We start from the raw sequence: 72089 nt of genomic DNA, 5'->3' as shown, positions 1-72089 counted from the left end.
GGAACATATTTTTACAAAGTCACTCTTGTTAAAATATTTATCCATGAATTGAAATAGAATCTGAAAGGTTATTATTTTTTTTCCTGGTCTAAGGTAAACAGCATTTTAGAGAATGAACCCAGGACACATCCACAGCACAAGAAAAAAATGTGAAAAATAAGTTTACACGTATGTAAAGCCCATACTCATGGAGTGAGGTGTTAGCTCCACCTTCTTGATGGCTGAGTGTCTACATTAAGTATTTGGAATTCTTTTGCAAAGGAGATTTGTATTCAACTCCATTTGATTATTCACCTACACGTACAAATGGAGACACCTAGATAATTACTTGAAGCTTCAGTTAGTATTAAACACTGCAGCATTATGTTGAACAGTTCATTCCTGTGTTGGCCAGTGGTAGCTCTTTTTATTGGCTCCAATTTTCCTTTCACATATTTCAATTTTTTTTTAGTACTTACTTACTTTCTGATACTTCAAGATTATCCTGGCTCATATATTTACTGTCCCGGTTCTAGTATCAGACATTTCTTCAAAAAGCCTGATTCCTTTCAGAATGGTAAGAAAACTTATATCTGGCTGCTGAGTGAGCACATTGTGCCTTTTCTCTCATTAGCAATGCTAGGAAGTATATGTGTGTATGTCACCTACCTATACACACCTAGTTAGGAAGGTTTTGATGTGGAACTGTATGTACCTGTATTAAACTAAACATAAGTTTATGTTGATGTCTTCACCTCTGATCTACTATCACAAGAATCTTTCTACCCTTCTCCCCTTGCTAATTAAAAACCTCCCACTTCAACAGTGAGGGACCTGGTTCCTACCATCTGCGACTTATATAACTCATTGTTTGATTCCAGATACAGATACTGTGGTTTTACAGTTGTTCACAATCATCCCTGTTGGAAAGAACTTCATAAAATGGAATCCAATGATGAAGTATAGTTTATTTTCCTTCAGCCTACAGATTCTATTCATTGTTAAACACACTTAGGTCAGCACCGTTTTCCCTACACCTTCAGAGAGTTTTTTCCCACATTTGTGTCATAGTCCATTTTGTGCTTCTGTAACACAATACCTGAGGCAGGGTAATTTGTAAGTAAAGAAGGTTCATTTGGCTCACAATGCTGGTGGCTGGAATGTCCAAGATTGGGCAGTTGCATCTGGTGGGGCCGCAGTCTTTTTCACCACATGGTGGAAAGTGGAAGGGGAGCAAGGGGTGCACCCCAGATCACAGCAAGAGTGAAAGCATGAGGGAAGCCAAGGAAGCAAGACTCTTTTTGACTATTTACTCTTGCAGGAATTAATCCATTCCTGTGAGAGCAGACAGAACTCACCCCCATGTTAGGGCATTAATCTATTCATGAGGGATTGATCTCCATAATCCAAACACCTTCCACTAGGCCCCATCTCCCCAAACCGCCACCTTGGGGGTCAAATTTCAACATGAGTATTTGCAGGGACAAACCACATCCAAACCATTGTAATTTGTAACATAGTTAAATTATTTTTCACATTATGGATTCTGTGCTGGGATACTCCACATCCTGAATAATATTATTTAATTTGAATAGAGTTTGATTTACCAGTTTAGCTGTAAAATTCTGCATGTTTTGACAAATGGATAGTGGCCAGTATATACCGTTAAGTATCATATAGAACACTTCAAACCCCCACCCCATTCAGCCAACGGCTTCCCATCTGTGTAGCTTCCCTTCTCCAGAATCTCATTAAATGAGGTCACGCTGTGTGGATTCTCCTCACACTGTCTTCTTCCACTTAGCAGTGTGCATGAAAGATCACTCATGTCTTCACGTGAGTTTATGGCTTGTTCCTTTCTATGGCGAAATAGTATTCCATTGCATAAATGTATTACAACTTGGTTATGCATTTTGGGGACCAAACCTTCCTCTTCTTTGTTCCAGGGTTGAAGGCCTTCAAATTATCTGATAATAGATACATTAATAGGGGAGATAATACTTGGCTGCTTGTTCCACATGTATCATCGTGTGACAAAATTCATCAGATGTCAGGATCCAGTTTACAAAGAGGTAAAAATAGCCCAAAGAAAAGAAACAAGACTAGAACCTGATAACACAGAAGGGCTATAGTTTTCCTATTTAAAAAAAATTTTTTGAGACAGGGTCTGGCTCTATGGCAGAGGCTAGAGTGCAGTGGTGCAAGCTCAGCTTATTTCACCCTCTATCTCCTGGATACAAACAAGCCTCCCTCCTCAGCCTCCTGATTAGCTGGCACCACAGCCACATGCCATCATGCCCAGCTAATTTTTGTATTTTTAGTAGAGACGGGGTTTTGCCATGTTGCCCAGGCTGGTCTTAAACTCTTCGCCTCCCAAAGTGCTGGGATTATAGGCATGTGCCACCATGCCTAGCTGAGTTATAGTTTTTCATTGAAACATAAAATTTCTCTCTGTAGTAACCATCATTTTTGATCATAGATAATCAAAGATTATTCTTGTTTTAAAAATAAATCTAGTTTTGTTAGATTTTGCCTGATTATTTATGTAAGTGCAGTAAGTACAGGAGCTGATCACATAGGTGCTTTCAAGCTTCTTTGCTGCAAGTTTTCCTACAGAATCTCAGATTGGAGTTTTAAAGGCCTTATTGAGGCTAAAAGCCAAGCCCAGAACATACTATCAAATTTCAGCTGCAGTCCTAATAGCTTTGAGTGAATTCCTCTCTTCTTGAGGCCCCCAAACTACCACCAAATTCCTGGGCCTGCAAGGAAAGGACCTTTCTTACTAACCTGTAAGGATGTGAATCCTGTAATCTAGGTATCAGGCAGACTTTTCTGAGACTGCTTTGTAAGTATTGGGTCCATAAAAATCAACCTTAGTTACTTAAAATTGCTCGTCATAACTGATCTTAGATACACTATTGCTAAATATGATATTCCAGTAAAAGCCTTGATAATATAAACAAAGTTTCCAATTATTTCCTTTCTAAGGTGAACAGATTCTTATTGGACTTCTGGTAACAACTATATTGTCATGAAAATAAGAGTGTTCAGCAAGAATTTCAAAATTCTGGAGAAATCAGTCAAGGAAAAAGATAAATCCTTCTTTTCTATTTAAATAAATGTAATCTACTAAATTGTTGTGAATTATAGTTAGCTTAAGAGAAAGAGATTTCTTAATTCCAGAAACTATAACATTAAAGAACCAGCAATGCTCAAAAGAAGCTATAAAATTATAATCAATTTTCAACAGTTTATTCAGTGCCATGTACTCAATTCCAGTCTTGCTGAATCTTGGGTTAGCAGTGTCATGAACCCATCAGTTTCTCAACTAGACTTCTGGACAGCTTCACTGAGTCAAGTGTATGGTCTTAAAGTTATTTAAGCAATATCATCAGCCTGTAACCAGAGTACCTGTCATAATCTTTTCTGTGTGCCTCAGAGGGAGTCCTGTGTTGGAGATGAACATTCTGATCCATAGCTGATTGCAGGAGCTTTTAGGAAAGCATCAGTGCTAAATATCTCAATGCCAAAGAGGATGAAATGACCATGACAAAAGATCTGATGAGAGTTCATTATACCACAACGGACAAGGATATTCAATTTTGTCTGTGGCATATGACATTTAAAATAATAATTGAAAATATGACTCATAACACTATACCAGCACGTAGCATGGATAAGGAGGACATTGACAAATTTCCAGGAATTTTATATAATTTCTGAAAACATAACATTTTACCAATTCAAATATAACACAGGGAAGGTTAGATATCTCTTTTTACTTGTGTATTTGGTATAGTTTTTCTTACAAAAAATACATCCTACTTTATTTACATAACTTGCCCTACTTTTCCTGCATACTTTGCATAGAGTTTCTAGCTATTCTATTATTTCTAGTGATTTTATTTATGTATAGATTATATTTTTAACACTTAGTAATCTTTATTTTCCAGAGTAAACTAGGAAGCAGACAAATTTAAATTGTCATATATTAACATTCTATAGTAGATTAGAAAATGTATGAGTATACGATCTCCCAACATCTATAGTGGTGTTTCCTCATAGTACAATTTCTCAGTGTTGTAGACAAAAAAAAAAAAAAAAATTTATTAACAGGCCAAAATATCTGTATTCTCTCCATAAAAATAGGGGACAAAAGTATATAAAATTGAATTAGTTATGTTCTGTAATTAATGTTTTAGTATTGTATCTTATTTATAAATGATCTAGATATTTAATGCAAATCTTTTACTTAGCTTAACTTTAAGGTTAAAAATTACCAAAAGTACTTTGGAAACTATTATTAGGCAGATTTACTGTAAAAAATTATTATTGAAATAATGTTTTTTTATAAGAATAAGAACTTAATTAGAATCAATCTATAAGCTTTAAGATTTTAAGCATCTAGTAAGTATAATATTAGCTTATTTGAGTAGAACTGAAGAAGAATAGAAATTTATGTTTGTTTTATATTCAATAGTGATAGTTCTGAAGGCATAGTTGTTTTATTACACCAAAAATATTAAATTGATCTTATTTAACTATGTTTTATGTAAATTGTGTTAACTTGAAAAACATATCCGTTTCTACATTTCTAGGAGTTTGGGGAATATTTATGTATAAATGCTTATTTTTTTTCCAAGCTAAGTTAGAATAGAGCATTTTTAGAGGATTTTATAAATGAATTTTGCATTGCTATCTGGAGTTAAGAAAATATCACATATACATAACATACATTAATAGGCAAAAAATACAAATAGAGATCTCATAGGTTTCATCCTAAAATTTTAGCCATGAATCAGGCATACGTATTCTCATGGTTAATTTTAAAAATCTGCTTGATTGGATTAAGAGACACGTAACTGGTAAACCACAGTTTCAATATTTCTGCTCATTTGATTACAAGTTCTCACGCATTAAAACTAATTAACAAAATGACAATTTCTAGGACTTCTGTGGGAGAGTATGGTAGGTCTTTTGAACTTTGTAAGACAGTCAACTGAAGAATGATGAGGTTCATAAATTTGGAAAGGAGTGATTTTGTTTTTTACATTTTTATTTATTTTTATTTTTTTTGAGAAGGTGTTTCACTCTTGTTGCCCAGGCTTGAGTACAATGGTGTGATCTTGGCTCACTGCAACCTCCACCTCCCAGGTTCAACCAGTTCTCCTTCCTCAGTCTCTCAATTAGTTGGGATTACAGGTGTCCATCACCAAGCCTGGCTAATTTTTTGTATTTTCACTAGAGACAGGGTTTCACCATGTTGGCCAGGCTGGTCTCAAACTCCTGAACTCAGGTGACCACCCACTTTGGCTTCCCAAAATGCTGTGATTACAGGCATGAGCACCTGCACCCAGTGAGAGATTTACTTCCTGTAAAGGGTTGCAGCCTGCAGGGTAGTCCTTTTAATAGGCTGGGAAGCATAGACTCCAGCCAGAAGCCAGAAGCAGACACTTTAAGGGAGAGATAAAGGAAACAAAAATTTATGCTGAGTGGCATGGCCAAATACAAATATTTAATAAGCTCTAGGAGGAGTCATGAATATTTATGAAAGGAGAAATGAGTGCAATCGCAGTTGAGTTTCTTACTTCCTCATGGGTCCCATGTACAAAAAATGGCAGTGTTACCATGATGACTGGGCAAAGGGTGAAGTTTTCAGCCTTCTGACATCAAAAGGTGAAGCAGAGGACACGAAAACTTGCTCTGTGCATCCACTGTATACTGTCCAGGCCCTCTCTGTCATGGGTGGTCTCTTATCAGGCAAGAAAGGAAAGGCAGCTTCAGGCAGATGGTTGATATCAGTGGTGGAGTCTTTTGAAGGGGCTGGTTTCTCTTAAATCCTTTGGTTAGGTGTCTGTTCAGATTTGTGTGCATCTTTAATTGGGCTGCTTTACTTGGTTTTAAGATATTTTTGTATATTGAATACAAATTCTTTCTCAGATCTGTATTTTGCAGATAGTTTCTTTCAATATGTGGCTCGTGTTTTTATTCCCTTAACAAGATATTTTCCAGAGTATACACTTTTAATATTAAAAAAAATCCACCTAATTCTTTCTTTGGTGTGTATTGACAGTTTATGTTGTTTGTTAAAATTCATTGCCGTACCCAAGAGCAGATAGCTTTTATTCTGTTTTCTTCTAGAAATTGTATAGTTTTGCATTTTTAGTGTAAGGATGATTTTGAGTGATTATTTGTATAAGTTGCAAAGTTTTCATCTACATTCATTTTATTTCCTATGGTTTCCAATGAATTGTTCCTTCACTTATTTTGGGAAAGACACAGGATAGCGGGCTCTGTTAGAGTCGGTAGATAGCTAGACATGAACATGATGGGAAGGCTCACCTGGAGGGACCACCAAAAGTTTATATATTAGTAGCATCTCTAATGCTGGAGTGGATGGGTGCTTGTCAGTTGTGGGCAGGAGGAAGAAGAGGTAGCTATGCAGAAAGAAACACCCTAGAACTCCTCTTAGGATGCCCCAATCATCATTCACTCTACAGTTAAAATGTCAGAAAATTGCTAGCTACATGCTGAAAGGGGGCATTTTTAAGAGAAACCTGGGGAAGATTTTTCTTCTCAGATTAGGGGAGGGAAGGGCATCCGAGAGAGATAGGGAGGCACAGGAGGTACAGACATGACTGCTATAGGGCCTTCCTGGGAGGTGGGAAGGAGCCAGCCACAACAGTGGATTTGGATTAATCACCACACGTGTGCCTTAACCAACAGTGAGGAGGCCCCACAAGTAAAGAGAGGAAAGTCGGGAGCTGCTCCTACCTAAGGTAGGAGCAGAAAAACCAGACAAAACAGGTGAAGAGTTGAGACAGAGGCAGGAATGTGAAGAAGTACATAATAAAATTCACTACACAGGACTCCAGGGCTGTTTTCCTGCACAGTCAGCATGCTCCTCCCTTGGGGCCTACTTATATTTTCTATAAGAAGCTATTTACACTGTATTTATTTTCAATAAAGTTATCTGCCATCTTTGTACTGCCTCTTGGTTAAAATATTTCTCCCAAGTTAGGCAAGCACTGAGACATCAGCTCTTTCCAGTAATAGCTCCGTTTCAGTTTGAATTTCCAGAACTGTGGGTGTTGAATAAACTGGCTTTCTGACTTTAAGTACTGCAGAAGGAGGCCAGTAGGGGGCGCCAGCCATCACACTGGGAGCAAGAGGGCCCTGCAGTGTCCCAGTTGCCTCCAGGGGACGTGCTGCCACAACACTGAGCAAGAGGGTCCTACAGTGTCCCCTGCTGCCAGCAGGGGGCATGCCACCATTACACTGTGCACAAAAGGGCCCTACATTGTCCCAAGCAGCCAGCAGGGGGCGTGCCACCAGTACGCTATTGGCAAGATGGCCCCTCAGTGTCCCATCAGTGACCCACAGCAGGGCCACTACACTGTGAGCCAGAGGGCCCTACAGTGCACCGAGCAGCCTACAGGGGGCACACGAATACCACACCATGAGCAAGAGGACCCGGCAGTGCTCTAGTTCCCATCACAGGAGTGCTGCCAGGATACTATGAGCAAGACGGTCTTGCAGTGCCCCCAGCAGCCAGCAGGGGGCGTGCCCCCACTACACCGAGAGTACCAGTGCCCAGCAGCACAGGCACCACACCGTGGGCAAGAGGATGTAGCACTGCCCTGTTTGCCAGCAGCGGGCATATTGCCACTACACTGTGATCAAGAGAGCTCTGCAGTGCTCCAGCTGCTGGCAGGTGATGCCGGTCAGCACACTGTAATAGGGCCCTGCAGTGGCCCTAGCCGCCAGAAGGGGGCACGGGCACAGCATCGAGAGCAAGAAGGCCCTGCAGTGCAGGCCCCCAGCAGGGGCGCCCATGCCCGCCTTTCAGATTCCTGAGGCTCTGCCACTGGTGTGCATCATGTCACACCACCGCGGTGCATTGAGTCACAGTGGTCTGCAGAGTTGCGTTCTCCTCTGTATAGAACTGGGGGGCATGGTGAGGGTGGAGCTGCGTCCTCCTCAGCACAGACCCTGGGGCGGGATTCCTACTGCAAGAGGGCCTTGCAGTGGCTCTAGCTGCTATCAGGGGGTGCGGGCATAGGACCATGAGCAAGAGGGTCCCCGCACTGCCTGGCCACCAGCAGGGGGCGCCCGAGCCTGCCTTTTCAGTTGGCCTCACAGCGCCGGTGCGCGTCGCATCATGGCGGTCTGTAGAGTTGTGTCCTCATCAGTACAGACCTGTGGGGCACTGCGACAGTGGCGCTGCGTTCTCCACAGCACAGACGTAGCGGGCACAGCCTGTTTGGGACAACTCTGGATTGTGTCCACGGTGAGTAAAATCTTTCCTGTTCGCATTCCTGACTGCTTAGGGTCAGAGACTAGTAAGAAGAGCTCTGTGCGGGGAACTGGACACGAAAAGCCCCTCTGATTGCTGCGCACCTAGGTTCTCCCCACCCAAGGCCAGGCAGCGGCAGTGTGAGGTGCACACCGCAGCCTCAGAAGACAAACGGAGCTTTCCTAAGGCAGATATGACCTCTGAAATATGAATACAATAACCCCGGTGCTCGGGTAGAAAACACCTAATGCTAATGCAAAGCCTCAGTCCAAAAATGTTACTATAAAATCAGCACAACTCACACCGCCTTGCCAGTACAGCAGTTTTAATAATCAACACTGACATATCAGTGCAAACGTGGAAACGAACGTGTGGTTAGGGTTTAGGGTGAGGATTAGCGCGAGGGGATAGGGTTAGAGTTAGGGGTTACCAGTCAGGGGTTAGGATATAGGGGTTAGAAAAATTTTAGGCCAAATAAATTTGTTGTTGTTGTTGTTGTTTTGAGACGGAGTTTCGCTCTTGTTACCCAGGCTGGAGTGCAATGGCGCAATCTCGGCTCACCGCAACCTCCGCCTCCTGGGTTCAGGCAATTCTCCTGCCTCAGCCTCCTGAGTAGCTGGGATTACAGGCACGTGCCACCATGCCCAGCTAATTTTTTGTATTTTTAGTAGAGACGGGGTTTCCCATGTTGACCAGGATGGTCTCGATATCTTGACCTCGTGATCCACCCGCCTCGGCCTCGCAAAGTGCTGGGATTACAGGCTTGAGCCACGGCGCCCAGCGGCCAAATAAATTTAAACAGTTTGCTTGAGCAAAAGAATGATTCATGAATCATGCCTGAAGCACAAGAATGGAAAACAGGGATTGGGGCTTTGTAGCCGTGGCAGCGAAATGAGGTCTCTCATTGGCTCCAGCTGGGCGACCGCAGGCTGTGGGGATGGTTCCCTCAGCGTCCCTAATCATACAGCCAGCTAGCAGCTGGACTTTTTGTTAGTGACTGGTTGGTTTGTTAATGTTTTTAAGTCAGTTTAAATGACTCCTAGTTTGGTTTCCATTTGCTTAGGCAAGACCTCAGGCTAACGGCTTCTTCCTTTTTTGCTTTAATGTAACAGAACCATAATTCATTTTCATTTTACTTTACTGACATTAATAAAAGTAAGTTCACATTTTTGTTGTTATTGAGAAAGTCGGTTTTATTGGCAACCTATTTGTGATGGTGCATAAAATAATGTTTGTTAATCATTAGCATCTTAGATTAGATGAAATATGTTAACTCTATTAAGCTTTGTTATTAAACCATAGTAGGAGTTCAGCTGCTTTTTTTCTCCTAGGTTTTAATCATTGAAAACACAGTCACGCATCAAATAATGATGTGGATACTTTCTGAAAAAATGTGTCTTTAGTGATTTCATCTTTGTGCAAACACCATTAAGTGTCCTTATAAAACCTGGATGGTGTAGCCCACTTCACACGTAAGTGATACGGTATAGCTTCTTGCTTTCAGGCTACATACCTGTATAGCTCATCTCTGTACTGAATGCTGTAGTCAAATGTCACACCACGGTGATTGTGGACTGGGATCCCAAAATATCTGAGTCAGGTTTCAGTCAAGTAGAAAGCTTATTTCGCCAAGGTTAAGGACATGCCACTGACACAGCCTCAGAAGGTCCTGACAACATGGGCCCAAGGTGGTCAAGGTAGAGCTTGCTTTTATATATTTTAGAGAGACATGAGACACCAATCAATATGTGTAAGATGTAAAGTCATTTGGTTCAGTGAGGTGGAACAGCTAGAAGTAGGAAGGCGGGGTGGTGGGTGGTTCTAGGTCAGAAGTAGATAAAACAAAAGTTGCATTCTTTTGAATTTTTTGATCAGCCTTCCACTGAATACAATTTAGTCTGGTTCAGAGAATTTGCATTTTTACATATACAGTAGGGCAGAGGAATGGTGTGATCTTGGCCCACCACACCCGCCTCCTCCCTGGTTTAAGCAATTGTCTTGCCGCATCCTCCCCAGTAGCTGGGAGTACAGGCATGCACCACAAAGCCTGGGTCATTTTTGTATTTTTAGTAGAGATGGGGTTTCTCCGTGTTTGTCAGGTGGGACTTGAGCTCCCGACCTCAGGATTACAGGCGTGAGCCACCATGCCTGGTCAGGAAGCTTATTTTGATTCTGATATTGTCAACTGTATTTCAGGTATAACTTGTTTTCCTTAAAGCATTAAATACTGCATTGGTTTTGTATTACACAAATAAAACACAGACCCCTTTTTATCACATTCGTTGCTAGTGATATTGACAACTAAATTCAGATACATTCCAGAGTCTGGGCTTCCAGTAATTCTTAGTGATCTTCTAAAGGTAAATTACTTTTTCTCACAAGACACAGTGACATCTAAAGCCACATTAATTGTCCTGCCACTTTTGTTTATCTAGTTTCATCGATTTCTTTAAAGCATCTTTGGGGGAATAACTTTGACTATCCCTTTAAACTTTTCAGTATTAGAAAGCACCGTCATGAAACATTGAATAATTGTGGTCACAAATTCCCTTTACAGTCTTCCTTTGAATATTTTTTCCAATGGCAAGTATTCGCTTTTGTTGTATTGTGGCTAAAAGGAATGTTGGGAAACAAAACAAAGACAAGCATTCATTATAGTAAGGGATTCAGTCACAATCAATTGCTATTTTTTTTTAAAGTTAGACTTTTGAAAACATCCTGCTGTAAATTGAAATTGTCTCCAAACCTGAATTCTTTCCTTGATTCTAAGGTGACCAGATTTCCTAGAGAGTGAACCACACCACAAGAAAAAAGATATGATAAATATGTTTACATGGATGTGTTATTTTAACATAAATCTTGTAAAATAGGCATTTGATTGAAATTATATATGTTTGCATAAATTACTTTGCAGCATCATGAATGCCCTTGTTTTGAAAAGTAGGAAGTTAGTGTCAATTACTACTTATTATTAGTACAAATAAGTAAGCAGATATTTGGAAAAAACTACAATTTTTAAATAAAGGTTTTATTTTAAATTAGTTTTAGATTCACACTGAAATTGGGAGGAAAATGCAGATTTCCTTTGTAGACCCAAACTAACTTACCCTCGTCTTAATATACCAACATGTATCAGATATGTTATTAACATTTTTTTTTTTTTCAGATGGAGTCTTGCTCTGTAACCCAGGTTGGAGTGCAATGGCACAATACTGGCTCATCGCACCTACTACCACCCATGTTTAAGCGATTCTCCTGCTTCAGCCTCCCAAGTAGCTGGGATTACAGGTGCCCACCAGCACACTTGGCTAATTTTTTGTATTTTTAGTAGAGACGGGGTTTCGCCATGTTGGCCAGGCTGGTTTGGAACTCCTGATCTCAGATGATTTACCAGTCTAAGCCTTCGAAAATTCTGGGATGACAGGCATGAGCCACCATGCCCAGCCTACTATCAGTATATTTGCTTAGGTTAGGTATCTGTTGAGATATTTACCCAGTTTTAAAATCACGTACGTATTTTGTAAATATCTTCTCACATCTCTCTTGTCTTTTGGTTCTCTGAATACAGTTTTGCACAGTAGAATACTTAGTTTTATAAAATCTGTGTTATCAATATTTTCACGAATTGGCATATTAAGTTTTGTGTTACAACTCAACACCAAACTCAACGTCATATTGATTTTCTTTTAGATTTTTTATAGTTTTGCATTTAAAATTACAGTCTCTGGACTATTTTGATTAAGTTTTTGTTTTTCTTCATTTGTGTATATATTCATTTCATTCTACATGGCTTCCAAAGTCTCCCATCACGGTCTTTGGGAAGGAATGGCTACAGTGGGCTTCATTTTGGTTTGAATTTCTAAAATTATTACATTGAGTCAACTCAATATTGAATTTTATAGGTATTTCAGGACAGCCAGGAGGGGTTTCACGTCCACCTAGGAACTGAGCAAGAGTGTCTGTGCTGAGCTCTGGCGTCACCAGAGGGTGCAGGAACCCACCGCTGACCAACTTCCCTCTGAGGTGCCAGAAGCAGCCAGGATCTTTATCTTCCTCAGGGCAGCATGAAGGCCGTGTCAACTTGGTGTTGTTCATCGGTGAGTAACAAACTTCCTGTCCAAAGCCCTGAGTGCAGAGGAGAGAGTCTTCAGAGAGTACTCAGCAGAGGAAGGAATTCAGCTAGAAAAACGAAACCCTCAAATCCACTGTTTTGACTACGCTCTGATATTGTCAGTGTCCAAGACTCAGTGGCTGCTAATAAATATTCTCACAGTGATCTCTAATATAGTAATCACACCGTGCCCTAACAACAATATAATGTTCACACCATGCCCTAACACTAATATCCACATCATGCCATAACGCTAATATATCCACCCAGTAGCTTCTAATACTAGTAAATACAATAATGTCTACTAAGTGGAGTCTGTTGACATTGAGACTTTTATAAGGATTTCACAGCTTTGGTTGAACTATAGCCTCTATAATGGATTTTGATGAGGTCTTTGCTTTCCTGGCATTCTATTATGGCATGCTATTGATATGGTTGTTTAAAAAAGTAGTTTAATTTCCAATAATGTCATACTTCTAGGAATCTTCCAATAGCAGTACAAAGTATAACCTGTTTCTTCTCTTAGATTTTGCAGCAGTCATTGCTATACTAGATTTACAATGTCCCAGAAAATACTTCAGTATATTTTACCCAAAGTACACTCTCCCAGGTAACTGCCACATAATCCCTAGATCAGGAAATCAGCATGGTTCCTACCTGATAATTCAGCCTACAAACTCATTTCACTTTTCCGTTCTGTACCGCCTGGGAGTATGATGTGTTTTTTCTTTTTTTTTTTTTTTTTTTTTCTTTTTTTTTTTTTTGAGACGGAGTTTTGCTCTTGTTACCCAGGCTGGAGTGCAATGGCGCGATCTCGGCTCACCGCAACCTCTGCCTCCTGGGTTCAGGCAATTCTCCTGCCTCAGCCTCCTGAGTAGCTGGGATTACAGGCATGCGTCAACATGCCCAGCTAATTTTTTGTATTTTTAGTAGAGACGGGGTTTCACCATGTTGACCAGGATGGTCTCGATCTGTTGACCTCGTGATCCACCCGCCTCGGCCTCCCAAAGTGCTGGGATTACAGGCTTGAGCCACCGCGCCCAGCTGATGTGTTTTTTCATTGTTCTGATCCAGTTTTCTTCTCCTGGCACCATTCCCCAGACTTTCCTGCATATTTGTCACCTTGACACATTTAAAGAGCATACAAGTTTTTGTTTGAACGCCTGTCTTCAGTTCTTTGGGGTATATGCCGAGGAATGGAATCATTGAGTCGTATGGCAAATCTAGTTGCAACTATTTGAAGAAACACCAAATGATTTTACACATAGGCTGGATCGTGTAATACTGTCAGAAGCAGTGTTTAAGGGTTCAAGTTTCTGCACATCTTTGTCAACCCTTTTTTTTTTTTAAGTATAAGTATTCTAGTGTGAAATTATTTGAATTTTTTTTGAGATGGAGTCTTTCTCTGTCACCCAGGCTGGAGTGCAGTAGCACCACCTCAGCTCACTGCAAACTTCTCCTCCCGGGTTGAAGTGATCTTCCTACCTCAGCCAGCTGAGGAGCTGGGATTACAGGCACAGGCCACTATGCCCGACTAATTTTTTTTTTTTTTTTTTTTTTTTTGAGATGGAGGTTCGCTCTTGTTACCCAGGCTGGAGTGCAATGGCGCGATCTCGGCTCACCGCAACCTCCGCCTCCTGGGTTCAGGCAATTCTCCTGCCTCAGCCTCCTGAGTAGCTGGGATTACAGGCACACGCCACCATGCCCAGCTAATTTTTTGTAGTTTTAGTAGAGACGGGGTTTCACCATGTTGACCAGGATGGTCTCGATCTCTTGACCTCGTGATCCACCCGCCTCGGCCTCCAAAAGTGCTGGGATTACAAGCGTGAGCCACCGCGCCCGGCCCCGACTAATTTTTGTATTTGCCATAGATACAGGTGTTCTTCATGTTGGTCAGGCTGGTCTCAAACTGCTAACGTCAGGTGCTCTGCTCACCTCAGCCTCCCAAATTGCTGGGATTACAGGCGTGAGCCACTGCACCCTGCCACTCCCAGGCGTTTTGGTTTTCTTTCTTTTTATCTTTTTCAGATGGAATCTTGCCGTTTCAGCCAGGGTGGAGTGCAGTGGCTCAATATCGGCTTACTGCAGCCTCCACCTCCTGGGTTCAAGCAGTTCTCCTGCCTCAGCCTGCCAAGTAGCTAGGATTCCAAGTGCATGCTAGCAGACCCAGGTTATTTTCGTATTTTTAGTAGAGACGAGATTTTGCCATATTAGCCAACTGGTCTTGAACTCCTAACCTCAAGTGATCTGTCTGCCTTGGCTTCCCAAAGCGCTGGGATTACAGGCATGAACCACCGTGCCCACCCCTTTTGTGAGAAAGGGTCCTGTGCTGTCGCCCAAGCTGGAGTGAAGGGTTGTGATCTTGGCTTACTGTGACCTCCACATTGTGGGCTCAAGCAGTCCTCTCATTTCAGCCTCCCAAGTAGCTGGGACTACAGGTGTGTGCCACCATGAACTGGCTAATTTTTGTATTTCCAGTAGAGAGGGGGTTTTACCATGTCGTCCTTGCTGGTCTTGAACTCCTGGAATCACGTGATGCACCTGCCTTAGCTTCCCCTTGTACTGGGATTACAGGCATCAACTGATGTGCCCAGGCATTTTTTAACTTTTTGAGGAATTACCAAACTGTGTTAAAAACAGGCTGCACTGTTTCAGTTTCCCGTACAGTATTTAAGGATTGCGATTTCTCTCTCACCTTGCCAACACTTGTTAATTTACATTTGTGGGATTATAGGTTTTCTGGTGTGTGTGAGGGAGTATTTCGTGGTTTCAGTTTAGGTGGCCATAACGATAATGATAGTGGTCATCTTTTTGTGTGCTTGTTTTCCATTTGCATGTATTATTGGCAAAGTGTGCGTATGTCATTGTGTATGACATTGAGTATGACATTGAGTATGTCATTCAGTTTAGATGGCCATAATGATAATGATATTATTCATCTTTTATGTGCCTGTTTTCCATTTGGATGTCTTATTGGTGAAGTGTATGTTCAACTGTTTCTCCATTTTGTAATTTGGTTGTTTTTGTTGTTGAGTTATTCAAATTACACATTGTCGTTAACAGACTGTTAGATATGTAATGCACAAATATTTTCTTCTTTTCTGTGGGTTGAGTTTTCACTTTTTTTTTTTTTTTTTTTTTTTGATACGGAGCCTTGCTCTGTTTCCCAGGCTGTAGTGCAGTGGTGTGTTCTCGGCTCACTGCAACCTCTACCTCCTGGTTTCAGATGATTCTCCTGCCTCAGCCTCCCAAGTAGCTGAGATTATGGTATCCCACTACCATGCCCAGCTAATCTTTTGTATTTATTTATTTATCTTTGAGATGGAGTCTTGCTCTGTCACCCAGGCTGGAGTGCAGTAGCACCATCTCGGCTCACCACAAACTTCACCTCCCGGGTTGAAGTGATGTTCCTACGTCAGCCAGCTGAGGAGCTGGGATTACAGGTACATGCCACTCGACTGGGTAATTTTTGTATTTTCCATAAAGACATGTATTCTTCATGTTGATCAGGCTGGACTCAAACTGCTAACGTCAGGTGCTCTGCTAGCCTCAGCCTCTCAAATTGGTGGGTTGACAGGTGTGAGCCACTGCACCCTGCCACTCCCAGGCGTTTTGGTTTTCTTTCTTTTTTTCTCTTTCAGATGGGATCTTGCTGTGTCAGCCAGGCTGGAGTGCTGTGGATCGATATCGGCTTACTGCAGCCTCCACCTCCTGGGTTCAAGCAGTTCTGCTGCCTCTGACTCCCAAGTAGCTGGGATTCCAATTGCATGCTAGCAAGCCCTGGTAATTTTCACATTTTTAGTAGAGAGGGGGTTTTGCCATATTGGCAAATCTCCTCTTGAACTCTTAATGTTAAATGATTTGTCCGTCTCAGCCTTTCCAAGTGCTGGGATTAGAGGTGTGAACCACCATGCCTGTGCTTTCTTTTTTGAGACAGAGTCCTGTGCTGTCGCCCAAGCTGGAGTGCAGGGTTGTGATCTTGGGTTATTGTGACCTCCACATTGTGGGCTCAAGCAGTCCTCCCGTTTCAGCCTTCCAAGTAGCTGGGACTACAGGTGTGTGCCACCATGAACTGGCTAATTTTTGTATTTCTAGTGGAGAGGGGGTTTTGCCTTGTCGTCCTTGCTGGTCTTGAACTCCTGGAGTCACGTGATGCAACTGCCTTGGCTTCCCCATGTGCTGGGATTACAGGCATCAACTGATGTGCCCAGGCAGTTTTTAACTTTTTGAGGAATTACCAAACTATGTTAAACACAGGCTGCACCATTTCCATTCCCCATACAATATTTAAGGGTTGTGATTTCTCTCTGGCCTTGCCAACACTTGTTATTTTACATTTCTTGGATTATAGCCTTTCTAGTGTGTGTGAGGGAGTATGTTGTGGTTTCAGTTTAGATGGCCACAATGATAATGATACTGATCATCTTTTTATCTGCTTGTTTTCCATTTACATGTATTATTGTCAAAGTGTGTGTATGTCATTTTATATGTCATTGTGTATGACATTGAGTATGTCATTCAGTTTGGATGGCCATAATGATAATGATATTATTCATCTTTTATGTGCCTGTTTTCCATTTGGATGTCTTATTGGCGGAGTATATGTTAAGTTGTTTCTCCATTTTGTAATTTTTGTTGTTGAGTCATACAAATTATACATTGTGGTTAGCAGAGTTTTAGATATGTAATGCACCAATATTTTCTTCCTTTAGTGTGGGTTGTGTTTTAACTTTTTTTTTTTTTTTTTTGAGATGGACTTATTCTTGCTCTGTTTCCCAGGCTGGAGTGCAGTGGTGTGATCTTGGCTCATGGCAACCTCTACCTCCTGCTTTTAAATGATTCTCCTGACTCAGCCTCTCAAGTAGCTGAGATTACAGTCTCCCACTAGCATGCCCAGCTAATTTTCTGTATTTATTTATTTATTTTTGAGACGTTGTTTTGCTCTGTCACCCAGGCAGGGGTGCAGCATTGCAATGTCGGCTCACTGCAACTTCCACCTCCCAGGTTCAAGCGATTCTTCTCCCTAAGCCTACTGACTAGCTGCAATTACAAGCCGGTGCCACCATGCCCGACAAATGTTTGTATTCTTGATGATTGGTGAGACGGTGGTGATTGAAACCAGCTCATTTCCCATTTACCACTGAGGCCAGCTCACCTTTGCTGCAGAGGGTTCTTGACTCTTACTTTGTAGCAGGAACGCCTAAGTTAATCAAGCCTTTTCCAGAATTTCAGGTGAAAAGGCAAGATATCTCAGGTTAGACCCAATGTTAAAATTTGCACCAGGCAAATTTTCATTAGAGACAAGGGACCAAAGACTGTGCCGATGGAATCTAATGTCTTTTCATGTTGACTTCAATCCAGTAAAACTCTTGTGAAGCCATTTAACTGTAAAATTGAGCCTGGGGGAGGTAGTGCACCCACTGAAGTTAGAGGTCCAAAGATTTGGATTTGATTTCCAGCCCTCTGCCAGTCAGTCAACCACTCAATTTCAAGTGACAAGCCTTAAGCAGGTGACTTTCTGTTTCTGTTTCTCGATTTCTGCACAGGGATTTCTGTGGGAGTTAAGTCCCACTGGGAAACGATCCCTTTTCCAGTTCAGTGCCTGATTTGTTGAGTATACTTGTCAATCTGGACTTTAATACACCTATGGTTTTGGATTAACTCTGTTACCTCTGCTAGAAATTAACACAGACAATTGACAGTTGATTGACAAGAATGAGAATCAGTTCTAAAGAATTCAAATGGAACTGAATCCTTTATTACTAAAAGAATGCTCAACTCAAGTGGACACAGATCACTCATTTTGACTTCATCAGCTATGGCACTGAGAGACAACTTTTTGAAAATACACAGCTAAAACTGTCCATGCTTTAATTGCGAGACAAGTTTTTCAGAATACTTTAAGCGCTAAAGCACTTAAAGCAGGGACCATTTTTGCTGTGTACTTTGAAAAAGTTGTGCGCTCTACAAATCAAAAGCTACTTTTGTTGTTACTTTTGGTCCCCAGGGGATTGGGAATCCTTTTCAGACAGCATAAGAGACACGAGTCCTTGGCAGTCCTCTTGTCTGCCTCTGAGGATGAAATGAGGGTGTGTAGCACTTTGGGAAGTGTCCAGGCACACAGGTAGGCCTGCTACACAGCAGAGCTTCCTAATGGTGGTGAGGGCTTAGTCATCATGAGCCATGTCTGAACGAATTAATCACATTTCATATGCAAGCATGCTCTCTGTTTGTGCTGTTGTTTTTAATCACAGCATCATTGACAATGCTTTAACTTGATAGCCGTGCCTAATTTCATTCTACGTAATAATGTGTGGGCTTGAGGAGGAGGCAGCATTGGGGGAGAAGGAGGGAGAATGGACGTGTGAATTAGGGAAAGGTGTCTCTTCCTTTGGATCATGGATGGGTTCAAAGCCCAGCTCATACTACTAAGTATTTGGCTGGACACTACCAGTTGTGTGTGAAGCGTGTGTGTGTGTGTGTGTGTGTGTGTGTGTGTGTGTGTGTGTGTGTGTCTGTTTTTGTCTCCAGGCCTGAGCAGCAAATCCTTCTTCCTGTGGTAGCATGTTACTCAGAACCTTGGATAACCCGCAGCCCTCCTAAAAACACAATACATCTATGTTTTAAGACATTTATCTTGATCGTTGGTGAGAGGGTGGTGATTGAAACCAGCTCATTTCCCATTTACCACTGAGGCCAGCTCACCTTTGCTGCAGAGTGTTCTTGACTCTTACTTTGTGGCAGGAACTCCTAAGTTAATCAAGCCTTTTCAAGAGTTTCAGTTGGAAAGGCAAGATATGTCAGGTTAGACCCAATGTCAAAATTGGAACCAGGGAAATTCCCATTAGAGACAAGGGACCAAAGACTGTGCTGATGGAACCGAATGTCTTTTCATGTTGACTTCCATCCAGTGAAGCTCTTGTGAAGCCATTTAACTGTAACATTGAGCCTGGGGGAGGCAGTGCACTCTCTGAAATTAGAGATTGGAAGATTTGGATTTGATTTCCAGCCCTCTGCCTGTCAGTCAGCCACTCACTTTGAAGTGACAAGCCTTAGGCTGGTGACTTTCTGTCTCTGTTTCTCGATTTCTGCACAGGGATTTCTGTGGGTCTAAAGGCCCACTGGGAAACGATCCCTTTTCCAGTTCTGTGCCTGGTTTGTTAAGTATACTTGTCAATTTGGACTTTAATACACCTATGGATTGGATTAACTCTGTTACCTCTGCTAGAAATTAACACAGAAAATTGACAGTTGATTGACAAGAATGAGAATCAGTTCTAAAGAATTCAAATGGAACTGAATCCTTTATTACTAAAAGAATGCTCAACTCAAGTGGACACAGATCACTCATTTTGACTTCATCAGCTATGGCACTGAGAGACAACTTTTTGAAAATATACAGCTAAAACTGTCCATGCTTTAAGTGCTAGACAAGTTTTTCAGAACACTTTAAGTGCTAAAGCACTTATAGCAGGGACGGTTTTAGCTGTGTATTTTGAAAAAGTTGTGGGCTCTACAAATAAGAAGCTACTTTTGTTTTTACTTTTGGCCCCCAGAGGAAATGGGAGTCCTTTTCAGACAGCATGGGATGACACAAGAGACCTTCGCAGTCCTCTTGTCTGCCTTGGAGGGTGAAATGAGGGTGTGAAGCACTTTGGGAGGTGTCAAGGCACACATGTAGGCTTGCTACACAGCAGAGCTTCCTCCTTGTGGTGCGGTCCTAGTCATCATGAGCCATGTCTGAACGAATTAATCACATTTCATATGCAAGCACGTTCTCTGTTTGACTGTGCTGTTGTTTTTAATCAGAGCATCATTGACAATGCTGCAACTTGATAGCCGTGACTAATTTTGTTCTCCATAATAACGTGTGGGCTTGAGGAGGAGGCAGCGTTGGGGGAGAAGGGGAAAGAATAGATGTGTGAATTAGGGAAAGGTGTCTCTTCCTTTGGATTACGGATGGGTTCAAAGTCCACCTCATACTACTAAGTATTTGGTGGGACACTGCCAGTTGTGTGTGAAGCCTGTGTGTGCATGTGTGTGTGTGTGTGAGTGTGTGGGTGTGTGGGTGTGTCTGTGTTTCAGTCTCCAGGCCTGAGCTGCAAGTCCTTCTCCCTGTGGTAGCATGTTACTCAGAACCTTGGATAACCCCCAGTCCTCCTAAAAATAAAATACACGTATGTTTTAAGACATTTATCTTGATGATAGGTGAGAGGGTGGTGATTGAAACCAGCTCATTTCCCATTTAACACTGAGGCCAGCTCACCTTCGCTGCAGAGGGTTTTTGACTCTTACTTTGTAGCAGGAACTCCTAAGTTAATCAGCCTTTTCAAGAGTTTCAGGTGGAAAGGCAAGATATGTCAGGTTAGACCCAATGTTAAAATTTGGCCCCGGCAAATTCTCATTAGAGACAAGGGGCAAAAGACTCTGCCGATGGAATCTAATGCTTTTTAGTGTTGACTTCTTTCCAGTACAGCTCTTGCTAAGCCATTTAAGAGTAAAATTGGGCCTGGGAGAGGCAGTGCACCCTCTGAAATTAGAGGTTCAAAAATTTGGATTTGACTTCCAGCCCTCTGCCTATCAGTCAGTCACTCACTTTCAAGTGACAAGCCTTAGGTGGGTGACTTTCTGTCTCTGTTTCTCGATGTCTGCACAGGGATTTCTGTGGGCCTTAAGGCCTACTGGGAAATGATCGCTATTCCAGTTCAGTGCCTGGTTTGTTGAGTATAGTTGTCAATCTGGACTTTAATACACCTATGGTGTTGGATTAATTCTATTACCTCTGCTAGAAATTAACACAGAAAATTGACAGTTGATTGACAAGAATGAGAATCAGTTCTAAAGAATTCAAATGGAACTGAATTCTTTATTCCTAAAGGAATGCTCAACTCAAGTGGACACAGATCACTGATTTTGACTTCATTAGGTATGGCACTTAGAGACAAATTTTTGAAAATACACACCTAAAACAGTCTGTGCTTTAATTGATAGACAAGTTATTCAGAATACACAGCTAAAACGGTCTCTGCTAAAAGTGCTTTAGCACTTAAAGCAGGGACCATTTTAGCTGTGTATTTTGAAAAAGGTGTGTGCTGTACAATTAAAAAGAAACTTTTCTTGTTACTTTTGGTCCCCAGGGGAAATGGGAGTCCTTTCCAGACAGCATGGAGACACATGAGTCCTTTGCAGTCCACTTGTCTGCATCAGAGGGTGAAATGAGGGTGTGAAGCACTTTGTTCCGTGGCCAGGCACAAAGCTAGGCCTGCTGCAAGGCAGAGCTTCCTCCTGTTTGTGTTCTCCCAGTCATCATGAGCCATGTCTGAAAGAGTTAATCACATTTCACATGCAAGCATGCTCTCTGTTTGACTGTGCTGTTGTTTTTAATCACAGCATCATTGACAATGCTTTAACCTGATAGCCATGACTAATTTTGTTCTAGGTAATAACGTGTGGGTTTAAGGAGGAGGCAGCATTTGGGGAGAAGGAGGGAGAATGGAAATGTGAATTAGAAAAAGGTGTCTCTTCCTTTGGAGCACAAATGGCTTCAAACCCCACCTCATAGTATTAAGTATTTGGCTGGACACTACGAGTTGTGTGTGAAGCCTGTGTGTGTGTGTTTGTGTGTGTTTGTGTGTGTGTGTGTGTGTTTGTATGTCTGTGTTTCTGTCTCCAGGCCTGAGCAGCAAATCCTTCTTCCTGTGGTAGCATGTTGCTCAGAACCTTGGATAACCCCCGGTCCTCCTAAAAACACAATATATGTATGTTTAAAGAAATTTGTCTTGATGATTGGTGAGATGGTTTTGATTGAAACCAGCTCACTTCCCATTTACCACTGAGGCCAGCTCATTTTTGCTGCAGAGGGTTCTTGACTCTTACTTTGTAGCAGGAACTCCTAAGTTAATCAAGCCTTTTCAAGAGTTTCATGTGGAAAGGCAAGATATCTCAGGTTAGACCCAATGTTAAAATTTGAAGCAGGCAAATTCTCATTAGAGACAAGGGGCAAAAGACTCTGCCGATGGAATCTAACGTCCTTTAGTGTTGACTTCATTCCAGTAAAGCTCTTGTTACACCATTTAACAGTAAAATTGGGCCTGAGGGAGGCAGTGCACCCTCTGAAATTAGAGGTCCAAAAATTTGTATTTGATTTCCAGCCCTCTGCCTGTCAGTCAGCCACTCACTTTGAAGTGACAAGCCTTAGGCGGGTGACTTTCTGTCTCTGTTTCTTGATTTCTGCACAGGGATTTCTGTGGGCCTTAAGGCCTACTGGAAAATGATACCTTTTCCAGTTCAGTGCCTGGTTTGTTGAGTATAGTTGTCAATCTGGACTTTAATACACCTATGGTTTGGATCAACTCTATTACATTTGCTAGAAATTAACACAGAAAATTGACAGTTGATTGACAAGAATGAGAATCAGTTCTAAAAAATTCCAATGTAACTGAATCCTTTATTACTAAAAGGATGCTCAACTCAAGTGGACACAGATCACTGATTTTGACTTCATTAGGTATGGCACTTAGAGATAAATTTTTGAAAATACACACCTAAAATGGTCCATGCTTTAAGTGCTAGACAAGTTTTTCAGAATACACTGCTAAAACGTTCTCTGCTCCAAGTGTTTTAGCACTTAAAGCAGGGACCGTTTTAGCTGTGTGTTTTGAAAAAGGTGTGTGCTCTACAAATGAAAACTACTTTCCTTGCTACTTTTGCTCCCCAGGGGAAATGGGAGTCCTCTTCAGACAGCATGGAGACACATGAGTCCTTTGCAGTCCATTTGCCTGTGTCTGAGGGTGAAATGAGAGTGTGAAGCACTTTGGGCGGTGGCCAGGCACATAGCTAGGCTTGTTGCAAGGCAGAGCTTCTCCTGGTTGTGTCGTCCCAGTCATCATGAGCCATGTCTGAAAGAATTAATCACATTTCATATGCAAGCATGCTCTCTGTTTGACTGTGTTGTTGTTTTTAATGAGAGCATCACTGACAATGCTTTAACCTGATAGCCATGACTAATTTTGTTCTAGGTAATAATGTGTGGGTTAAAGGAAGAGGCAGCATTTGGGGAGAAGGAGGGAGAATGGACATGTGAATTAGGGAAAGGTGTCTCTTCCTTTGAAGCATACATAAGTTCAAACCCCACCTCATAGTATTATGTATTTGGCTGGACACTACGAGTTGTGTGTGAAGCCTATGTGTGTGTGTTTGTGTGTGTGTGTGTGTGCGTGTGTCAGTGTGTGTGCATGTTTGTACATCTGTGTTTCTGTTTTTTTGGAAATATCTAGAAACAGTTATTTCCAACCATATACTGGAATATAAGAATTAGCAGTAAGACTGCGTCTAAAACACAGGAGAAATGTATCTGTCAAACTGCTCTGCTGAGTGGCCCTTCACCTTAGGAAGCTGCATCTATGTTTAGATTCTACGAGTTAGAAACACGTTTCTTCTAAAAGCTGCGTTTGGATATTCGAGTGAATGTGAGTATAGGCTGTACTGAGAAATATCTGGATCTAAAACAAAAACGAAGCTATCTAGCAGGATGGTTGTCAAGGTGTATAATCAACTTACAGAGTTAAACTGATGTGTGTGTGCAGCAGTTCATAAACCCTTTCTTTGGAAAATCAAGAAACACATATTTCCAGCCATATACAGGCATATAAGAAGTAGCAGTAACATTGCGTCTAAAACACAGGAGAAACGTAAATTTCAAACTGCCCTGCTGTGTGTTTGTTCACCTTAGGATGTTGAATCCATGTTTAGATTAAGGAAGTTAGAAACACGTTTCTTCTAAAAGCTGCATTTGGATATTCCAGAGTGAATGGGGGTATAGGATTTAATGAGAAATATCTGGCTCTAAAACCAAAACGGAACTATCTAGCAGAATGGTTGCCAAGATGTACATTCATCTTACAGAGTTAAACAGATGCGTGTATGCAGCAGTTCAGAAAACCTTTCTTTGAAGAATCTAGAAACTGATATTTCCACCCATATACAGGCATATAAGAAGTACCAGAAACACTGCGTCTAAAACACTGAAGAAACATATCTCTCAAACTGCTCTGCTGTGTGTTCATTGACCTTAGGATGTTGCATCTATGTTTAGATTCAGCGAGTTATAAACACGTTTCTTCTAAAAGCTGTGTTTGGATATTCCAGAGTGAATGGGAGTATCGGCTGTAGTTACAAATACCTGGCTCCAAAAAAAAAAAGAAAAAAAGAAAAAAAGAAAAACGGAGCTATCTAAGAGAATGGTTGTCAAGGTGTACATTCAACTTACCGAGATAAACTGATGTGTTTATGCAGCAGTTTCGAAACCCTGAGTTTGGAGAATCTAGAAACAGACATTTCCAGCAATATGCAAGCATATAAGAATGATCAGTAAGGCAGTGTCTAAAACACAGGAGAAAGATATCTTTCAAACTGCTCTGCTGTGTGTTCATTCACCTTAGGAAGATGCATCTAGGTTTAGATTCAGCGAGTTAGAAACACGTTTCTTCTAAAAGCTGCGTTTGGGTATTCCAGAGTGAATGGGAGTATACGCTAAAATGAGAAATATCTGGCTCTAAAACAAAAAAGAGCGATCTGGCAGAATGGTTGTCAAGGTGCACATTCAACTTACGCAGTTAAACTCGTGTGTATGTAGCAGTTCAGAAACCCTTTTTTTGGAGACTCTACAAGCAGGTATTTCCAGGAATATACAGGCATATAAGAATTCGCAGTAAGACTGCATCTAAAACACAGGGGAAACATATATTTCAGACTGCTCTGCTGTGTGTTCGTTCACCTTAGGAAGTTACATCTATGTTTATATTCAGCGAGTTTAAAACCCGTTTCTTCTTACAGCTGAATTTGGATATTCCAGAGTGGGAGAGAGTATAGGCTGTAATGAGAAATATCTGGTCTAAAACAACAACAGAGCTGTCTAGCAGATTGCTTGTCAAGATGTATATTCAAATTACAGAGTTAAAGAGATGTGTGCATGTAAGAGTTCAGAAACCCTTCCTTTGGAGAATCTAGAAAGAGATATTTCCAGCCATATGCAAGCATATAAAAATTAGCAGTAAGACTGCATCTAAAACACAGGAGAAATGTGTATTTCAGACTGTTCTGCTGTGTGTTCATTCACCATAGGAAGTTGCCTCTATGCTTAGATTCAGCGAGATAGAAACATGTTTCTTTTAAAAGCTGCATTTTGATATTCCAGAGTGAATGGGAGTATACGGTGTAATGAGAAATATCTGGCTCTAAAACAAAAAGGGATCTATGTAGAAGAATGGTTGTCAAGGTGTACATTCAACTTACAGAGTTAAACTGATGTGTGTATGTAGCAGTTCAGAAACCCTTTCTTTGGAGAATCCAGAAACAGACATTTCCAGCCATATACAGGCATATGAGAATTAGCAGTAAGACTGCGTCTAAAACACAGGAGAAACGTATATCTCAAACTACTCTGCTGTGTTTTCATTCACCTTAGGAAGTTGAATATATGTTTAGATTCAGGGAGTGAGAAACACGTTTCTTTTAAAAGCCGCGTTTGGATATTCCAGAGTGAATTTTAGTGTATGCTGTAATTAGAAATATATGGCTCTAAAATAAAAACGGAGCCATCTAGCAGATAGGTTCTCAAGGTGTACATTCATCTTACAGAGATAAACTGATGTGTGATGTGGCAGTTCAGAAATCCTTTCTTTGAAGAATCAGAAACAGATATTTCCAGCCATATACAGGCATGTGAGGATTAGCAGTAAGACTGCGTCTAAAACACAGGAGAAACGTATATTTCAAATTGCTCTGCTGTGTGTTCGTTCACCTTAGGAAGTTGCATCTATGCTTAGATTCACCGAGTTAGAAACACATTTCTTCTAAAAGGTGCATTTGGATATTCCAGAGTGAATCGGAGTATAGGCTGTATTGAGAAATATGTGGCTCTAAAACAAAAACAGAACTATGTACCAGAATGGTTGTCAAGGTGTATATTCAACTTACAGAGTTAAACTGATGTGTGTATGTAGCAGTTCAGAAATCCTTTCTATGGAGAATCTAGAAACAGATATTTCCAGCCATATTCAGATATATAAGAATTAGCAGTAGGACTGCGTCTAAAACACAGGAGAAATGTATATTTCAAACTGCTCTGCTGTGTTTTCGTTCACCTTAGGAAGTTGCATCTATGTTTAGATTCAGTGAATTACAAACATGATTCTTCTAAAAGCTGCATTTGGATATTGCAGAGTGAATGGGAGTATATGCTATGATGAGAAATATGTGGCTCTAAAACAAAAATGGAGCTATCTAGCAGACTGGTTGTCAAGGAGTATGTTCAACTTTCAGAATTAAACTGTTCTGTGTATGTAGCAGTTCACAAACCCTTTCTTTGGAGAATCTAGAAACAGATATTTACAGCCATATACAGGCATATAAGAATTAGCAGTAAGATTGCTTCTAAAACACAGGAGAAACGAATATTTCAAACTACTCTGCTGTGTGTTCATTCACGTTAGGAAGTTACATCTATGTTTAGATTCAGCGAGTTAGAAATACGTTTCTTCTAAAAGCTGCATTTCGATATTCCAGGCTGAATGGGAGTATATGCTGTAATGAGAAATATCTGGCTCTAAAACAAAAACGCAGCTATCTAGCACAATGGTTGTCAAGGTGTACATTCAACTTACAGAGTTAAATTGATATGTGTATGTAGCAGTTCAGAAACCCTTTCTTTGGAGAATCTAGAAACATATTTCCAGCCATATATAGGCATAAAAGAATTAGCAGTAAGACTGCGTCTAAAAAAACAGGAGAAACCTATATTTCACACTGCTCTACTGTGTTTTCGTTCACCTTAGGATGTTGCATCTATGTTTAGATTCAGTGAGGTAGAAACACGGTTCTTCCAAAAGCTGCGTTTGGATACTCCAGAGTGAATGGGAGTATATTGTGTAAGGAGAAATATCTGGCTGAAAAACAAAAAATGAGCAATCTAGCAGAATGGTTTTCAAGGTGTACATTCAACTGACAGAGTTAAACTGATGTGTGCATGTAGCAGTTCAGAAACCCTTTCTTTGGAGAATCCAGAAGCAGATATTTCCAGCCGTATAGAGGCATGCGAGAATTAGCCTGCGTCTAAAACACAGGAGAAACATACATTTCAAACTGCTCCGCTGTGTGTTCGTTCACCTTAGGAAGTTGCATCTATGTTTAGATTCAGGCAGTTAGAATCACGTTACTTCTAAAAGCTGCGTTTGGATATTCCAGAGTGAAAGGGAGTATATGCTGTAATGAGAAATATCTGGCTCTAAAACAAAAATGGAGCTGTCTAGCAGAATTGTTGTCAAGGTGTACCTTCAACTTACAGAGGTAAACTGATGCGTGTATGTAGCACTTCAGAAACCCTTTCTTTGGAGAATCTAGAAACAGATGTTTCCAGCCACATACAGGCATATATGAATTAGCAGTAAGACTGCGTCTAAAACACAGGAGAAACATATACATTTCAAACTGCTCTGCTGTTTGTTCGTTCACCTTAGGAAGTTGCATCTATGTTTAGATTCCGCGAGTTAGAAATATGTTTCTTCTAAAAGCTGCGTTTGGATATTTCAGAGTGAATGGGAGTATATCATGTAATGAGAAATATCTGGCTCTAAATAAAAAACGGGGCTATCTAGCAGAATGGTTGTCAATATGTGCATTCAACTTACAGACTTAAACTGATGTGTGTATGTAGCAGTTCAGAAACCCTTCTTTGGAGAATCGAAAAACACATATTTCCAGCAAAATCCAGGCATATAAGAATTAGCAGTAAGACTGCATTTAAAACACCAAAAAAATTCATCTTTCAAACTGCTCTGCTTCGTGTTCGTTCATGTAAGGGAGTTGTATCTGTGTTTAGATTAAGCGAGTTAGAAACACGTTTCTTCTCAAAGCTGCATTTGGATATTCCAGTGTGAATGGGAGTATAGGGTGCAATGCGAAATATCTGGCTCTAAAACCAAAACGGAGCTATCTAGCAGAATGGTTGTCAAGGTGTACATTCAACTTACAGAGTTAAACTCATGTGTGTATGTAGCAGTTCAGAAACCCTTTCTTTGGAGAATCCATAAACACATATTTCCAACCATATACAGGCATATAAGATTTAGCACTGAGACTGCATCTAAAACACAGTAAAAACGTATATTTCAAACTGCTCTGCTGTGTGTTTGTTCACCTTAGGAAGTTGCATCTATGTTTATATTCAGCGAGTAAGAAAAACGTTTCTTCTAAAAGCTGCATTTGGATATTCCAGATTGAAAGGGAGTATAGGCTGTAATGAGAAATATATGGCTCTACAACAAAAATGGAGCTATATAGCAGCCTGGTAGTGAAGGTGTATATTCAAGTTACAGAGTTAAAGTGATGTGTGTATGTGGCAGTTCAGAAACCCTTTCTTTGGAGAATCTAGAAACAGTTTTTCCAGCCATATACAGGCATATGAGAATTAGCAGTAAGACTGTGTCTAAAACACTGGAGAAATGTATATTTCAAACTGCTCTGCTGTGTTAGTTCAGCTTAGGAAGTTGCATCTATGCTTAGATTCAGCGAGTTAGAAACACGTTTCTTCTCAAAGCTGCGTTTGGATATTCCTGAGTGAATGGGACTATATGCTGTAATGAGAAATATCTTTCTCTAAAACCAAAAGGGAGCTATCTAACAGAATGGTTGTCAGCATGTACATTCAACTTACAGAGTTTAACTGATGTGTGTATGTAGCACTTCAGAAACCCTTTCTTTGGAGAATCTAGAAACAGATATTTCCAGCCATATACAGGCTTATAAGAATTAGCAGTAAGACTGCATCTAAACACAGGAGAAACGTATATTTCAAAGTGCTCTGCTGTGTGTTCGTTCACCTTAGGAAGTTGCATCTATGTTAGATTCAGCGAGTTAGAGACACATTTTTTCTAAAAGCTGCGTTTGGATATTCCAGAGTGAATGGGAGTATATGCTGTAATCAGAAATAACTGGTTCTAAAACAAAAATGGAGCTATCTAGCAGAATGATTGTCAAGGTGTACATTCAACGTACAGAGTTAAACTGATGTGTGTATGTAGCAGTTCAGAAACCCTTTCTTTGGAGAATCTAGAAACAGATATTTCCAGCCATATACAGGCATATAAGGCATTCAAAAAAAATTCTGGGCTGGCCGCAGTGGCTGATGTCTTTAATCCCAGCACTTGAGGAGGCTGAGGCATGCATATCCCTTGAGGTCAGGAGTTGGAGACCAGTCTGGCCAACCAGGGAGGTGGAGGTTGCAATGAGCTGAGATTGTGCCATTGCACTCCAGCCTGGGCCACAAGAGCAAAACTCCATGTCAAAAAAATAATTTAAAAAGAAGCAAATAAATATTTAACACTTTGATAGAATTTTTAAAAAAGTATTTAAAAATTCCTTTGACCCATTATTATTTTTTCACAAGAGTGATTGTGATGGAATGGTTGCAGCAATGTGGTCTTTTTTTTTTTTTTTAGATGGAGTTTTGCTCTTGTTACCCAGGCTGGAGTGCAATGGCGTGATCTCGGCTCACTGCAACCTCTGCCTCCTGGGTTCAGGCAATTCTCCTGCCTCAGCCTCCTGAATAGCTGGGATTACAGGCATGCGCCACCCTGCCCAGCTAATCTTTTGTATTTTTAGTAGAGACGGGGTTTCACCATGTTGACCAGGATGGTCTTGATCTCTTGACCTCATGATCCACCCACTTCGGCCTCCCAAAGTGCTGGGATTACAGGCGTGAGCCACTCCACCCGGCAGCAATGTGGTCTTAACGCTGTTTCATCATTCTTGGGCTATTGTCATAAAACCTCTATGCTTTTTTAAAGAAAAATGTTTTGTTAATTATTTAGCATAATCTTCACAGCCTCATGTTTTCAAAAATGGTTCATTCTTAAGAAAATATGATTAAATCACCTACTACTTTTCCTCAAAAAGAGTAACCAATTAATGATATAGTCTAGTGTATAGTAAATACATAAAAAATACAGATGTAGAGTCATCTATTTTAACTGCACACTTGAGAATAAAACACACTTTGGGCTATAGGCCAAGAGCTTACAGAGAAGATAGCACCCAAAACATGGGAGACCTGGTACAGAAACTTTTACCATTATGCCTTAAGGAGTAAATAATTCTCTCTTTCACCACTGATTCCAACTAATAACTTGGAACTAAAGAAATAATGTCATTATGCCACAAGACATCTTGTCATTTCTATTTTAGGTTCAGGGAAGATGTGCAGATTAGCAGCATAGGTCCTCTGCATGGCGTTGATGTTTGGATTCTTAATAATCCCATTGCCCACATAGTGAACATCACACCTGAAAGTAGCTTTTCAATGCTTGTCTCCCTTCCTTCTTCCATCTTTTTAGATGTTTATTTTCATCTTTTTAGTGTTTATTTTTATCTTTATTTTCTTCGGCACCCAATATTTACCTCCCACATATAAGTGAGAATGTATGGTATCTATTTCACTGATCTGTGTCAATTTGCTTACATTAATGGCCTTCTGCGGCATTCATGTTGCAGCAAAGGACATTTCGTCATTCTTTTCTGTGGCTGCACCGTATTGCATGCTGTATAAGCACCTCATTTTTCTCATCCAATCTAAGATTTATAGGCACCCTGTTTAATTCTGTCTTTTGGAATTGTGAATTTTACTGTGATAAATATGTGAGTGCAGGTGTCTTTTGGCAAAAAAAAAAAAAGTATTCTCCTTTGAAAGTGATGGAGCTAATGGGTTAAACGGCAACTCTAAATTTAGTTATTTGAGAAATTCCCAAACTGCTTTCCACAGGGGCTAAATTTTTTTGCATTCCCACCAATAGTTACAGTAATACCTGTTTCTCCACAACTTCAATGTTATTTTTTGACTTATAATAACAGCCATTCTACCTGGTATGAAATGTTATCACCTTGTCATTTTCATTTACATCTCTCTGATGTTTGTGGTGTTAAGCATTTTTTGAATGTTTATTGGCAACTTATGTCATCCTTTAAGAAGTGTCTATATTATTTTTCTGATATTTCAAATTAAATTTCTTATAGATTCTATGTATTAATCACTTGTATGCAGTTTGGAAATATTTTATTTCATATAGTAGGGTGTCTGTTTTATTTGTTGATAGTTTCTTTGGCTGTGCAGAAGCTCTTGAGTTTAATTAGATGCAAAGTTTTGATTTTTATTTTTGTTGCATTCACTTTTAAGATTTTTTTTTTTTTTTGAGACGGAGTTTCACTCATGTTACCCAGGCTGGAGTGCAATGGTGCGATCTCCGCTCACCGCAACCTCCGCCTCCTGGGTTCAGGCAATTCTCCTGCCTCAGCCTCCTGAGTAGCTGGGATTACAGGCACGCGCCACCATGCCCAGCTAATTTTTTTTGTATTTTTTTAGTAGAGACAGGGTTTCATCATGTTGACCAGGATGGTCTCGATCTCTTGACCTCATGATCCACCCGCCTCGGCCTCCCAAAGTGCTGGGATTACAGGCTTGAGCCACCGCGCCCGGCCTCACTTTTAAGATGTTATTCAGAATTTTATTTCAGAGGCCAGTGTGTAGAAGAGCACTTTCTAAGTGTTTTTCTAGGATTTTTGTAGCTTGAAGACTCACAGATAAATCTTTACTCTATCTTGACTTACATTTTCTATATGGAAAAAGGCAGGGGTCCACTTTTTTCTGCATATGAATAAGCAGTTTTCTTTGTACTATTTATCATAATAATTATTATTATTATTTGAGATGAAGTCTCACTCTGTCACCCAGGCTGGAGTGTAATTGTACTTTCTTGGCTCATTGCAACCTCTGCCTCCCAGGTTCATGCAATTCTCCTGCCATGGCCTACCAAGCAGCTGGAACTACAGGCACACACCACCATGCCTGGTGAATTTTTTAGTGTTAGTAGAGACAGGGTTTCTCTGTATTGGACAGGCTGGTCTTAAACTCCTGACCTCGTGATCTGTCCATCTCGGCCTCCCAAAGTACTGAGATTACAGGGATGAGCCACTGCTCTCGGCCTGTCAGTAGTATTTCTATAAACTAACAATTATCTCAAAATAAATTTTAAAACAATTCCATCTACAATAACTGTAGTAACAATACTTTGAAATAAATTTTACCAAAAAATTTGAAGCACCTTACATTATACTCTAAAAAACATTAAAGATATTGATACATCAAAAAAGTAATCATTAATGAACTCCCATTATTAATATTGTTAAATATTTGTATTACACAAAATGATCTACAGGTATAATGCAGCCTCAATGAAAATATCAGTGGCAAACTTGATAAAAATTTTTAAGAATAGGCCAGGCACAGTGGATTACACCTGTAATTTAAGCACTTTGGGAGGCCAAGGTGGACAGATCACTAGGTCAAGAGATCAAGATAATTTTGGCCAATACAGTGAAACCACATCTCTACTGAAAATACAAAAAATAGCTGGGCATGGTGTCTTGTGCCTGCAGTTTCATCTGCTTTGGCAGAACTGAGGTGGCAGAAATGCTTGCACCCGGGAGGCTGAGGTTGCAGGGAGCCCGATCATACCTCTGCTCTGCAGCTTGGCAACAAAGTGAGATACTGTCTTAAAAAAAAAAAAAAAAAAATCTTAACAACAGATTTACAATTTATATGGTACCACAAAAGACCCTAAATAGCCAAAGCCATCAAACAGAAAAAAGTGAAATTATCACCCTACCTGACTTTGAAATATGCTACAAAACTGTAGTCACAAAAACAGAATGGTAATTCAATAAAAACAGATACTGGGCCAATGGAGTAGAAAACAGATATTAGAAATATAGTCATGTAGTTACAACTAACTGATTTTAAATGAATGTGACAATTTCTTAGGCAAAAAACAGTAAATGCTGTTGACAAAATTTTATGGACACATGCAGAGTAATAAAAAGAGACCCTCAACTCACACCACATATAAAAATCCACTCAAAATAAATTAGATGCATAAATGTGGGCTGGAGACTCTGAAACTACTACTACAAAAACAAAAACAAAGTGAGCAAGTTTCATAATTTTGGTTAGGCAGTGACTCTTTTTATTTAACCTCAAAATCCCAGGGAACAAAAGAAAAAATAAGAGTCAGAATACTTGAAACTAAAATGCTGATGCACAGAATATTGTACATCAACAGGATAACTAAATAATGCAATCAATAGCATAACTTAAATATGGGACAAGTGGTTAATATCAAAAATATGTAAGAAACTTAAATGACTATACAACAATAAACAAGTAACTACTAAAAATGAGCAAAAAGCACATTTTTCAAGAGAATACATACATGTGACAAACAGATATATTAAAAAAGGTTGAATGTCAATTCTTAATAGGGAAAGCAAGCAAAAAAAACTATGATACCTCAACTCACTTGTTAGAATGACTCTCACAAAAACAAAAACAAAAAAGGTTGGGTGCAGTGGCTTATGGTTGTAATCCCAGCACTTTGGGAAGCCAAGGGAGGTGGATCAGGAGTTTGAAACCAGCCTGGCCAACATGGCAAAAACCCATCCCTACTAAAAATACAAAAAACTAGCTGAGCGTGGTGGCGGGACCTGTAATCCCAACTAATCGGGAGGTTCAGGCAAGTGAATAGCTTGAACCCAGGAGGTGGAGGTTGCAGTGAGCTAAGATCACATCATGGCACTCTAGCCTGGGTGACAGAGCAAGACTCTGTCACAAAAATAAATAAATAAATAAAATAAAAAAGTATTAGTTGGTAAGGATGTGAATAAAAGAAAATGCTTCTACATTTTTGGTTTGAATGAAAATGAGGACAGCCATTATGCATAACTAAACAGGTTACTAAAAAATAAAAACCCTTAAAATCAAACTAGTATATAACAAATTTACTATTGGATACATATCCAGAACAAAATCAGAATAAATATCCACACTTCTATGTTATTTGCAGCACTCTTCAGAACAGCCAAATTATACAGTCAACAGTTCAACATCTAATGAGTAAATAAAGACAATATGGTATATATACCCAATGAAATACTATTTATATTTAGAAAATTCTATTATTTCCTATCACATGGATTAACCTGAAGAACATCAGCTGAAATAAGTCATAGCTGAAATAAGTCAGTCACAGAAAGATTAGTATCTCATGATTTCACTTACACATGGATTCTAAAAAACAATCTCACTGATGTAGAGAGCAGAACGGTGACTAATAGATGCCAAGGTATTTAGAAAAATTGGAGAATTGGAAAGATGCCTGTTGAAGAATACATAATTATAGCTGGATAGGAGGAATAAGTTCAAGATTCTACAGCATTGTGACTATAGTTTATAATATTGCATTTGTTGTCTGAAAAATGCTAACACAATGTTATGTGATCTCACCACAAAAAAAGTGTTAACTATTTGAGATAAAGCATTAATTACCTAGAGCTAAGCCTTTGATCGCATGTATATACTTCAAAATGTTGTTTTACAGAAAAAAATAAATTTATCTTTCAAGTTAGAGAATATATTTTTAAAACCTTATAAAAAAATAACAGTATTTCAAATAATGTTTGTCTTTGTCATAAACTTGGCTGAACAGTATAAGAAATAGTCTTTGTGCCGTTTTTGTCGTGTGTCAGTCATAACCATAGGAACTTTGATACTTGTCAGCATGTTTCAAACCCAACTCAGTGCATGGGAGGAGCGAATGGACTTTAGTCCCTTTTTAAGCTTGGGGCACCTGGAGTTTCTGGTGCTGACAGTAATGGTATGAAAGACACTAAAAGAGCAAGTGTTACTTATGGTCCCATGACTGGCCACTCTATGAACACTGAAAACTAATTCACATGAAAAATAACAAAAAAAGTTTTAATCCAAAGGCTGCGTTGATTTCTAAAAGTTTTCCAGAGAAAATAATTGAGGATACACTTAGGTGTCTAAGAATAAAAACTGTAGACTAACCTTCACCCACTAAAAAACTTTAAAAAAATAAGAGCAATTTCTCAAAATTGGAGTACCAATTTGGAAAAGAAATATGATTCCAAATCTGCAGAGGTCATTGAATTGTTTTGCAACCACTCACTTTCACATTTAAAAACAGACGACTTGGCCTGGAAATGTGCGTTGTGCTATATAGTAAAAAATTAAATTTAGGCTGGGAACAGTGGCTCACACCTGTTATCCGGCACTTTGGGAGGTTGAGGCAGGTGGATCCCCTGAGGTCAGGAGTTCAAGACCAGCCTGCCCAACATGGTGAAACCCCATCTCTACAAAAATACAAAATTAGCCAGGCATGATGGCTGGTGCTTGTAATTCCAGCAACTCAGGAGGCTGAGGCAAAAGAATTGCTGGAACCTGGGAGATGTAGGTTGCAGTAAGCCCAGATTATGCCACTGCACTCCAGCCTGAGTGACAGACCAAGGCTTCATCTTAAAAAAATTAATTTAATATGGTTCACTTACCATAAACTCTCTTAAAATTTCAACTTCTATATTTCCTAGAAAATTTTATATTTATCACCCTTCTGGTAAGAATCTAGTAAGACCTTCTTTTTGCAAACAATAAAGCACCATGCAGTCCTTCTTGCACGTGGACAGTGTATGCTTTTATCATAATTAACTGATCTGAAAGTCATATTGATAAGCAAACTCTCCAGGTGAAAACAGTTTTTCAGGGCATTAAAAAATACCAAAGTTAACATCAAAACCCTCAAAATACCATGTAAAATGGCATGGCATGAAGAAAATAGTGAGAAATCTGTAGGCATAACACAGGAAAAGAAGGACTATGGTGCACACATGGCTGGAATACACATAAAAAGACAAACAAAACTTAAGAATTAGGAAATAAATAAGAATTTCTTTTTAAATTCAGCAAAATTCAGCTTTGCAGCCTGAAAAATGGTCCTCTCCACATGAAGACTCAATGTTAATTGTTTACCTTTGATCTTTTCTGCCTCTGACTTGAAGTTACAAACTAAATTTAACAGGAATATTTATGCCTTATTATGGAGCATCTGTTACACAGCAAGCACTGCTAAATTTATTATATAAACATTCTCATGATTTATGAAGCTTCCCTAGAAATTACCTAAAAAAATTGGCACAATCAATAAATCAATTTACTTATGTTCATTTTAAAACTTGAAAAAACAATCACTTAAAAAAACTAGGTTTATATAGGGTTGAAGTGAAATGTTTGAACTAAATAAAATTTAATACATTAATTTTGGAATTACAGCTATAATTATTCTGTATACATAAGTAAATTTCTTTCTTTTTCTTTACACTGAGTCTTCCTCTATCACCCAGTCTGGAGTGCAGTGGTGCAATCTTGGCTCACTGCAACCTCTGTCTCCTGGGTTAAAGCTATTCTCCTGCCCCAGCCTCCCCAATAGCTGGCATTACAGGTGTGCACCACTACATGTGGCTAATTTTTGTATCTTTAGTAGAGATGAGGTTTCACCATTTGGCCAGGCAAATCTCAAACTCCTGACCTCAGGCGATCCACCCATCACGGCATCCCAAAGTGCTGGAATTACAGGTGTGAGCCCCAGGCCTGGCCATTGGCTAATTTCATTAAAATTTTTCTTATAATCACACAACAGCTCACATAATTAATACTTCATAAACTATAAAACAAAAAATATAAGAAACAAGAAAGTTATGGGTCTAGCATAAGTACCAGGTAAGTAGAACCAGAGAATTTGTATGGGGAGATTCTGAACCATAAGCCATAAGATATTACAGTAATACATTTAATACAAACTAGAGAGTATAGATTTGCATTCAGCATTTTTGAGAATTTTTTGTTCTCTAAAAAATTAGACACCTTGCTGGGTTTGCTGGCCCACACCTGTAATCACAGCAGTTTGGGAAGTCAAGGCAGATGGATCACCTAGGTCAGGAGTTCAAGAATAGCCTGACGAATATGGTGAAACCCCATTTGTACTAAAAATACAAAAATTAGCCAAGTGTGGTGGCCTGTGCCTGTAATCCCTGCTACTCAGGAGGCTGAGACAGGAGAATTGCTTGAATCTGGGAGGCGGATGTTGTAGCCAGGCAAGATTATGACACTGCAGTCCAGCCTGGGAAACAGAGCAAGCCTGTCTCAAAAAAAAAAAGAAAAGAAAACAAAAAAGAAAAAAAGAAAATTAAACATCTTATTAAAATGATTTGTCTTGTTCCAATAGTAATCTTTTATTCTGAAAATAGTTACAAACTCATAGTAAAACAAACACAATTCATAATTTTCTTAAACCTAGGGTTCATATTTAGACTAATAGATGTGTATACTTAAGTCTATGTAAATCAAAACTAAAAGTCTGTATGTGTTTGCAAGCATACGGGCCACATATTCAAAGAAAAACATATAAGAAGTTTTAAAAAGTATTCAGTACTCAGATGTGTAAATTTTATTTATAATCATATATAATTTTTGTTATTACAAAAATGATCCTGTAGTCCATAACAATTTAATTGTACATCTCAAAATAACTGAAACTGCAGAATTGGTTTGTAATACAAAAAATAAATTCCAGAGGTGATACCTCATTTAACCTAATTTGATTACTGTACATTGTACATCTCTGTCAGAATATATAGCATATATACATATATACAACATAAACATTATGTGCCAACAAAAAATTACAACGGTAAATTTAAATGTTAAAAAAAAATAAAAATTTTACCAAAAGGAACAATATTTCTTATTTGCAGTTTTAAGTCACTGGCAAAAAAGATTACTAGAGATGTTAATCCATTATTTAACCAAATAGTATATTGTTACCATCTTTTACCTACACCCTTAATAAGGGGACTAGGCTAAAGTAAGAATAATAATAAGACAACTGAAAGTGCAATAATATTAACATGTGAAAAACATTAAATTAAGAAATTAAGTTCACAGGCAATCTAAGATTTTTAAATGTACCACATTTTGTTTCATAAAAGTACAATTAGTAAAATAATATACTACTAATTTATTTTCTTTTAATTGAGATGGAGTCTGGCTTTGTTGCCCGGGCTGGAGTACAGTGGCACAATCTTGGCTCATTGCAACCTCGGCTTCCTGGATTCAAGCAATTCTTCTGCGTCAGCCTCCCAAGTAGCTGAGCCTACAGGTGTGCACCACCAGGCCTGGCTAATTTTTGTATTTTTAGTAGAGATGGGGTTTCACCATATTGGCCAGGCTGGTCTTGAACTCCTGATCTTGGGATACACCTGCCTCAGCCTCGCAAAGTACTGGGATTACATGTGGGAGTCATTGCGCCCAGCCAATTTAATTTTAACTAAAACTAAAAATATTTGTCTCTCAATATAATGCAGAAGAATGTTACTCTGAACACCTACCTCATGCATCACTCAATTTTGAAAGTTAACTACAAAGAAACTTTTTACTCTGACTTTTATCATGCATCTTACATGTTAATGTCTTTACTGTTTCATAAATGAGGTCATAAATGCTCACATAATAAAAAAATAATCTCTCATATCTTTGATGCAGCAACAATTGGTCACATGCTTTCATGTCTAAATACAATAGGAATAAGAAAACAGGATGGACCAGGCACAGTGGCTAACAGCAGTAATCCCAGCGCTTTAAGAGGCCAAGATGAGTGGATCGCCCGAGGTCACGAGTTCGAGACCAGCCTGGCCAACATGGCAAACCCCATCGCTACTAAAAATACAAAACATAGTAGGGCATGATGGTATGCACCCGTCATCTCAGCTTTTTGGGAGACTGAGGCAGGAGAATCATTTGAATCCAAGAAGTGGAGGTTGCAGTAAGCCGGGATTATGCCACTGCACTCCAGCTTGGAGACAGAGCAAGTCTCCATCTGCCCTCTGCCAAAAAAAGAAAAAAGAAAAAAGAAAAAAAAGCAACTAATTTCTTTAGCATGAAGTAATTTAAGAATTACAACATTATTTCTATGAAGTAACTTGACAGTTAATTATAACACTATATACTTTTCAAAAAATCCATAATCTTTCCCAAAAAAATGTATACTTGTAATGTAATTGTAACTCTCCAAAAATTGTCTACACTTTTAGTGTTATATACAAATAATTGTACCAACTTTTGTATTGGATTCAGAACTCATTTGATATAATGTCTGAAGGGTCATTTTTTTTTTTTTAGCAGATGTCTAGGTATTTATTTATTTTTTTAAATTTTTTATTGTACTTTCTAATGTAAATTTTTTACATAGGCAGTTTTGGATTAAATATTTTTTTCCTATTTACTGTATCTGTAGAAATATATTTTACCATAAAATCTCTGGAGTTTTCTAAGCTATAGTTTTTGAATAAATGGTATTTTCTCAAATTTATTACATTTGCAGGGGTTTTCTTCAATATAAATTCTCTGAGGTTGAAAAAGTTTGAGCAATTGCTTCAGGTTTGTCTCTAAAACAAAATGAGTACACCAACATCTGTGTTACAAATTACTACAACTCTCTTTATATTTATGATCCTCTTCAGCACTTTAAAGGCTTGTATTTTCTGAAGAATCTATTGAAAGAATTGCACTTTTAATGCTTTTATTAAGTATAAACTCTCTGATGTTGAATAAGATTCTGAGCAGATATCAATCACTTTTTTACTTTCTTTATATTTGCACATTTGTTCTCAAGTATAAATGCTTTCCTGTGCAATAAGGTGTGAACACTTTAAAAGTTTTGCCACATTTTTCATACTTGTAGAAGTTTTCTCCAGCATGAATTACCTTTCCTACAATTAACTGTGACAACCATGTAAAGGTTTTGTCACATTATTCATATTTCTAGGATTTCTCACCAGCACAATTCCTTTTATGTTTGGAAATGTTTGAGATGTTGTCACAAGCATTGTCACAACTTTCAGGTTTGCAGAGTTTCTCTCTAGTATGAATCACTTTACATCTGTTAAGAATTGAGGACTAGTTAAAGGCGTTGCCACATTCTTCACACTTACAGGGTTTCTTACCAGTTGGAATTCTCTTATGTGTAGTAAGGGCTGAGGACTGGTTAAAGGCTATGCCACATTCTTCACATTTGTAGGTTTTCTCTCCAGTATGAATTATCTTATGTGTTGTAAGGGGTGAGAACCAATTAAAGGCTTTTCCATTCTCCACATTTGTAGGGTTTTCATTCAAAATGAATGATCTTGTCATAAGGTGTGAGGAATGGCTAAAAGCTGTGTCACTGTCTTCACATTTGTAGGGTTTCTCTCCGGTACAAGTTATCTTACATGTAGTAAGGGTTGAGGAATGGCTAAAAGCTTTGCAACAGTCTTCACAATTGTACAATTGCTCTCTAGCATGAATTCTCTCTTGTGTAGTAAGGTATGAGGACCGGCTAACAGCTTTGCCACAGTCTTCATATTTCTAGGGTTTCACTCCAGTATGAATTTTTTTATGTGTAGCTAGGTGTGAAGACCAGTTAAAGGTTTTGCCACATTCTTCACACTGGTATGGTTTCTTTCCATTATGAATTACCTTATGTCTATTAAGAGTTGAGGAATGGTTAGCTGGGCATGGTGGCACGTGCCTGTAATCCCAGCTACTCAGGAGGCTGAGGCAGGAGAATTGCCTGAACCCAGGAGGTGGAGGTTGCAGTGAGCCGAGATCGCGCCATTGCACTCCAGCCTGGGTAACAAGAGCGAAACTCCGTCTCAAAAAAAAAAGAGTTGAGGAATGGCTAAAAGCTTTGCTACAGTCTTCAACTTTGTAGGGTTTCTCTCCAGTATGAATTCTCCTGTGTGTAGTAAGGTTTGAGGACTGGCTAAAACCTTTGCCACATCCTTCACGTTTGCAGAATTTCTCTCCCATATAAATTCTCTTATGTGTAGTAAGGTGTGAAAACAGGCTAAAGCTTTGCCAGAGTCTTCACATTTGTAGAGTTTCTCTCCAATATAAATTATCCTGTGTCTAGGAAGGTTTGAGGACCAGCTAAAAGCTTTGCCACATTCTTCACATTTGTAGGGTTTCACTCCAGAATGAATTATTTTATGTGTAGTTAGGGTTGAAGACGGGTCAAAGCCTTTGCCACATTCTTCACACTGGTAGGGTTTTTCTCAATTTTTTTTTTTTTTTAAAGACAGGGTTTCACCATGTTGGTCAGGCTGGTCTTGAACTCCCGACCTCAGGTGATCTGCCTGCCTTGGCCTCCAAAGTGCGTGGATTACAGGCGTGAGCCACCATGCCCGGCTTTTTATTTTTTTTATTTTTTATTTTTTTGGGTTTCTCTCGATTATGAATTATGCATAGTAAGAGTTGAGGAATCACTAAAAGCTTTGATACAGTCTTCACATTTTTAGGAATTCTCTCCAGTATGAATTCTCCTGTGTGAAATAAGGGGTCCGGATTGGTAAAAAGTTTTGCCACATTCTTCACATTTGTGGGGTTTCACTCCAGTATGAATTCTTTTATGTGTAGCTAGGTTTGAAGACCGGTTAAAGGCTTTGCCACATGCTTCACACTGGTAGGGTTTCTCTCCAGTATGAATTATCCTGTGTGTAGTAAGTGTTAAGCGATGGCTAAAAGCTTTGCCACAGTCTTCACATTTGTAGGGCTTCTCTCCAGTATGAATTATCCTATGTCTAGTAAGGTGTGAGGACCGGCTAAAACCTTTGCCACATTCTTCACACTGGTAGGGCTTCTCTCCATTATGAATTATCTTATGCTTAGTAAGAGTTGAGGAATTGCTAAAAGCTTTGCCACAGTCTTCACATTTGTAGGGTTTCTCTCCAATATGAATTCTCCTGTGTGAAATAAGGTGTCCGGATTGGTTAAACAATTTGCCACATTCTTCACATTTGTAGGGCTTCACTCCAGTATGAATTCTTTTATGTGTAATTAGGTTTGAAGACCGGTTAAATGCTTTGCCACATTCTTCACATTTGTATGGTTTCTCTCCAGTATGAATTATCCTGTGTGTAGTAAGGTTTGAGGGATTGCTAAAAGCTTTGCCACAGTCTTCACATTTGTAGGGTTTCTCTCCAGTATGAATTACTCTGTGTCTAGTAAGGTGTGAGGACCAGATAAAAGCTTTGCCACATTCTTCACATTTGAAGGGTTTCTCTCCAGTATGAATTATTCTATGTGCAGTTAGGTGTGAAGACCAGTTAAAGGCTTTGCCACATTCTTCACACTTGTAGGGTCTCTCTCCGTTATGAATCATCTTCTGTCTAGTAAGGTGTGAGGACTGGTTAAGGGCTAAGACACATTCTTCACATATGTAGGGTTTCCCTCCACGATGAATTATCTTATGTGTAGAAAGGGTTGAGGAATGGCTAAAAGCTTGGCCACAATTATTTTCACATTTGTAGGGTTTCACTCCAGTACAAATTATCCTGTGTGTAGTAAGATGTGCAGATTGGTTAAAAGCTTTCCCACAGTCTTCACAATTGTAGAGTTTCTCTCCAGTATGAATTCTCTTATGTGCATTAAGGTTTGCAGATTGGCTAAAAGCTTTTCCACATTCCACACATCTGTAGGGTTTCTCTCCAGTATGAATTATCTTATGTGTAGAAAGGTATAAGAGCCGGTTAAAGGTTTTTCCACATTCTTCACATTTGTAGGGTTTCTTTTCACTATGAATTCTTTTATATGTAGAAAAGTTTGAGACCTCATTATATGCTTTGCCGCATTCTTTACATCTGTAATGTCTTTTTCCAGTATGAATTCTTTTATGTTGAGCTAAGTGTGAAACCGTGCAAAATGGCTTTTCACATTCTTTATATTTGAAAGGTTTTTTTCCAGTCTGTCTTATCTTATGTCTGTTTGAATTTGAAAATTTATAAAAGACTACAAATTTGTTGCATTGAAATGTTTTTCTCTGGGTAGTTGTCAAACACTGGATAAGTCCACTGTAACATTCTTTGTGCACCTTACACTCATCCACACTTTCACCACATTTTCCTAACTGTAAATTTTTATGTCTGCATTTTTTATATCTTCTCAGTATCACTTTTTGGAAATAATTTTTTACGCCCTGCTTTGGCCCAAGATCTTGGGCAAACAAAGAACCTACAACTGAAGGAAATAAAAATAACAAATTACTCCACGTACTTGACTCAGATGAATATACTTTAGAAATCTTACCTATAAAATTATACAAACTACATCACAAGATGGCATAGGAAAGTTTTACAGGCTTTATTTTTTTCACAGGTATATAGCTGTAACAAAATCATACAGACCAAATTACATTCGTAAAAAATTAAGTGTATGCAATGTCCCAGGTTAGCCCAATGCAAAGAGACACATAGAACAAGGAAAAAATCTGTTACATTTACCCAACATGGATTTTCCTGTTTCCCAAAATAACATAGTGACTTTAGAAATAAATTGCCAACTCCTGGTTTCTTTTTTAAAAGACAAGTAAAATACTGCCTTATACATGTTTATTTCTGGGTGGTAGGGTCTATTAAAGACACTGGTTTCTGTCTCTCATTACATAAAGTTCTGATAGAAATAGTGGTATTCTTTCAAATGACAGTTGGAGTCTGCTGACACAAAAGGTAAGTTTTACAGCAGCAGAAAGACTGTGGTATCACAGGCAGGAAGCAATTGTAGCAAGTGATTATTGGTTATTAAGAAACATAAATAGGCTTAGTGTGGTGGTTCATATCAGTAATCCTAGAACTTTGGGAGGCCGAGGTGGGTGGATCACCTTCAGTTAGGAATTTGAGACCAGCCTGGGCAACAAGGTAAAACCCAGTCTCTACTAAAAATACAAAATCAGCTGAGCATGGAGATACAGGCCTGTAATCCCAGCTATGTGGGAGGCTGAGACAGGATAATCACTTGAACCTGGAAGGCAGAGGCTGCAGTGAGCTAAGACCATGCCATTGCACTCCAGCCTGGGTGACAGAAGCAAAATTCTGTCTCAAAAAAAAAAAAAAGAAGAGGAAGAGGAGGAAGAAGAGGTGGAGGAGACAACACAAACTTCTTTAAAAACTAAACAAAAAATTTTTGACAAGGCATATCCTAGAAACATGTTTGAGAGACTCCCATAATCTCTAGTCAAGATAAGTGTTTTCAGACAATGTCAGAAAAAACTACCTTTTAAAGATTATGACAGTTTTTTTAATGTCCAAATGTCAATCAAAGATTACAATGTATACATAACAGTGCAATATAGTTTCATCAAAAATATTATATAATTTTAAAAAAGGAACCATAAAAATGTACACATTAATTTTAAACACTGATAATAAATTGAATAATATTTAATGAGTGAAACAGGAATACAGACCACTATAGAAAATCAAAAAATAATAATTAAAAAAAATCTGAAACATATTTTTAAATTGTGGAGGTAAAAAATAAAATAAACAGCCGGGCGCGGTGGCTCACGCCTGTAATCCCAGCACTTTGGGAGGCCGAGGCGGGTGGATCACAAGGTCAAGAGATCGAGACCATCCTGGTCAACATGGTGAAACCCCGTCTCTACTAAAACTACAAAAAATTAGCTGGGCATGGTGGCGCGTGCCTGTAATCCCAGCTACTCAGGAGGCTGAGGCAGGAGAATTGCCTGAACCCAGGAGGCGGAGGTTGCGGTGAGCCGAGATCGCGCCATTGCACTCCAGCCTGGGTAACAAGAGCGAAACTCCGTCTCAAAAAATAAATAAATAAATAAATATAAATAAAAAAAATAAAATAAAATAAAATAAACAACTGGAAAATCATAAAAGTAAGGAAAATGATGTGAAAATGAAGAAGTTCAACAAACAAATTAGAATACGTGCAGATTATAACTATATATATACATAAGCACATTTTCAAAGTTCACAGACAAGGAAAAAATCTTGCAAGCTGCAAGATAAATGTAATGCGTCATTTACAAACACAGTCTTACGACGTAACCAATGAATTATCAATATAAATTTTGCAGGCCAGAAAGAAACCACGTGACTTTAAATGACTTAAAGTCATTAAAAAAAAAAAAAAAAGCTATCAAATCAGAATAATAACCATCAACAAATCTGTCCTGCCAAGTAAAAAGAAAATAAACCTTCCAGGCCAGGCATGGTGGCTCACGCCTGTAATCACAGCACTTCAGGAGGCCGAGGCAGGCAAATCATGTCAGAAGATTGAGACAAGCCAGGACAACATGGCGAAACTCTGTCTCTATTAAAAATTAGCCAAGTGTGGTAACCTGTGCCTGTTGTTCCAGCCACTCAGGAGGCTGAGGCAGGAGAATTACTTAAATCCAAGCAGGTGGAGGTTGCAGTGAGCTGAGATTGTACCACTGCACTCCAGTCTGGTGACAGAGTGAGTCTCTGACACAAAAAAAAAAAAAAAAAAAACCCTTGTGAAACAACCAAATCCTGAAAAAGTATACTGGCACTGCATATGCCCTATATATAAAAGATGCTGAAAGCAGTTTCTTAAACTGAAAATAAAAGGATTCAAAAAAACCACACATACTCAAATAAAAATACCTTACGTTCTGGGAAAGATAGGTGTATACACAAAAATAGAATCTTGTGGCATTATCATGATAGTGCAAAAAACATTCTCAATTATTCTCCAAAATTTGAAAAATAAAAGCACAGAAATTATGAACATCTGTTAATAAATATACAATGTAAAATCATCATTAGCAACACCAATGACAAATTTCCGGGCAGATGTAATGAGGAAAAATTTTTTATTCAACTGAAGTTTATTTTGTACCAAATTAAAATACACTGTTATTTCTTATGGAGGTTTTAGGTAGCCCCAAGATATCACAGACACAAACACAAATCTATATGGATACTTGAAAGTGCATTAGAAATAAGTAAAAGCATATAAATACAAAAATCTAAAGACACAAAGAAAGATGGAGAGAAAATAAGAAACAAAGTTGTAAAAATCAAATAAAATAATTTAAAACACAACAGTGAGTCTCTTTCAGAAAATTATTAAAATATATATATAATTCACTTTCAAATGAAGAGACATACTTTCAATAAATAAATTTACTAAAAATTTAAAAACCAACATCCAGCTTTTTTTTTCTACAAAAGTCAGTTAAGATCTAGTGATAAAAAAGCACTGAAAGGGGCAAGACGGAAGTAGACATTTTATGCAAATGTTAATCAAATGAGAGCAGAATAAATCAAAATAATATTATGCAAGTTACACCTTAAGTCAAAAACTGTCATATTTTATAAAATGTACTTGAAGTAAAAACTCCAAGGAGACAAAAAGGGACATTAAAACTTACATATTTAGGCCAGGGGCACTGGCTCATGCCGGTAAGCCCAGAATTTTGAGAGGCTGAGGCAGAGAGATCACTTGAGGTCAGGAGATCGAGACCAGCCTGGCCAACATGATGAAACCCCGTCTCTACTAAAAACACAAACCTTAGCCAGGCATGGTGGTATGTACCTGTAATCCTAGCTATCTTAGTGGCTGAGGCAGAATAATTGTTTGAATCTGAGCAGCAGAGGTTGCAGTGAGCTGAGATCACAACACTGCCCTCCAGCCTGGGCAACAGAGTGAGACTGTCTAAAAAAAAAAATTATAGATTTATTCACTGGAAACCTATGACAAATTGGTATATACGTGTGTGTGTGTATCTCACATTAGGGCTTCAAACATATAAAGCAAATATCGACAGAATAACAGAGACAAATAGAGAACAAGCTAATTACAGTATAATATTTCAATACTGCACTTTTTGTAATAAACATAAAACAAGAATATTACTAAGCAAATAGAGGACTTTCAGGCAGTATCAAGCAATTATTTGTAACAGGGGTATAGAAAACACTCCTCAACATCAGGATGCACATGGTTCTCAATAGCTAATAGAACATATTTCTTGATAAAACACCTCTTAGGCCAAAAAAAAAGTCTTAGCTCATTTTTAAAAACTGAAATTTTATAAATTACTTTGTATTACCAAAATGAAATGAGTATCCAATAAAAGAAAAACACTAAAAATTTTACAAACACAACATACTCTTCAGCATGCCCTTCTGAAACGTTGAAAAGGTAATATTATAATGATGTGCATTATTCTCAATACAATCTACAGATTTAATGCAAAGTTTTCCAATTTCTCACTGTATTTTTTAAGAAAAAAAAACAGCAAACCCAACTATATAGACCCTCTACAGACAATAAAGTATCCAAAAATATTGAAAACACAACAAAACAATGTTGGAGTCATTATAGTTCCTGATTTTAAAACACATTACAAAGCTACAGAATTAGGACAATTTGGTATGAGTATAAAGGTGAAAAAGTAGACTCATAAAGTAGAATGGGCCAGACGCAGTGGCTCACACTTGTAATCCCAGCACTTTGAGAGGCTGAGGTGGGCGAATCATGATGTCAGAAGTTCAAGACCAGCCTGATCAACATAGTGAAACCCCATCTCTACTAAAAATAAAAAAAAATAGCCAGGCGTGGTGACAGGCACCTGTAATCCCAGCTACTCAGGAGGCTAAGGAAGGAGAATTGCCTGAACCTAGGATACTGAGGTTGCAGTTACCCAAGATTGTGCCATTGCACTCCAGCCTGGGTGATAGAGTGAAACTGTATCTCAAAAAAAAAAAAAAAAAAGCTGAATTCAATAGGATGCAACACATATATAACCTCTCACATATATGGTCATTTGCATACCCATAATTATTTTAGCATTGTTACTGAAACCAAATAAGTAAAAGCAATGTAAATTTCTGTTAATCGCTCAGCAGACATAATTTGAAATATAAAAATACCAACATATTTACTCAGTTTGCAAAAAAGCAGAAAATATTATAAATATAAAGGTAAATCTTGATTGCATTATGCAAAATAAAATGAGCCAGCCACAGAAAGAGATGTTATCAGATATATAAACCACTTACTCTTGAAACAGAAAACAGAATTGTTTTTGAAAAGTGCCAGAAAATGGGAAAAACTGGTAGTTATTTAATGTGTATTGTAAAATTTCCAGAAATCTTTTACAAAACAATGTAACTGGCTGGGTGTGGTGGCTCATGCCTGTAATCTCAGCACTTTGGGAGGCTGAGGTGGGTGGATCACCTGAGGTCAGGAGTTTGAGACCGGCCTGGCCAACATGGTAAAACTCCATCTCTATTGAAAAAAAAATGTTACTATACTTAACATGCCTGAAATGTAGTGTTTTTGAATCAGGGTCTTCCTTTGTCACCAAAGCTAAAGTGCATGGCACAATTATGGCTCACTGCAGCTTCAAACTTCAAGGTTCAAGTAATCCTCCCTTCTGACTCTCCCAAGTAGATAGAACCACACTGCTATGTCTGGCTATAAAATCTGATATGCAACATTGATGAAGCATTGAAAAGAATTTATGTAGATAACTGCAATATTTTACTGTAACTGTGTACTCATTGAGGGTGGTTATTTTGAATCACTGCCATGCACTGTCATGCAGTAAACCGTCAGAAAAAAATGCAGTATAATCATAAAATAAAGATTCTAATGACAAACTTTTCACAAATAAGCATTTTAATAAATGAGATAATTATTGTTTTAAATATATACTATTACACAAAATAAAACAGCTGTAATCCAACTTTAGAAGCAAAGAATAGCCTTATATAGCTATATAAAGAAAAAATATATTTTGCAGAATATGGTTTGAGCCTCTGATACATAAAACAAATATTTGGGAATAAATTATGTTATATTTTAGATATAGGCTGACAAAAGTGAGTGAAAATCCAATAATCTTTTTTCACCTGGCTATATTTTTTTTTGCCTGCCTACTAATTATCTAATTCATTTCAGGCATAACATGTAAATTCTAGTATATTGTCCTAAATGCCTAAATCTAATATTACAGACAAAATCAAAATAGAAAATACAAAGTAAAAATGTACAGTGAGAGTGACATCACTGAGATGGAAAAATAAAAGGTGCTCGGTTTGCTTATTTTCTGTCAATGAGAAAATTTGTCAGCCATCCCTGACAAAAATGCCTTTGTGAGAGAAACAGGAATCATGGCTCATACCTGTAATGACAGCTACATGGTACATTAAGTCAGAGAATTGCTTTAGGCCAGAATTTTAAGACCAGCCTCAGTTATATAGCAAGACACCATCTCCAAAATAAATGCCCTTACAAGAGCTTTGAGAACCAGGGAGGGAGTTGTGAAACTCTGCTAATGCCCAAGACTGAGGAACATTCTTTTCAGAAGACAGGCTTTTCCATTCAGGTGGCAAACTACAGGACCTTTGTTCTTTGGTACAGACCAGAACATGGCCCACTGAACTTGGTCCCACTCAGAATTCTGTAATCATCTCAAAGTCCTCCCAGCCACAGTTTGAGAGAAATCCTACCCTTCCAGAGGCCTGAAGGAAGACACCTGTTTATAGCCATGCTGGCAGGCCTGCAGACACTGGCCCTTACTGTGGTTCCTGAAGCAGGTCCATGACTCAGTTTTAACTCCCTGAGCCACAGTTCATGGCACATTCTGCCTACATAGAAACCCACAGTGACTTTGGAAAATCCTTTCTGGTAGTCAGTGAAAGCCAAACTCATCTACATCCTAATATAAAGCCTAACGTACGCAGACCCATGTGCAGAAACCTGCCTTAGAGTCTTCCTCACAGAGCCAAGTCCTGAAGAATACTCACTCTGTTCAAAAATATAATGGGAATTACAACTACCCAATTCCCTTGTAACAAGCCAGCTAAAGGTGGACCCTAATGCAGACCCAGCAGCCTCTGTGACCAAGCTACAACCTCTCTACTACAAACACATAAAGCATCCCACTATCCTGGGAGCTCAACAAAAGATCTTTACTATCTGAAACTAGTTTATAAAAACTTGAACAGGTGTTTGCTCCTTTGAATTCACAGACAGCAATGCAAAAGTATATTGTGCCCATTCTCAGTGCTTCTGTTTTAACATAGCATTGGAATTATGTAGAATAAAAATTAGTCAAAAACATTTTAAGTCATTGAAATTAAAGACAAATAAGTAAAAAGTTGCGTTTTGTAGATCATTTGATCTTATATAAAAAACATAACCAGTACATTAAAATCTAATTAAAGTAATAATTACACTCAATAAATTAGGAAAATAGAAAATTAACATACAGGTATGAGTTATGGTTCCATACACTTAAAGAAACTATCTGAGAGGATAAAAAAAAGGAATCTTATTTAAAATAGTACTAAAACAATAAATTTCTAAGAACAAATTTAACCAAGAAGTTTAAATATCTTTCGAATAAAGATACATCAATAAAAAAATTGACATGACAAATAAAGTTAAAAACATTTCATGTCTATTGATTGAAAGAATATTGTTAAAGTGCCATATTATCTATAGTGATCTTTAGATTCACTAAATTCCCTATCAAAATTTCAGTATTTTTTACAGTAATAAAAAATACAATTCTAAAATTCACATAGAACTGCAATGAACTTTGAATAGTCAAAGCAATCTTGACATAAAAAAAGAACAAAGCAGAAGAACACCATATTTCATAAATTATATTTTATAATTTCAAACTATACTTCTAGACTATAAAGGACAAAATGTAACATGCAGAAAAATTAGCAATAAAGAAACCAATGGAACAGAAACCACTACTCTTACACATTTTAGACATGATGTAAAGGGCAAACTTAAAAAAAAAACAGCTTAACATAAAGTTCCTCAAAATTATGCAGATATCTGTGCGTTTTCAAAAACAATTAAAATCTGAGGTCAGATTTTACAGTCTTATGTGCCACCAAGAGGACTTTGGCTGTCACTGTAAACTTGAAGGAGGATCACTGAAGGGAAAGTAAAATCTGTAGTGATTTTAAAAAGGTAAGACAGAAGATGTTTCTATGTGAAAGCAAAATTTAAAAATATATATGTACCAGACGTCCCAGAAATTATTTCCTGTGGAACATGGATTTCCAAATCATTTTAAGGACTGGCTTTTTTTTTTTTACTTATGACTTCTCATCTGTGTCATCAGTTGTACTCACTTTCATTCTCACCTACCTGGGGGTTCGGCTACCAGCTCATGTCTCGTCACATTCCAGGGTTCTTTTCCTTGCTCCAAACAGGTGATCAGGTCTGGCTTAGAGGCAGCAATACCTGTTTTATTAAAAATTACATGAATCTTGCTCTTATTCTCCAATTACCAAATTAGTAGTGTGCGCAGTAAGAAGAATGTAATAGAATATTCTAGTAAATGAATTCTAAAATACTAATTTATTAAAAAATTAAATATTAAGGAAACATTTTAATTTTGTAAGTTCTTAATTTCACTACCTAGTACTACTCAATCAAAAATTAGTAGTGGCAATTAGATTTTAAGATGTGAGCAACAGTATGTTATGCTACTAAATTTCTTTTTTTTTTTTTTTAAAGACGGGGTTTCACCATGTTGGTCAGGCTGCTCTTGAACTCCTGACCTCAGGTGATCCGCCCGCCTTGGCCTCCAAAGTGCTTGGATTACAGGCATGAGCCATCACACCCGGCCTATGCTACTAAATTTCTAAAGTTAACACTAATCTAGAGTGAAAGACACAGATCAGCTCAGGAATGAAGAAAGTTCAGGTTAAAATTAAACATCTTAAAATTCTTTTATATAGGCAAATCTTGAAGTTGAAAAAAAAAAGATCTGAAAGCATAAATTACAAAAAACCAATTTATAAATAAATAAATAAATATTAGGGTATACTACGAAATTGCTTACTGAAGTTATGCTCACCCAGGAAGGCCAGGTTTCTGTAGTTCTCTAACATCACATCCATATACAAATTCTGCTGAGCAGTGTCCAGGCATTGCCACTCCTCCAGAGAGAATTCTATGGCTACATCCATAAATGTCAACACTCCCTGAAACACACACGCATACACACATATATTTACCAAGTGACCATGAGCAGAGTTTTTAATTTGACTCAAGGTAAAACAAAAGTAAAGAGAAGTGGTTCTTACTTACAGGACTGACTGAAAATAATTAATAAATAACTATGAACACAGAAATATTCTCTAATTATTCTCTAACTCTGAGACAAGCCAGTAGCATAAGATCCGTAAGATCAAAATATAGATGATACTTTTCTGAATGTTGAAGTATAAAACTGAGAGCACAAACACTAACGTGTACATTTTTGAGTGCTATATTTACATCGTAGAGAATGAGGTGGGTAAATTTTTCAGATGGAAAAAACATATTGAGTTATAAAGTACTGCTCAAATTTTAATGTGTAAAATACACTGGAGATCTTGTTAATGTAGATAATTTTTTCAGAAAATCAGTAAAATCTGAGTTTCTGAATCTCTAACAAGCTCACCAGTAATGCCAATGTTTTTGGCCCAAGAAAACTATCTGGTCAAACATCCAGTAAGTGAAAGAGGCTGTGTGTTTTTTAGTTTTTCCTGCCTGTAAGCAGAGATGAGAGCTTTCATTTTCCAAAGAAAAATAAATGCAAAGAAAACCTAAGAAAAGGCAGCTGCCAGATTAAATGTGATTGTTTATCCACATCTGCTGAATAAAGACACTTAATAATGAAGAGTTAAATAATTAACTTCTATAGAAAAAAAAATCAGCCACCGAGCTCATTAACCAAGTAAGTTATTAATATCAACTGCATTAAGACAAATATCTATGATGTGCTGATCACAGAGAAGGACACAGCACCACAGCTATTATATCACCTCCCCCAAAAAGTAAATTGCAGTCTGAATTTAATCATGAAATATCGGTTTGGCCAGGCATGGTGGCCCACGCCTGTAATCCCAGGACTTTGGCAGGTTGAGGCAGGTGGAACATGAGGTCAAGAGATTGAGACCATCCTGGCCAACATGGTGAAACCCTGTCTCCACTAAAAATACAAAAATTAAGCCAGATGTGGTGGCACGCACTTATAGTCCCAGCTACTGGGGAAGCTGAGGCAGGAGAATTGCTTGAATCCAGAAGGCAGAGGTTGCAGTAAGCCGAGATCATGCCACTGCAATCCAGCCTGATGACAGGGCTAAGCTCTATCTCAAAAAAAGAAAACAGTTTTATGTAAAGTTCCAGATGCAAATCCCCAATATTCTGTTAATTTTAATAGTGATTTTAAGTAGTGTTTCTTTCACACACTAAAGAGCAAGTATTCTTTAATTTTTTTTAACTTTCTAGGTAATAAGTGCCATTTCATTTAAATAAGCATTTTCTTAATCCTGTTCTGCATAGAGCTAATGGAGAACAGAGATGGAACCTCAACATTACATGCTCTCCACCTTTACTAAGGACCCCAGGTTTTCCCCAATAGAAATCTTGAATATCCACACCTTCCCATGTTCCACAGCCATGAAGAAAATATTCTTAATATTGCAGTTCATCAATTCATGATGAGAATTCCTTAGGACATATAAGAAGCCATGATGTTGAGGATGTAGAGGAGACTCTGATATATAGGAAATAAATATTTTTCAGAGACCCTTCACTATTATAAAACTAAAAAGTAGTTAAAACAAACTCATTAGGAAGAAAAGGCACAAGTAGAAAAGTAAAGCTTTGCAAGTACTAAATGCACAGCATTCCAGGAGGCAGAGCAGATGCACCCCTTAATCTGATACCTGTTTAGCTTTAAAGAAAAAAAGCTTTTTTTTAAGAGTGGGGCAAGGATGGCTGGCTAGAAGCAGTGGCAATAGCATGTGAATTTTGCACCGGCACCTGAGGTATCCAGGTTATCTCATCAGAACTAACTAGACAACTGGCATGACCCACAGAGAGGAAGAAAGAGCAGTGTGGTGTGGCAACCCACCTGAGAGCCACACAGGGCATGGGAGCCCCCACCCCCTAGCCAAAGAGGCAGTGAATGAGCGTCCTACTTAACCGACACAAGCAAGCTTTTTACATGCAACTGCGTAGCCCAAAGATTGAAAAATTTCACTTGTGAATCCATACCACCAGGGCCTAGGGTCCCAACCTCAGAGCTGTGCAGATTCCCTACAACCTCTCAGCTAAAATCTGCTTAAGCCTCCTGAGATCCCATGGGAGGGGTGACCAGCACCACAGCTGCTGCTGCCTGCTGTCTAAGCCATTTGAGCTCCCTGGGGGAGGCGCAGCAACCAGCACTGAGACTGATAGCTGCCTAACACACTAAGCTCCTTGGGCAGAGAAAGGGCCACAGCCATCTCTACAACTCCAGGCTACACCTTTCCCCTACTGGAGCCAGGGATGCTGGACGGCTTGGTCCCAAGAGGTGTCTCCCACAGCCCAACACACCGGTGGTGGCAGACTGCGGCCAGAGCACCTCTTCAGGCCTGACCCTGACCTATCCCTCGTCTCTGTGTGGGGTCTTTCTGGAGGAAGTCCAACAACTTCAGCCAGAGGCGCAGGGACAGAACTCTGATCTCCCTGGGCCTGTGTCCCTAGGGGGAGAATTGACTGCAGTCTCTGCAGACCAGCAAACAAAGCTTTTCCTCCTGTGAGTTCTGAGGAATCCAAGCAGCCCAAAAAAGAGGGCTTCTCCCCAGCAAAGCACCCCCTCCACCAAAGGACAGTAAAAGTGCTTTATTAAACGGTTCCTGTTCCTCATGCCACCCAACTGGACAAGATACTCCAACAAGGGTTGGCAGACACCCTACACAGGAACTTTCCCACTAGCAGCAGATTGGTGTTCCTTGAGGTCAGAGATCCCAGAGGAAGGAGCAGGCAGCCATCTTTGCTGTTCTACAGCCTCCTTGAGTAATATCTCCAGGTGCAGGAATGAACCAGATAAATAGGGTCTGAAGTGAACCCCCAGAAAACCACTGCAAACATATAGAAGACGAACCTGGCCATTTAAAGCAAAGCAAAAAGCAATGAACAACAGCAAAAAAACAGCCCCCAAAATAACGCCATCCTAGAGTCAGCAGCCTCTAAGATCAAAACTAGACAAAGTATTGAAGATGAGAAAGAATCAATGAAAAAAATGCTAAAAATCCAAAATGAAAAGAGTGCCTTTTCTTCTCCAAATGATTGCAATGCCTCTCCAGCAAGGGTGCAGAACTGGACAGAGGATGAGATAGACAAATTGACAGAAGTAGGCTTCAGAAGACGGGTAGTAACAAACTCTACTGGGCTAAAGGAGCATGTGCTAACTGAAGGCAAAGAAGCTAAGAACCTTGATAAAAAGTTAGAGACAGGAGCTGCTAACTAACCAGTTTAGAGGAAAACATAAATGAACTGATGGAGTAAAAAAATCACAGCATGAGAACTTCATGAAGTATACCCAAGTATCAACAGACAAACTGACAGAGTATAAGAAAACACATCAGAGTTTGAAGACCATCTTGCTGAAATAGGGCATGCAGACAAGATTAAAGAAAAAAGAATAAAAAGCAATAGGCCAGGCATGGTGGCTCACGCCTGTAATCCCAGCACTTTGAGAGTACAAGGTGGGTGGATCATGAGGTCAAGAGATCAAGACCATCCTGGTCAAAATGGTGAAACCCCGTCTCTACTGAAAATACAAAAATTAGCTGGGCATGGTGGCACGTGCCTGTAGTCCCAGCTACTCGGGAGGCTGAGGCAGAAGAATTGCTTGAACCCAGGAGGCGGAGGTTGCGGTGAGCCAAGATCGTGCCATTGCACTCCAGCCTGGGTAACAAGAGCGAAACTCCGTCTCAAAAAACAAAAACAAAAACAAAAACAAAAAAACCCTCAGGAGCCAGTCCTCTGCTCGTTGGCAGTCAGGCCACTGCCTGGGGGCTCTAATCATTCCAGTGGCAGATGAATGTAACCTGCATGGTGATGTAACAACTGTTTCCTCCCTGACCCCAGAGAAGCTGGCTCTAGAAGGTTGGGATGAATCCTGAATTTAGTTTAGGTGTTACATTTACTTTTATATAAAAAAAGAAAGTATAGTATATATAAATAGTACAAAACAATAACCCTTTTGGGGTTTCTTGTGGCGGTTGAAATAGTACCACATACGGTCATCAGAATATAAGCCATTCCTCATATCAATATGAGATCAGCTCCTACCTCTGAGGGGCAGGAGCACTTCCTGCTGTGTGTTTCCAAATCCGTCCCCACCTTATTTTGTGGCAGTGAAATGCCTCTTGGTCCTGTCCAAGTGTCTCACTGATTTCTGAATCATGTTCTAGTTGCTTGGTTCTGCCACAGGGGTCCAGTGTTCTTTGAGCATAACTGTACTAAATCCTTTTTCCAGATCAGTATAATAAAGGAGTGATGTGCAATAGTAAAAAAAAAAAAAAAAAAAAAAAAAAAAAAAGCCATTAAATAAAGCCTCTGAAAAAATATGAGACTACATAAAAAGACCAAACCTACGATTGGCTGAAATATCTGAAGGAAACAGGGAGAATGGAAACAAACTGGAAAACATACTTCAGGATATTCTCCAGGAGAAATTCCCCAACCTAGCAAGACAAGCTAACATTCAAATTCAGGAAATACACAGAACACCGCTAAGACACCCCACAAGATCAACCCCAAGAAACATAAGCATCAGATTCTCCAAGGTTGAAATGAACACAAAGAAATGTTAAGGGCAGCCAGAGAGAAAGGCCAGGTCACCTACAAAAGTAAGTCCATCAGACTAACAATGAACCTCTCAGCAGAAACACTACAAGTCAGAAGACAGTAGAGGATAATATTTAACATTCTTAAAGAATTTTGAACCCATAATTTTATATCTAGCCAAACTAAGCTTCATGAGTGAAAAAGAAACAAAATCCTTTCCAGAAATACAAATGCTAAGGGATTTTGTCTCCACAGGGCTGGCTTGCAAAGGCTCCTGAAAAAAGCACTAAATAAGGAAAAGAAAAACCAGTACCAGCCATTGCAAAAACACACCATAAAGAACAATGACACTATGAAGAAACACATCAACTAGTGTACAAAATAACCAAATAGCATCATGATGACAGGATCAGCTTCACACAGAACAATACTAACCTTAAATTTAAATGAACTAAATGTCCCAATACAATGACACAGACTGGCAAATTGGATAAAGAACTAACTATCCTAAATATACATGCACCCAATACAGGAGCACCCAGATTCATAAAACAAGTTCTTATAGACCTACAAAGAGACTTAGATGCCCACACAATAATAGTGGGAGAGTTTAACACTCCACTGTCAATACTAGACAGATCAACAAAACAAAAAATTAACAAGGATATTCAGGACTTGAACTCAGCTCTGGATTAAGTGGACCTGATAGGCATCTACAGAATTACCGTCCCAAGTTAACAGAATATACATTCTTCTCAGTGCCACATAGCAGTTTTCTAAAATCAACCACATAACTGGAAGTAAAACACTCCTCAGGCAATGCAACAGGACTGACATCGTACAGGCTGTCAGACCACAGCATAGTCAAATTAGAACTCAGGATTAACTTACTCAAAGCTACACATTTACATATAAAAATGAACAACCTGCTCCTCAATGACTCCTGGGTAAATAATAAAATTGGAGCAGAAATCAAGAAGTTATTTTAAACCAATGAGAACAAAGACACAACATACCAGAATCTCTGAGACACAACTCAAACAGTGTTAAGAGGAAAATTTATAGCACTAAATGCCCACATCACAAAGCTAGAAAAATCTCAACTTGACACCCTAACATCACATTCAAAAAAGCTAACACTGGGTGTGATGGTTTATGCTAGTAATCTCAGCAATGTAGGGGGCCAAGGCAGGCAGATCACCTGAGATCCGGAGTTCAAGATCAGCCTCGCCAATATGTCAATACTCCATCTCTACTATAAAATAGAAAATGTAGCTGGGTGTGGTGGTGGTTGCCTGTAATCCCAGCTACTCAGGAGGCTGAGGCAGAAAGAATTGCTTGAAACCAGGAGGTAGAGGTTGCAGTGACCCAAGATCACGTCACTGCACTTTATCCTGGGTGACAGAGTGAGACCATTTCTAAAAAAAAAAAAAAAAAAAAAAAAAAAAAAAAAAAAACTGCTGGCTGGCTAGACTAGTAAAAAAAGAGAGAGAGAAATCAAATACACACATTTAAAAAGAAAAAAAAGGAGAAATCACCACTGAACAAACAACCTATAGAATGGCAGAAATATAACTGACAAAGGTCTAATATCCAGAATTTACAAGAAACTTTAAAAAATTTACAAGAAAAAAACAAACAATACCATCACGAAGTAGGCAATAGATGAACAGACACTTCTCAGAAGAAAAGAAGAAAAAACACAGAATGAGTAATTTCTCTTTAGCTGAGAAGTAGAATTAACCACTCTTGTCAGCCTAATAAAATGCTGCTCTGGACATTCTCAAATAACTCAAAGATGCCTAGGTGACTGTGATAGCGTTCCCAGTGACCCTGTGCTGGTGGCCCACTGATAAGTAAGGGAGGAGAGAGTCAGGTTGATTCTTTTTTTTTTTTTTTTGAGACAGAGTCTCACTCTGTTGCCCAGACTAGAGTGCAATGATGCAATATTGGCTCACTGCAAACTCTGCCTCCTAGGTTCAAGTGATTTTCCTGCCTGAGCCTCCCAGGTAGCTGGAACTACAGGCACACACCACCACACAGGGCTAATGTTTGTATTTTTAGCAGAGATACAGTTTCACCATGTTGGACAGACTGCTCTCAAACTCCTGACGTCAGGTGATCCACCCACCTCGACCTCCCAAAGTGCTGGGATTACAGGCATGAGCCACCATGCTCAGCCAATTCAGGCTGATTCTAAATAAAAAATGGAGCTGCTTTGGTGGAGCTCCAGAACCTGGATTACCTGTCCCAATGAGGTAGCTCTTGGGTAAGAGGAAAGACAAGAATACTCTACTCCAGTATCACATTTTTACACATAGGAATAGCTGTGGTTATGGCTCTGGATACTTCGTAGTCTTGATCTTTCACTCCTAAGACAGTCATTTACACTTACAGATTCTGCCATCAGATTCTACTTACCCTGGGACCCTCTCACAGAACTGTAGCAGGTCACTGAACAAGACCTGAAAAGCTCAAAGAGCCACACTCTCAAAGAGGGACTTTAAGATGTCTGTTGACATCTTACAATGCAGAAAATGCCTTCTCTCAGTTTTCTGTACATTTTCAATCCAAAGTCTGCCTTGTCTTGTAAATCTGAGGCAGAGGCCAAAACTTAGGGGAAGGTGAGATCAACCTCACTCTGCATTTTTGGGTGTTACAGCAAGTAATGTACAATGGAACGAGAGATTTCCTCACATCATGTCTCTGGGTGACAGAGCAAGACTTTTTTTGGTTGGTTTGTTTTTGTTTTTTAAATAACGGATTTGTAAAAGTAAAAAAAGAGACAACAGAGTAAACTGATAATAAGTTGTTTCTTGGCCAGGGACAGTGGCTCACACCTGTAATCCCAGCACTTTGGAAGACCAAGGTGGGTGGATCACCTGGGGTCAGAAGTTCAAGACAAGCCTGGCCAACATGGCGAAACCCCATCTCTACTTAAAATACAAAAATTAGCCAGGAGTGGTGGCAGGTGCCTGTAATCCCGGCTACCTGGGAGGCTGAGGCAGGAGAATTGCTTGAACCCGGGATGCGGAGGTTGCAGTGAGCCGAGATCACTATTGCACTCCAGCCTGAGAAACAAGAGGGAGACTTCATCTCAAAAAACAGAAAAATGTTAAACACGATGGCTCATGCCTGTAATCCCAGCACTTTGGAAGGCTAAGGTGGGCAGATCACCTGAGGTTGGGAGTTCAAGACCAGCCTGACCAACATGAAGAAACTGCATTTCAACTAAAAATACTAAATTAGCTGGGCATGGTGGAGCATGCCTCGAATCCCAGCTTCTCGGGAGACTGAGAATCGCTTGAACATGGGAGGCAGAGGTTTCGGTTAGTTGAGATCCTGCTATTGCAGTCCAGCTTCGGCAACAAGAGAGGAAAAAAAAAAAAAAAAAAAAAACAGGGAGGGAAGAAAGGAAGGGAGGAAGGGAGGGAGGGAGAGAGGGAGGAAGGGGAAGAAGAAAACAGAACTAATTTTGTATGATTACAAAATTAAATCTGACTGTAAAATGTATCATAGTCAATCTCCTTAAAAGACTGCAAAGACAGAAAGACGGTCATCATAATTAGTTCAAAAGTAGAAAAACATAGAGAACCATATCATACATAGTTTATCCTAAATTCACCTTGTAACTGGGGAGGCCGTCCATGCATGCTAATTAATTATATTTAATAACAAAATAAACTTTTCACATCTTCATGACTGAGTGTAGTTTTACAATTAGAAGCCCAGTGCAAAAATTTTTTTTCTGCAAAAATGGTTGATTAGGGTGCAATCTTCTTGTCTATGTACATTTTAAATCAATGGCTCTCTATTTTCTGAGCACTGGGCTCTAGCACTCCCGCTTGCCATCCCCTGGGGATTAGTGTATTCACTTGACCCCTACCATTTGCAATTGAGGCACATTCCACAGCACAGAACTCACAGCTAACAACTCACAACTTATGAGAACCCCAATTGCCACAACAGTACTCCAGTGTCACATCAGAGTGAAGTATGAGCTGCAGGAGGAGAGCCTGCAGGTCTCCTGGGTAGAACTGCACCTTCACAATAATGAAAATGGGACCCAGTGTCTCGGCGATGAAGAAAATACTGCTGGATTTCAAGTAGGAATCCAGATAGAGATAGCTCCAAAAATTCTCACTGTGACAGCCCAACTCATTCACAGACACACAGGGAAACTAATAGGTTTAAAGGGAACCTAAAGCATTGGACATAAAAACAGCTCTTGGCCGGGCAAGGTGGCTCACGCCTGTAATCCCAGCACTTTTTTGAGAAAGACTATATTGAGAGAAAAAAAATTAAAAGCATCTTAAGAAAAAGTCAGATTAGATATAAGATTGATCAATTCAGCCAGAAAGTATAGCTCTACAAAAAAATTGCTCTCTAACCACTCGAAGTAAACAGCTACTATCAGCATTAAAAACATTTAAGGTGGCCGGGCGCGGTGGCTCCCGCCTGTAATCCCAGCACTTTGGGAGGCCAAAGTGGGTGGATCACTGGAGATCAGCAGTTTGAGGCCAGCCTGGCCAACACGGTGAGACCCCACCTCTATGAAAAATACAAAAATAATTAACCAGGCTTGGTGACAAGTGCCTGTAATCTCAGCTACTCGGGAGGCTGAGACAGGAGAATCACTTGAACCTGGGAGTCAGAAGTTGCAGTGAGTTGAGATCACACCACTAAACTCCAGCCTGGGATATTTTTAACAAAAAAACATTAACATTATTAAGGAAGGAGGCATATTCTCAGAAGAATTTTATAAGGTTTATCTTTCATGTTTGCTGCTCTCTTGTCTTCTAGCCACTGAATGGGGAATCTGTGTTGGAATGTATCTCATAATTTCCACCAGCACTTTTTGTTTGTTAAGAAAATTTTTGTGGTTTTATTGTATCATAAGACATTGAAACATCTGAATAAATCAATGTCTGTGCAGTGAGGCAGCTGCTTTCTCCTTCACATCTTTGGGTTACTAGAGCAACTTGTCAGTAAATTTTTAAAAAGAAAAGAACATCCTTTTGCATCAGTTAAGTGTTTCCAAGGCATGAACTTCCACCAGCACTTTCTGATGAATAATTAAAATCTGACTCTGTTTATATAGTGGAATATATTAGAGCTTGCAACATAGCTAACTGAAGAGCTTTTATTGTTTTTGAGTGGCCATATCACCTGTCTTTTATTTGACCTGTAATAACAGCAATATTCAAGCCCAGGTGTGGTGGCTCATGCCTGTAATCCCAGCACTTTCAGAGGCTGAGGTGGGGCAGATCACCTGAGGTCAGGAGTTTGAGACCAGCCTGGCCAACATGGTGAAACCCCGTCTCTACTAAAAATACAAAAATTAGCTAGGCGTGGTGGTGGGTGCCTGTAATCACAGCTACTCTAGAGGCTGATGCAGGAAAATTGCTTGAACCCAGGAGGCGGAGGTTGCAGTGAGCTGAGATCATGCCACTGCCCTTCAGCCTGGGAGACAGAATGAGACTCCATTAAATTAATATGCGTGTCACACTAATATCTACTGTAATAATTTGGTAGAAATTTTTTAATATTAGATATAAATAAGCATTAATGATTTTAATGTACTATTCATAATGTATGTAGTATTTTGAAGAATTAACTATAATACAGTTAAAACACTTTGTATTTTAAAAGTATGAGTAACAATATTAAAATAACTATTTAAGAAATTTATTCAAAGTAAATATTGTTGCCAAATATTCATACTATCGTAGAATATACTGTTTATATAAATGCAGGTTGTCTAAAAACACTACACGTAACTATGCTAACTGTTCTAAAGTAATAAAAAAAAAATACTACAAACTTCACCATTCAGTTTACACACTGAACTATTCTTGCATTTGCATTGTAAGTACTTCAGCCTGTCAAAAATTACCTTGGATAATCACATTTCTGTCAAAGGAACTTACTCTCTATCTTTTAGTCTTGATCATTCTGTATTGCTAAATTTGATTCTACCTTTAAATAAACCTTTGCCAAAGCAAAAACAAAGCAGTAAATTTTAAATCCCAAATAAAGATAACCCTGAGTCAAAAAGGACAAAAGGTTTATTTAGCTGTTAATATAATTTAAATATATTTCCAAAAAGCAGAGAAAAAAATCTACATATAATCTAAATGCTTTAATGAAACAGAGATGAACAAAACACCCTCCCCTAGGTTCACATATGTGAATAAAGTCTTTTATTTTTAATTTATATTTTCACCTAAAACAACCATGTCAGTGGACATGTTCTTGAACTCTTGGACATCTGAATTGTTAACCTGAAAGAATGTTTAAGGTAAAAAAAAAAAAAAAAAAAAACAGAAGAGAGAAAGGTGTTATAATAAATTGATGGGTGTACATAAATAAATCAAGTTGTTAGAGACCTATGAAGAGAATGAGATACTGACACAATAATAGTAGGAGACCACAACACCCACAGATACTAGTAGAAACATTGTTGAGGCAGAAAATTAACAAAGATATTAAGACTCAAAGTCAACACTTGACTAAATATTCCTAATAGATTTCTACAGAACTCTCCATCTAAAAATAACATAGTATACAGTCGTCTCATCACCAGGTGGCACATACTCTAAAATTGATCACACAGTCAGAAGCAAAACAATCCTCAGCAAATTTAAAAATTCCAAACTTATATGAACCACACACAGAAGCCACAGCTTGATAAAAATGTAATTCAATAAAAAAAAACATGAATTATACAAATACATGGAAATTAAACAAGCTAAACTTGAATTACTTTGGGGTAAATAATGAAATTAAGGCAGGAACCAAGAAGTTCTTTGAAAAAAATGAGAACAAAGATACAACATATCAGAATTTTTGCAACACAGCTAAGGTCATGTTAGAAGAAAAATTTATAGCATTAAATGCTTACATCAAAAAGTTCATAAAACCTCAGTTTAGGTCAGGAGTTTGAGATCAGCCAGGCCAGTGTGGTGAAACCCCATCTCTACTAAAAATACAAAACATTAACCAGGGGCAGTGGCCGGCACCTATAATCCCAGCTACTCGGGAAGCTGAGGCAGGAGAATCGCTGGGACCCAGAAGGTGGAGGTTGCGGTGAGCTGAGATCGCAGCACTGTACTCCAGCCTGAGTGACAGAGTCAGACTCAAAAAAAAAAAAAAAAAAGAAAAGAAAGGAAAAGAAAAAGGAAAGAAAAGGGACCTCAGTTTAACAACCTGACATCATAAATGAAAAACTGAGAGAAGCAAGAGCAAAAAACCCCTAAGTTAGCAGAAGACAAGAAATAACCAAAATCATTTCTGAACAGAAGAAGATTTTGATATGAAAAACTCTACAAGATTAAGAATTGCAGGAGTAAAATATTTTTAAAAATAAAATAAACCATTAGCAAGATTATGAAGAAAAAAACGATAATGAAGAAAAAACGATCCAAATAAACACAATTAAAAATGCAAAAGAGCCGGGCGCGGTGGCTCACGCCTGTAATCCCAGCACTTTGGGAGGCCGAGGCGGGTGGATCACGAGGTCAAGAGATCAAGACCATCCTGGTCAACATAGTGAAACCCCGTCTCTACTAAAAATACAAAAAATCAGCTGGGCATGGTGGCGCGTGCCTGCAGTCCCAGCTACTCAGGAGGCTGAGGCAGGAGAATTGCCTGAACCCAGGAGGCGGAGGTTGCGGTGAGCCGAGATCGCGCCATTGCACTCCAGCCTGGGCAACAAGAGCGAAACTCCGTCTCAAAAAAAAAAAAAAAATGCAAAAGAGACATAACTACTGACCCCACAAAAAAATACTAAAATCTACTATGAACACCTCTATGCACACGAACTTGAAAATCTAGAAGGAATGAACAAATTCTTGAACAAATATATCCTCTCAAGACTGAATAAAAGGAAATCAAATCCCTTAATAGGTCAGTAATAAGCTCAAAGATCGAACTAGTAACACAGTTGCCTACCAGTCAAAATAGTCCAGAAACAAACAGATTCACAGCTGAATTCTATTAGATGTACAAAGGAGAGCTAGTACCATTTCTACTTCTTTCAAAAACTTAAAAACAGCATGATTCTGACACCAAAGCTTGACAGAGAGAAAACAAAAGAAGAAAACTTTAGACCTATATATATATATTGGTTCCATATAAATTCAGATCATCTGAGGTCAGGACTTCAAGGCCACGCTGGCCAACATGGCAAAATCATGTCTCTATTAAAAATTCAAAAATCAGTCAGGCATGGTAGCAGGCACCTGTAATCTAGCTGCTTGGGAGGCTGAGGCAAAAGAATAGCTTGAACCCAGAAGGCAAAGTTTGCAGTGAGCTGACATTGCACCATTGCACTCTAGCCTGGGCAACAGAGACTCTCAAAAAAAAAAAAAAAGAATAAATGTGATTCATCACATAAACAGAACTAAAGACAGAAAACACAAAATTATGTCAATAGATGCAGAAAAGACTTCCAATAAAATTTAACATTTTTATGTTAAAAAGCCTCAACAAACTAGGCATGGAAGCTGCATACTTCAAAATAATGAATTATCTATCACAAACCCACAGCCAACATACTGAATATACACAATCTGGAATCGTTTTTCTTTGAAAACTGGCACAAGACAAGGATGCCTTCTTTCAACACTCCTATTCAACATAAAACTGGAAGTCCTGGTCACAGCAATTAGGCAAGATAAAAAAATAAATGACATACAAACAGGAAGAGAGAAAGAAACTTATTTTTGTTTGCAGAAGACATAATGCTGTATCTGGAAAACTCTATAATCTTGGCAGAAATGCATTCTAAACTGACAAAAAAACTTCAGAAAAATTTCAGCATACAAAATAGATGCACAAAAATTAGTAGCATCTCTATAAATCAAAAATATGCATGCCAAAAGCCTGATCAAAAATGAAATTCCATTCACAATCACTACAAAGAGAATAAAATATCTAGGAACATAGCTAATGAGGGAGGTGATAGATCTTTATGACAAGACTGACAAAAGTCTGCTTAAAGAAGTCAGAGATAAAACAAACAAATGGAAAACCATTTCAGGCTCATGGATAGAAAAGACCAATATTATTAAAATGGTATTCAGCCCAAAAAATTACAGATTTAATGCTATTTTTATCAAGCTACCAAAAATTTTTCTTAACAGAACAAAACATATATATATATATTTTAAAATTTATATGGAACCAAAAAAGAGCCCAAATAGCCAAGGCAATCATAAGCAAAAAGAACAAAGCTTAAGTCATTACATTACCTGAATTCAAACTATACTACAGGGCTACAGTAAACAAAGCAGCATGGTACTGATACAAAAACAAACTCATTCATAGACCAATGCAACAGAATAGAAAGCCCAGAAATAATGCCACATACCTACAACCATCTGGTCTTTGACAAGCTAACAGAAGGAATCTGGGGAGAATTCCCTATTTAATAAATGGTGCTGGAAGAACCAGTTAGCACTATGTATATGATTGAAACTGAATGCTTTCATTAAACCATATACAAAAATCAACTCAAGATATATTAAAGATTTAAATGTAAAACTTCAATTTATAAAAAACAAAACAAAAAATGTGAGATAACTTAGGAAATACCATATAGAAACAGGTAATTTTTAGATAAAGATGCCAAAAGCAATTGCAATAAAAACAAAAATTGACAAATGGAACCTAATTAAGCTAAAAAGCTTCTTCACAGCAAAGGAAACCATCAACACAGTAAACAAACAACACACAGAATAAAAAAAAAATATTTGCAAACTATGCTTTTGACAAAGGTCCAATACTCATGATTTATAAGAAACCTAAGTTTACAGAAAATAAAAAAACCTCAATAAAAAGTAGACAAATAACATTAAAAAGAAAAAATACATGTGGCTAACAAGCATATAAAAAATGCTCATCACTAATTATTAGAAAAATTCAAAGAAAAATCACAGTGAAATATCATCGCACACCAGTGAGAATGGTTAATATTAGAAAGTGAATATACAACAGATGCTTGCAAGGTTACAGAGAAATGGGAATGCTTATACACTGTCGGTGGGAGTATAAATTAGCTCAACCATTGTGAAAAGCAGTGTGACGATTCCCCACAGAACTAAAAACAGAATTACCTTTTGACCCAGCAACCTCATAACTGGGCATACACCCAATAAAATATAAATTATTCTATTCTAAAGACATACGCATGTTCATTGCAGCACTATTCACAATAGCAAAGACATGGAATCAACCTAAATGTTCATCAATTGCATACTGGATAAAGAAAATACAATATCGTTAGACATGTTGTCTCACATCTGTAATCTCAGCACTTTGAGGGGCTGAGGCTGTAAACTGCCTGAGCTCAAAAGTCTGAGAGCAGCCAGGGCAACATGGCAAGACCCCGTTTCTACAAAAAAAAAAAGAAATTTAGCCAGGCCTGCTGGTGTGTGCCTGTAGTCCCAGCTACTTGGGGGACTGAAGTAGAAGAGGACTGCTTGAGCCTGGGAGGTTGAGGCTGAAATGAGCTGAGATCATGCCAATGTACTCCAGACTGGGCAAAAAGTGAGACTCTGTCTTTAAAAATAAAATAAAAGGTTTAATAGAAATAAAATATGATACAGAAATATAGAATACTGCATAGTCATTACAACACACACACACACACACACACACACACACACACACACGTCCTTTGAAGCAACATAGATGAAGCTGGAAACCATTCTTAGAAAACTAATGCAGCAGCAGAAAACCAGATGCATGTTATTTCTAAGTAAAAGATGAATTATAAAAACACAGGAACACAGACGGGAACAACAGACACTGAGACTTAGTTGAGGCTGGTGAATGGGAGGACAAAGAGCAAAAGAAAAAGCACCTGTTTGGTGCTATGCTTAGTACCTCAGTGACAAAGTAATCTGCACACCAAATCCCCATGACACAGTTTTAGCTGCATAAAACACCTACATGTGTACCCCTGAGCCAAAAATAAAAGTTAAATAAAAATCTGTAAGTGGGAAACAGTGTGATGTAGGCGGAAGAACTGGTCTGTGCTACAGACAGCGGCTCGGGTGGAGGTATACTCTGATGCTTGTTTGTGTTTATGCAGGCAGATGAGATTAAGAACAGGTGGTCCAGAGCCCTCGGTGAGGAAAACAGGCTGCTGCTGCAGATTCAGTGTCTGGGGGTGGGGATATGCAAGGAGGCTTGTAGATACTTTTGTAGGTTTTTGCCAAGAAACACTAGAATCAAAAATGGTGTTGTGAAATTTCTCAGTGTGGTGCCTAGTCGTGGGAGAGGTGTGGACATGTTAGTATCTAGTGGGTATGCCTGTGAGTGAGTGGGAATCCCGTGGTGACAGCTGTGGAAAAAGGGGGTCTGCTATCAGAGTTCTTTCCTCTAAGTTTTGTTTTTTTTTGTTTTTTGGCGTTTATTTTTTTGAGACGGAGTTTTGCTCGTTACCCAGGCTGGAGTGCAATGGCACGATCTTGGCTCACCGCAACCTCCGCCTCCTGGGTTCAGGCAATTCTCCTGCCTCAGCCTCCTGAGTAGCTGGGATTACAGGTACGCGCCACCAGGCCCAGCTGATTTTTTGTATTTTTAGTAGAGACAGGGTTTCACCATGTTGACCAGGATGGTCTCGATCTCTTGACCTCGTGATCCACCTGCCTCGGCCCCCCAAAGTGCTGGGATTACAGGCGTGAGCCACCGCGCCCGGCCTCCTCTTTTATCCTCTTAAATCCTGGGAGGAGACCTGGAATCACAGGACAATGGGCAGTGTGACAGCCTGTGTACAGGAGAGCAGAGCCTTCCATTCCCAGACAACCAGAGTTGGATTCCAGGCCAGGCCTCTGTGATATCTTTTCTCTTGTACCAAATCTGTAGTTTGCTGAACACCAAGGCTTTCTCCAACACCAACTCACTGACTAACATTTGAATTTGAATTCTGATACTATGCAGAGTCAGCATAGACCCTGATTCAGGGCACAGTCTCACAACATTGTCCTAATGGCAGATCCCAGTCAGAAACCCCATAGGCCTATCTATGCTTCTAAGCTACTGTTTAAAAACTGTGAACTCCTGTAAACTCCCTCAAGTTTCATAACTTGTTAGCGCTACTCACGCAGCTCAGGAAAACACTGTAGCTACATTTATCAGCTCATTACAAAAAACACAACCCTTTGCAGTAGTTTCAAAGGAAATTAAAAAAAACACACACACACACACACACACAAAAACCCCCAGAAAAAGTCAAATGAAGGAAATGTGGCCTGGCGGGGTGGCTGACGCCTGTAATTCCAGCACTTTGGGAGGTCGAGGTGGGTGAATCACGAGGTCAGGAGTTCAAGACAATCCTGACCAACATAGTGAAACTGTCACTACTAAAAATTCAAAGATTAGCTGGGGGCGGTGGAGTGCACTTGTATTCCCAGCTACTGAGGAGGCTAAGGCAGGAGAATTGCTTGAACCCAGGAGGTGGAGGTTGTAATGAGCCGAGATTGCACCACTGCACTCCAGCCTGGTTAAAAGAAAAGAGGGGAGGGAAGGGGAGGGAGAAAAGAAAAGAAAGAAAGAAAATGAAAACTATAGCACAAAATAAAAAATGGAGAAAGATGAAGCACACAGATAATACTGATAAACAGCTGTGATTAATAAAATTCTTGATGCTTTGTGTTCTCCAGAAACAGTTTATGGAAAGATACAGGCTTTCCATTACGACTTAGTTGGTGCTCTATTTTCTTACCTATCACATAGCCAAACATAGACTTTGCACTTTTTCTTCTTGTTGTCATTTTAAAAATCAGCTGAATTTTTCTTCAGTGGTCAAAATAAAATATTTTTAATCAAATTTCGCTTAAGTCTCTCTCCTGCCCACAGGCTCCTGAACATTCAGCTACACTCAATCTGAGTCAAAATACAACCCTATGTTATGTCCCTCCTAAGGACATGCTGACTTCAGGGTAAAACATTAATCTAGAATCTGATTTTTTCACCCCCCATCTGAAATTTCCCTTCCATCTTCTTTCTAATCCTGTTTGTTCCTTCCTGTAAAAGAAAGCCCTTGTCTGCCTGAACTTTGCAATTTTTACAGATCTTATAGTAGTACTTCCTTCTGTTGCAATACTCCTTTGGAGTTTATTTAATAATTTATTTTGAGATGAAGTCTTACTCTGTCACCCAGGCTATAGTGCAATGGCGTGTTCTTGGCTCACTGCAACCTCCACCTCCCAGGTTCAAGCGATTCTCCTGCCTCAGCCTCCAGAGTAGCTGGGACTACAGGTGCCTGCCACCACACCAGGCTAATTTTTGTATTTTTAGTAGACATGAGGTTTCACCTGCTCTGCTTCTCGTACTATAAAGGATTCTTCCATGGCTGGGATGAGCAGGCTGGGACATCTGCAAGGGAGACTCTTCAGAAAACAATTGGGTGGTTAATAATCTTCTTTTGGAGGTTCAATATTAGCCTGAGCTTGGAGGCACCAGGCTCAAGCTTTTATTTTCATATCAGAATTATTTAACTTGGTTTTCACAACAACGTGTGTGAAAAATTCAGCAACATTACTCAAACGCAATGTTCATCTAAAGGGACAAAAGCATAAGGTGCTTACATTTTAAACCTCAATGAGAAAAGCAAAAGTATCTATTCCTTTCAGACAATATATGTCTTGTCGCATTTTTTCATTAAATATCAGGTAGTAAGCTTTGCGCAGTGGCAGTATCATAGCTAATGAGGTTTATCCAAGATTCGATTATTTCTAATTGAAAACATTTTCCAATACCCCCCAGGACGACTTGCAATATAGTCGACATTGGCAATTTTTGAGTATCTACAGAGACCCAATTAAAAAAAAAAAAATCATGTAGTAAACAATTAGTAATATGGGAACATTTCTAGGCGGTACCAACTCTTATCTCATAAAATTTAGCATGAAACTCAGAAGTCAAGATAATAGGATACAGAACAGAGATATTTACTGTCACAAATTTACCCTGCAAAAAGATGAAGTGATATTTTTATTACGCTACATAACTTAGCAATTATCTACATTTTCTTGTAAAAAAAAAATTTTTTTTTTTTTTTTTTGAGACAGAGTATCGCTTTTTCGCCCAGGCTGGAGTGAAGTGGCATGATCTTGGGTTCAATGTAACCTCTGCCACCTGGGTTCAAACAATTCTGTGGCCTCAGCCTCCCCAGTAGCTGGGTTTATAGATGCCCTAAACCACGCCAGGCCAATTTTTGTATTTTTAGTAGAGACGGGGTTTTGCCACGTTCGCCAGGCTGGTCTCAAACTCCTGACCTCAGGTGATCCACCAGCCTTGGCCTTTCAAAGTACTAGGATTACAGGCATGCGCTACTGCTTCTGACCGGAAATGTATTCATTTTCTACAGCTAAAATGCAGCAGAAATTTTCCCTATTGTTTTTCTTGGTAGCATTTGAAAAGCAAAGCCTTGGAATTCTGCTTGAAATCACCCAGTCATAAAAAACATTTTCGCAATAACTCCCACAAATTTTTAATAGGAGAAATGAGAAACTGAGAACCCCCTAAAGCAAACCAAAGCTCTTCCCATTCATGACCCGGAAGCCGAGTCAGGATTCTCCCCTGGCAACCCTCCGGTGGTCCCTAAAAGAGAAAATCTGGAAGAGACCCGGAGCTGCGGGTGCAGAGCTGCCCAGAGAGGGCTCCAGGCCAGGGGACAGTCACTGCGCAGACGCCATCTTATTGCTGAAGGGGACTGAGGCCGAGCTGAGCAAGGAGAACTGGGGGCACATTGCTGAGCTGACTGCGGGGAGGTCTGGGTCCCCACAGCCCCTTCCCCGATCTTGGGATATCGGACCCGGCACTCACACCGTTTCTTGGCTTCCAGGGGGTCCTGGCATCTTAACTGTGGATCTCCAGTACCAGCAGGTCTCACACACGCTGGACCTCTAGGAGCAGAGGACAGCGAAGACAAAACCTGGAACGCCGGCTGCAGCAAGAGACAAAACCGCCGCCACATCCCAGAAGCCAGCCTTTCCTCTCCAGCTCCATGCCTGATTGGACGGTTCCCAGAGCAGCTCGCTGATTGGATAAGGTTTAAGTCCCCGCCGCCTCAGACCCTGAATGACAGAAGACATGACCAAATGCTGGCTTGATTGAAGAGTGACAGCCAAAGGTACAGCCTTTTCATACAGGGCTTCTTCTCTGAGCTGAGCCAGGCCCACCCCAGAAGGTGTTTGCCCTTAGCCTTGTGTATTTGTAAACAATATACTATATGGCTGCTCACACATGAAAAGAATAAAAATTATTTTTAAAGTTTAGCCTTT

General features: G+C 39.1%; 1 protein-coding gene, 1 long non-coding RNA gene and 1 other non-coding gene across 3 annotated transcripts; 1 reads left to right on the top strand and 2 right to left on the bottom strand.

Moving 5' to 3' along the window:
• Positions 1–26995: 26995 nt before the first annotated feature.
• On the bottom strand, positions 26996–32133 carry LOC116545416. Its single transcript, XR_004266304.1, has 3 exons — positions 32010–32133; positions 27597–27600; positions 26996–27008 (listed from the first exon to the last, which is right to left on the bottom strand). It is a non-coding gene; the product is annotated as an uncharacterized LOC116545416 (long non-coding RNA).
• A 9468-nt stretch (positions 32134–41601) lies between these two features.
• On the bottom strand, positions 41602–52157 carry LOC116545420 (zinc finger protein 492-like). Its single transcript, XM_032271931.1, has 3 exons — positions 52043–52157; positions 51328–51423; positions 41602–43392 (listed from the first exon to the last, which is right to left on the bottom strand). The coding sequence occupies exons 1-3, from the start codon at positions 52152–52154 to the stop codon at positions 41672–41674; spliced, it is 1929 nt and encodes a 642-aa protein (XP_032127822.1). The 5' UTR covers positions 52155–52157; the 3' UTR covers positions 41602–41671.
• Positions 52158–70481: 18324 nt separating this feature from the next.
• Positions 70482–70619, top strand: LOC116545422. The gene has a single exon (XR_004266306.1). It is a non-coding gene; the product is annotated as a U4 spliceosomal RNA (small nuclear RNA).
• The last annotated feature ends 1470 nt before the right edge of the window (positions 70620–72089 follow it).

The sequence above is a fragment of the Sapajus apella genome, unplaced genomic scaffold (assembly GCF_009761245.1).
Source record: "Sapajus apella isolate SASKATOON/1434 unplaced genomic scaffold, GSC_monkey_1.0 scaffold266, whole genome shotgun sequence".
NCBI lineage: Eukaryota > Metazoa > Chordata > Mammalia > Primates > Cebidae > Sapajus > Sapajus apella.
Note: the sequence above shows the minus strand (reverse complement) of the source record. Positions and strands in the feature narration are given on the sequence as shown.

Excerpts from the sequence above, each read along its gene's own strand:
- LOC116545420 (XM_032271931.1), bottom strand. The coding sequence starts at position 52,154 with ATGGATGTAGCCATAGAATTCTCTCTGGAGGAGTGGCAATGCCTGGAC. Across the intron at positions 51,424-52,042 it reads CAGAAACCTGGCCTTCCTGG|GTATTGCTGCCTCTAAGCCA; the intron begins GTGAGCATAACT and ends TTAATAAAACAG. Across the intron at positions 43,393-51,327 it reads GCTGGTAGCCGAACCCCCAG|TTGTAGGTTCTTTGTTTGCC; the intron begins GTAGGTGAGAAT and ends TATTTCCTTCAG.